Genomic DNA, 68,930 nt, shown 5'->3' with positions numbered 1-68,930 from the left:
AGGGCAGTGGTCACTGTGAGTGGTGGCAGTGGTGGCATTGCCACCAGGAGTCCAGGAAGAGCAGGGCAGCAGTCACTGCCTGGTGACACATGATCAGGCAGAACTAAAAGGGGATTCTCTCCACACCTTTGCTGATCCATAGATATTTTTTTAAGAAATAAAAGGTAGCTGCTGCTTGGAGCTTTCCATGGCGTACATCTAACAAATAAATGAGCCTGCGCCCTGCTGTAAGCTGAGCTGCTGCCTCGGGGGGAGCTGTCCCCGGGGTCGCGGTGCCGGTGGCTCCGGGCCCCGCCTGTCCCGCAGGAATCGCGGGATGCTCCCGGCCCCGCCTGTCCCGCAGGAATCGCGGGATGCTCCGGGCCCCCCCGGTCCCGCAGGAATCGCGGGGTGCTCCCGGTCCCGCAGGAATCGCGGGGTGCTCCGGGCCCCGCCTGTCCCGCAGGAATCGCGGGATGCTCCGGGCCCCGCCTGTCCCGCAGGAATCGCGGGGTGCTCCCGGTCCCGCAGGAATCGCGGGATGCTCCGGGCCCCGCCTGTCCCGCAGGAATCGCGGGGTGCTCCCGGTCCCGCAGGAATCGCGGGGTGCTACCGGCCGGCAGCGCCATCCCTGCTCACCCTGCCCCTGTCAGTGCCTTTGGAAAATCCAGGCTGGGGTTTCCAGAGGAGTCCCACCCCGGCAGGGTCGGAGCAGCTCTTGGCAGCCCCCGGCTCACAGCCCGTGTTAGGAGAGAGGGCTCGGCTGGTGGCACTTGGCCTGCAAACTGCAAGAGGCTTTCTCCGCAGAGGAACATCATCTCCAGTTTAGCTTCTTTCTAATCAAAAACCCCCAGACTTCACTGCCGAAGGCAGTGCTCTTTGGTGGTTTTTCCCTTGCTGGTTTTGAGAACTGGTGAGCAGAGCCCCTGTGTGGATCCTCGTGTCGCCCTCCCATTGCACCAGCTGTTGAGATGCACTATGCTTGATTGCAGATTGTGTTCTAACGTTTATTTTGTTGTTGGTTTTTTGGGGTTTTTTTGGTATACAGTTGTTGCCTTTATTTGTAAAATCCTGTTATAAATATATATATAATATAAATATATTGAAAGTTAAAACGTTTCAGATGTCTATTATTTGTATAACTACTTGAGCATAAAGAAGTGAGAAATATGAATGTATTCTTGTTTCTGGGTTGTCTTTTTTTTTTTTGAAGAGAAGAATATTCCGTTTTTCTCTCGGGAGAGGTACAGTGTTTATATTTTGGAGCCGCCTTCAAGGTGGGATATTGTACATATTTTTATCTTGAGTAAATGTTAAGTAGCTGTTTAAAAATGCTTAATAAAATAATTCTTTTCCTGTGGAAGATAAGGGTTTGCCTCCTGTGCTTTGAAATGTTTGAGCAGGGTCATTCCACATGGTCTGGTCCAGCAGGGGATGGCATAGGGGGGAGCAGGGAGGAGGGGGGATCAGGGGATGCAGGGGGGGTGTGGGGACTCTTGGGGTGCAGGGAGAAGGGGGGATTTTGGAGGGGCAGGGGGGAGCAGGGCTCCCCTTGCCCCCCCCCCCCATCAGTTCTGAAGGAGCTCAGGGTCCCATTACCCCTGTCACCAGGGACATTTATTTATTTTAACTCCCTTGGCACCCTCAGGGATTTTTTTCCTTCCAGACTCGAGGGAGGTGCCAGGAGAGCCTGGCTGGCTTTCCTGCTCTCTCCTGATGTCACGTTGTGCTCCCTGTGTCTGGCATTTGGCTCCTGGGCCCCAAGCTCTGTGGGGAGGAGGCAGCCCCTTGCCCCGGAGGATGCACCATCTCCACAGGCTTTGCCCAGTTGCTGCAGGAAAAGGGCCTTGCTGCAAACTGGTTTTACTTTAGCACCCCCAGCCTGTGTCTGAGCTGCCCCAGGACTGGCAGGGATGGTGCCCACCAAGCCCCTGAGGCTGAGGGGTGCGAGGCTCAGGTCCTGCCTTTGCTGGGGTGACCCTGCCACCCCCACGTGTCCCTGCTTTGGGAATTCCAGCTGGCACTGTGGGTGGTGGAGCAGCCTGGTGCACAATGAGCTGGAGGGTGAGGTCCTCATCCCACCCCGGGCTCCCTCCCAGCCTCTCTGGCAGCAATGAGGGTTCCTGGTCTCCAGGTGAAATGAAATGACCCCAAACCTGCCCCAAAGGCAAAAGAGGAGTAAAGCAAAGGGATGGGTGGGAGGACTCGGTTTCCCCGTGGTGCTGCCTGTGTGTGGATGGGGCATGGGCAGTTCTGAGGGGGAATTTCAGATTTTCACTGTGCAGATGAATCACAAAATGTGGGGAGTGGTTTAAGCGTCTGACTGGGCTGAGCATCTCCAGGAACCCACATGGGGAGGCTGATGCTCCTGTAAGACCGTGCTTAGAACTAAAGAAACCTTAACTTAAGTAATGCTAAAAAAAAAAATGCTGCTTGTTTTAATGTGCTTGGGGCCTCCACACGTCCCAGTGTTCATGTTATGTTTGCTTTAATTAGGGCTAAATATTGATCTTACAGGAGCCAACTGTAACAACCCCATTTGGGGACAGCATTTGGTGCTCAGTGCAGAGTGACTCCAGCCTCGGGACCCCCTGGATTTCTGTCTCCTTTCCACGGCTCTCACTCCCCTCTGGTCCTCCTATTCTGACCCTCCCTGTCCTATGGTGGGACGACTTGCAGGAGTTCCAGCTCCTCAGTCACAGAGGAAAAAAATGGCCAAAAAAAGTGGAGGAGAGAACATTTACTCAGGAAACAAGAGATTATTACAGGCTGGGAATTTTCTCTGCTGCCCTGGCCCGGTGCCAGCGGGACAGGTGAGTTCTGGGGGGCAGGGTGGGGCAGGGGCTGCCCTTAGGGGTGGGGACCCCAGCCCGGGGCAGCCCCTGCCAGAGCAGCATCCCCGGGCTCTCCATCCCCGGAGGGAGGGAGGGATGGATGGATGGATGGAGGGATGGATGGATGGATGGATGGATGGATGGATGGAGGGGCGACCCCCGGCACGGCGCCAGCCCGGGACAGCCCGTGCCGCCCGCCCCGCCGGGGTGTGCTGAGTTCCCGGGCTTGTTTTCATGGTCTCACCCAGCTCTGACCTGCCTCAAATGTTGACACAATGTCACGTTTCCGACTGCAGTCTTTCATGTGCAGCCGGAGGCTAAATACGGCTGCTGGTTCCTGGAAAAAGACGTGCCTGGCACCCTTTCAGCAGAAACCCGATCCCCATGCAGGCTTGGCACAACAGCTGAATAACACGGCAATAACTCTTTCAGCAGCATTTCAACCCATAAATAGGGCTTCCCGAGCAACTCCTTGAAGTCAGACAAGGAGGATACAATGATTTTAGGGGAAAAAAAAATAAAGTTTGTGTGTGTGAAGAGCGGGTGCGAGGGGGCAGCGGGGTCAGGCAGATCAAAGGGTGTCATGGAGGTGCTGAGTGAGGTTTGCTGAGTGGGAGCACAGGATTGCCTCAAAAGGAAAGAAATGCTCCTGAATTTTTTAATGTCTCGGTCCTGTTTCATACCAGCCCTGTGGAGGCATGGGGAGAGCCTTCCCAAGAGCCAGGGCCTTTCCTAACCCCGCTGAGGACACACAGACACATAATTTTAGTTTTCACCACCTGTTTGGAAAGCTCCCGTAGCCCGGCGCTGTGGGACTGGATGGTTTTTACAGGCATGTACCCCGGGAGCTGCTTATTTGCATTATGCATGGACCACGGCCTAAAATAATCTGCAGTGACGCACATTTTTTTTGCTGTGATTTTTTTCCCCCCTCCCCTTTTCCAGGACTCCGTTTTCCTGAACGTGCCGTGACTTTTGAGGAGCACGCAGGGTCAGCCGGCCCCGGGGCCCTGGTTCAGCATCGCTGCAGCCGGGGGGAGCTGCCCCAGCCCGGCCGGGACACTGGAGGGAGAGAGGGAGCAGTGCCCTTGTGCTCCGCCTCGGCTTTCATCTGCAGAGCGTGTAGCTGCAAGTGCGGCGTGTTTACAAATGCAGGCATTGCAAGATCCCTTGAACTGTGTCCTAGTACAAAAGAGGCTTTCAAACGAGAAACACGTTGTCATGGCATGTTCCAGGCCAGCAGCACCAGACTGAACCAGATAATTGCTGTTTCTGCTTCAGCGTGGAAAAAGCAGCAGGTCTTGAGCAAGCCTTTTTTTTTTTTTTTTTTTTTTGTTCCCCTTAGACATTTCGTGTGATGCTCGGGGTGGAAGGAGAGGGTTGGGAATGCCCGGGCAGCGGGGGCAGGGGCGGGATGATCTCGGCAGGGCTGCAGGCAGAATGACTCTGCCGGGCTCAGCCCGTGTAACCCTAGCCCGCGGGGCTGGTGACACCGACCCTCGCTATGTGACACGGGCTGGCCGTGTTTTGTAACCCTGGCGTGCTGCCAGAGCCAGGAGATGTGGCTGTCCCTGCTCCCTCGTGTTCCAGACCTTTCCCACTGCCCTTCTGCGGGCGGCACTTGAGAACCCTCCCGGTGCCCCTCGGTGCCACTGAGAGCTGCTAATTGCAGAGAGCTGGCCCTGGGCAAGGCTGCTGTGCCCTGGGAGCACCGGGCACGGCTCAGGGGGGCTGTGCCCTCGAGCCCTCACTCCTGGGGCACCACCGTGCTGGGGGGTCATGTTATCCTCCATTTCAACCTGCTTTGGAATAAATTTCTTTTATTTCTTAGACATGTATCTTTCTCCCAGGTGTGTTTCCCCCCCAGGCACATCGCCCCATGGGGACAGTCATTGCCATCCCACCCAGAGCCTTTGGGAATGGCCAAACAGGAAAGCTGTGCGTGGGCAGGGGGTTTTCACCACATGTGCCTTGTTAAAGCTGCAAACAGAGCAGGCTGGGAAATACCACCCAGCTGATGGAAACAGGAGTGCCTGCAGATAAAAGGCAGCTCCCCCAGCTCCTCTTGTGCCTGATGGTGTCCTCGGGATGGTGGGGGGTGGCTGGGGTCTGTCCTGGGCTGGTTGCTCCTGGCATCCAGCCCTTTGCACGTACCCAGGGGCAGGCCTGGCTGAGGCAGGTGGGTGTTTGCTGTGGGATGGACCCTGGGTCCCCTCAGCCCTGCCCGTGTCCGTGGGTGACCCTCTGCAGGGTGACAGTGCTGACGGGAAAGGGCTGGGGTGGCATTACAGCCCCGGGCTTGCCCCCAGTGCTCCATTTTACCTCCTCTCTGACCTCTGCTCTTTATTCCAGCACCCAGGATGGGCTCCTGCGTTGCTGTTTTCTGAACACCAGCTCAGCCCAAGGAGCGATGGCCACGCTCTGTGGCTGCCAGAGCTGTCACACAAGAGGAATAATTAGTTTCTCTCTCCAGCACAGCTTTATCCTTCCTTCAGCCCGTACAGCAGCACTCCCTCCTCCGTGCGGCTCTCCGGTCGCCTCCGTGCTGTGGCAGCGAGAGAGAAAAGGCCAAGATCCCTTCTGCTTTGAAAGAACTGATGAATATGCAAACTATTAGGGCTGAAATATTGCTTATCCGCGTCACGGGGTGTGCACGGAGCTCGTGTTTGTGCTGCTGCCCGAGGATGTGTACACCACCAGTGTGCAGCTGAGCAGCTTAGGGAAGATTTAACTCTTATTTCTATTCTTGACACCGAATCATTAATAAGGTTATGGCCATGTTGGGGGCCTTTCCCAGGGCATTCCTCCTGCTGAGGCAGGGCCTGGGGACCTGCTGCTGGGGTTTGACTGCAGCTATTGATCAGGGTAAAGCTCCAGCCCCAATGGAAGCAGTCACTGATGATTATCTCATGGTATTAGTGCATGTATTGTGAAATTGGTGTGATTTGAGATGAAATGTGACCTATGGGCATAGGCAACATGTTCTAATGTAGTCAGAAATGCTGGGGCTGATGAGCTGCTGCTGGTTCCACACTGATTAAACCCCATCACTGTGCTCCCACTGAAAGCAGTGGGAGGTCTGTCAGTGCCTCCCGTGAGCGCTGGGCTGGATCCAGCCTGCGCTTCATGGGATGCGTTATTCCCCAGGGTTACAGAGGCACGGGCAGTGGGATTCCCCTCTCACTGGTCTCTGCTGCTCACGTGTGTGCACGGAGCTGGCTGGGACACAGAGCACCAGCCTGGCTTTGGTGTCACCCACGGAGGGGGTGAGTGGTGCTTGTTCCCAAAGGTCAGCCAGGGCTGGGGAGCTGCTCTGGGACTGCAGGGAAATGTGAGGGGCTGGGCAGCCCCTGAGACCTCCTGGCAGTGGCGTGGGGACACGGGGGGCAGGGTTCTCATCAGCTCTGCTGGTACCAAGTGTTTGACCCGCAGTGCTGGAGTCCTGGCTCAGGAGTTAAAGGCCCCGGGAGCCCCAGAGGGCCCCTGGCTCTGCACATGAGGGTCTGGACGCGGCTGGGGAGGGGTTTTCTCAGGTTCTTGATTTCAGACAAACGTTTGACCTCAAAGAGGTGCCAGTGGCTGCAGGGCTGAATTCCCCTGTGGCATGAGCGGCTGCTGGAGCACCTCTGCTGGCCCATCCCAGCCCCGCCACACCGGCCCCTGGCTGAGCCTTTGGGTGGAGGATGACTCAGGGCCCCGTGGAGGGAGGGGGTGGCCGTGACCCCCCCAGTGCTGCTGGGGAACTGAAGCAATCTGTTTATCATGGAAAAACTGCTCTTTGCAGCAATTCAAATGGAAACTTCCCGGAATGAGTGTTGCAGAGCTTTCCCCTTGAATCACCGGGCCTCCCAAGAGCCGCTTTCTAAGACGATGCCCTCGGGAGAGCTGTCACAGTGCGTGGAGCTCCCTCCCTGCAGCACAGCCGCACTCAGCCCCCCTCGGGCCCGTTCCCACGGGAGCAGCGCCTTTCCCCGGGCTGAACCGGTCTGGGACCACCGGCACACGGCTGTCCAGGCAGCTCCGCGGTGCTGCCACCTCCCAGCCCGGGGAATAGCCCGGGGTGGGTGGAGGCTCCAGGGCAGTGCCCGCTGCCATCTCGCCGGGCCCTTTGCCTGTTTTCCCTTCCCTCTGGCCGCCCATCACCCTTTCCGTGGCTGAAATGAGTGTCCAGAGGTCACGGGGAATTCAGGCGCTGCCCAGAGCTCCCGCAGCCGGGTGAATAAGGAGTGAGTGAGCGAGTGATGCCTGACTCGCCTCGCTCCCTGCCCTGCATCCCTGGCCGTGCTGGCGGGGGCACGGAGCCCGTGTGGAGCCCAGCGTGCCGTGCCCACCACGGGCTGCCCGGGGATGCTCCGGGCATGGAGCCCGTGCAGAGCCCAGCGTGCTGTGCCCACCACGGGCTGCCCGGGGATGCTCCGGGCATGGAGGCCGTGCAGAGCCCAGCGTGCTGTGCCCACCACGGGCTGCCCGGGGATGCTCTGGGCATGGAGGCCGTGTGGAGCCCAGCGTGCTGTGCCCACCACGGGCTGCCCGGGGATGCTCCGGGCATGGAGGCCGTGTGGAGCCCAGCGTGCCGTGCCCACCACGGGCTGCCCGGGGATGCTCCGGGCACTCTGCCCACGCCGCGGGCCCAGGCCAGCAGAACCACAGCGGGGTGAGAGCCCTGAGCTGGCGGCCTGGCAGATTGGGCAAGGACAGTGTGTCGCAAGGGTGCGAGCCACCGAGCCAGGCGAGGGCCGGCGGGTTACGGCGCCCTGGTGGTGCCGCTGCCACCCTCGGAGCCGAGCTGCTGGGGCTGTATAACAAATGTTATACATTTGTTCCTGCGGCCCCGTGGTGCCTGTCCCCATAGTAACCGAGCGGGCTGGCGCTGCAGTGCTCAGTGACATCCCCAGTCCCCAGGGAGAAGCCAAGGACCTGTATCCCAACCCCTCAGCGGGGTGCAGGAGCCCGGGCATGGCTTTCCTGCGCTTCAGAGTGGGTCAGGCTTTCCCCGTGTCTCTGCAGCCCCGGGAAAGCCGAGGATTGTCGGCCGAGAGGGCAGAAGGGGCAGGTGTGGGGCTGGCAGGACCTGGCCGGGTCCTTGTCCCCAGTACTGCTGCGGCAGGGCCGGGCTGTGGCACATGTGTGAGAAGCAGGGGCCGTGTGTGCTGTGTGCGGCTGAGGCAGCAACCACAGAGGGGTTTTCCGGGCTCCAGAGAGCACCTGGGCACTTGAGGTCAGGAGGCATCTGCAGCACGAGCTCTTTTGAACCCAGCAGCGAGGCAAAGGTGTTTTGAAGGAGACCGGCACGACGGAGATCTCTGTCAGATCCTGGAGCCGCTCGGAAGATGAGTCAAAGGATTCCTGAAACAATTAGAGCTGCGAGGTGCAGCAGCAACAGCACATCCACCGTCAGCAGCTCTGCCTGGCGCCCTCGGCCAGCTGTTCGTGCTTTCCCTTTAATAAGGCGTATTAGGCAATTTCCCATTTAAAAATGTTTATGGGAATATATAAATATTCGCTTATACAGGACCTGCCTGGTCCTCTGTGTGCAGAGCGGTGGTGAGAGTGACTTGAATTGTTATAAATCTATCGAGAAAGCTTGAGAGGAGCCTCCAGCAGGGTGAGATGGGTGTCCCAGAGCCCCCTGAGACCTCCAGGTGTCGGGCTGGGACAGCTCGTCCCGTGGGACAGCGTGCCCCACCGAGCAGGACGGGGCCAGCTCAGGGATGTGTCACGTCCCTTGGTGCCCAGCACAGGCAGCGTGGGCAGGGTTTTCCCTCGTGTGATTTCCCGATGGCCGCAGGAAGAGCTTGCACAGACCTGATCTGGATTTAATCAAAGGAATTTTTTTTTTTTCATTTGCTGTCTTATGCGCTGACCACCAAACCACATCCTTCGAGCCTGAGCCCAGCACAGTGAAACAAAAACTAGGCCAGGGCTTTTTGCTATGTATTTTTTTTTCTTTTTTTTTTTCCTTAGTGCATCAGTTGGGTGTGAAGCTGGCACACACCTCTCCCCCAGCCCCTCTGCTCCCACACAGCCCCTTCCCAGGGCAGCCTGGCATTTCCACTGCCCCTGAGCCAGGCACTTGCAGCTCCACGTGAAACCTGGGAACCATCCAGATTATGTGCACTGAGCACAGCGTCAGTGGGAAGCAAATATAGAGGAATAATGAGTAATGACGTGCTGGCACACCATGCCGGCACCTAATAAGGCACAAGGTGGGGACTGTCCTTGGCTCTCACCCGAGGCTTGGTTGGTGCAGCCTGGCTGCGGGGTCAGAGCAAACCAGAGGGGCCCCACTGAGCCCCCAGCGCTGGTGGGAGCACTGGCTGTGGTGGGACCATCCCTGGCAGCATCCCACAGCATCCAGGGGCGAGGTGCCTGCTCAGGGAAGTTCTCACGTTCACAGAACAGAGAGCAGCTTTATTGTTGTATTTTGCAAACCAAAACCAGCCGGGAGTTTCTGAAGCGTCTGCCATCCCCGCAGAGAGCTGTTTAGTCATGCCTGGTGTGTGTGCATGTGAGACAGTGAGGGGAGGGAGGCTCGAGGACTTTGCAAAGATTAAAGATTTATGCTGACCCTTGAATCTGATCCAAGGCTACTAATCTGCCCTGATCCTATCATCTGCTCAGGGTGGATCTATTTCACTTTCCTTTATGGTTCTCCTGACTCATTCCACTCCCACTCCAGGCCAGTCCAGTGGGAATGGGAAGCTCTACCACATATTTGTTTGGGTTTGCATTTAAAGCTCTGGACCTGTAGTGGGTGCAGCTCATAAAGGAAACCAGTGTGGATAAGATATGGGTGAGCTGAATGCTTGGAAACCACTCCCAAACACAAGCTGAAGCGGTTTGAAATCAAGGTGGAGTGATGTACTGAAGGCACAATACTTGGCAGCTACGCCCAGCGTGTGAGAAAGGCACTTAAATCAAGGTGGTGAGGTAGGCAGGGCATCCCTCGTGCTGCTGACAGGCCAGCCCGTGCCTGGCAGGGCGTGCAGTGCCCGGGCCCTGGGTACCCACCCCTCCCTGGCTCCGTGCTTTGCACCCCCATGAGCCCCTCCGTGGGCCTGCAGGAAGCTGTTCCAGGGGTTCTGCTCCTGGGAAAGGTGGTGCTCCACCACCCTGAAATGCTCCTGATGGCTGCTGGGGCTTTAGTGTAGAAAATAATTTGTGGACGAGAATACAGACCTGATTTTTTTTTTGGAGGGCAGAATAAATCTCCTCTGCCTTCATAATAAAAGACAGTTGTGGCAGAAAGAGAAATAGGAGCTTTCCACCCCCCTCAGCTCTTCTGTGCTGCAGTCACACGTGTCTGGAGGAGGGCTGGGGATGCCACAGCAGCCTGGCCGGTGTGCCAGCCAGGCTGGGTGGGTGACAGCACCGGGGACAGCCGGCAGTCCGGGGGCAGACGGGCAAACAGGAGCAGTCACAGGGGCCCGGCCCGTGCGGGGCTGAGCGGGAGATGGAGTGTGCTGTATCCTATTTCAGATCCCCTGGGACATCCTGTTCTCCTGATAACCGATGATATGTAAATATAGCAAATGCAAAGCCAGGCACTTTGCTGGGTGCCCGGCCCATGCTGCTTATAGCCAGGGCTGAGCCCCAGCGGCGGCTCGGGAACACCCATCTGCAACTGCGACACCCGCACCAGGCTTTATTTTTAGTTAAAACCAAGTTCCTGTTTGTAGGGCCAGAAGGGTTACAGGAAGAAAAATTATGAAGTGGGATCATTTACTGCTATTTTCTTTTCACGTGTCCTTCCTTCCTTCCTCCCTCCTGAGAAATGGGATGTAGCACATCGCTATTCCAGGCTGCAGCGCCCGCTGGTTCCCGCTCCCTCGAGGAGGCCCATTAAGCCTTGTGTAACAAAAGGCTCCGTCCCCCCAGCCCCGCCAATCACCCCTCATTTCTGTACTGCACGGGGTGCTGATCTCATGGAAATGATCGCCAGCCTCGCTGGCTCGCCCCTCCTTTGGCTCTCAGCAGTTTTGGGCCACCCTGCCAGGCGGGGTGACGGGCAGGGCAGGGGATCCCTCCATCCATCCTCATCCATCGCTCTGCTCCCCGGGCCCTGAGCACACCCAGAGCCGTGGGACTGAAGGAAACAATGGGAACTATTTGCTCAGGTCAGCCAAAGGAGCCTCTTTAATGAGCAAAGCCGAGCACTAATTAATTAGTGCGGTGTGCAGCCCCTTGCCCCGTGCCCGCGGTTCTCCTTCAGGCAGGTCAGGGGCAGGGTGAGCTTGGTGACCCTGGCAGGTGCCCACGTGTTCTTCTCCCTCCCGTGCCCCGTTAGGGAAAGGTAATCCCGAGCTGACAGGAGGGAGACTGCCACGGGAATTCCCAGCGGAGAGGTTTTGGGAGCGGTGGGAGCTTTGCCGTATGGATTAGGTTGCTTCTATATACTACAGTGTGAAGGAAACAGGCGGTTTTGCTAATTCCCTTGCACTTTGGTTTAATAAAGTAGGATTTGTCTGGTGGGAAAGTGTAACAGTGGGATTTAAGCAGTGTGAGTCTCATGACTGGTGCTCGCCTGGCTGGGTGGGAAGCAGGGAAGCATCGATTGCATTCTGTCTCTCCTGTGTTCTCGTGTTTTTAAACATGATTTGAGTGCCCACAGCTTCGGATGAGCTTTATTTGGGATTAGTTTATTTTAAAAAATGCATATGCAGATCTTGCACTGAATTCTGTTTTCCAGAACTGCAGTGCCCCATGTCTTTGGGAGAACCAGGACTGCTTGGTTTGTCAGCACCTTGTGACAAAGGCTCACGTGAATTGAGAAAGGATAAAGAGGGGGTGGCCGGGACACAGGGGGAGAAGGGCCAAGCCTCTGTGGGCAAACAAGATCCTTCTGCTTCTGGTTTTAATGAGAAAGGCCCAAATGGAGATTTGAAATCTGGATCTGCATCAAATCCTCAAAGTTCAGGGAGTTTAGAGCGAAGAGTTCGGTCCATTCCATCACTCATCAGAGCTGTCTGCAAAATTCAAATCCCAGTACTTTTTTCCAATCCTAAATTCTGCCAAAGATGAGTGCTTGGATGTCAGATATTTTTCGTCTTTTTCATCCCTTTTGCTAATTTAATTCCCAGATCTAAATCAAGTTTTCCATCTCGGGCTCCCAGGAGCTGGGATGCCCTGCTTGCAGCTGGGGAGCTTTGCTGTGCCCTGTGTGGTGTGGTGGGGTTGGAAATGTTCACCTGCCTGCAGGTGACCCGGTGAAGGGGAGGCCTCGGGGTCAGGCTGCTTTACTGCCAGAGCCCAGGATCTGGGATGTGCAAATCATTACAGTGCTCCTGCCCTTCTTTTCCTTATTATTAAGAGGATAAAACCTGAGCCATTTTTGGGACATGCACAAATATGCTCCTGATGAGGGCCCTGAGCAGCCAGGCAGATTTTCTGAGCTCCTTGAAGGAGCAAGGCACAGCAGCCCCATGCTGGGCTCTCCCTTATTCTTATTCTTTTCTGTTTTCTTGGGTGTACAATAAGAGCTAATCAAAGTGATGCTCTCCAGCAGGCTTTTGTATATGGCATTACAGCAAAATCCTAAATTCCCCTTCCTGCTCATGCATACAGAGCAGGAAGAGCGAGGATGGCTGCAGACTATTTCCAGATGATTTAGCCAAGGAGGAGATAACTGGCTGGCTGGAGGAAGGAGCATTTGCTAGGAAATAACCTTGAAGCACAGCTCTGACACAAGGGCGTGAGGTGCCCCCTGCTCCATGAAATGCCAACAGGGACTGTGACTTCCAGAGGAGATGAGAGAGAACAATGCAGGCAAGCAGAGCACCCAAAATTCAGGAGAGACTGCAGAGCGGGCTGGGGCTCCCCTCTGCTCCTGATTTCAGCAGTGACACACAAGAAGTTCCCCTGTCAGTTCAGGGCTCTCACCAGGTGCTGAGGCATCGGATCCTGTGTGTGGCTGTGGAAATCAGGGCAGCTCAGCTGACTGGGAGGCTCTTTGTGCCTGTGCATGTGCTGCCTCTCCCCCCACTGAAGGCAAAGGCATCACCTGGGGGTTGCCCCTCTCAGCTGCAGCGATTTGGGCGCTCCTTCAGCACCCGGTGAGAGCCTGGGCAGTGCAGCCATGCCCTGACAGCGCTGGGGACAGAGATGTTCCCGAGGGGCTCACAGGGGACTTTGTGTAGCTGCTCCTGGTGTCCATCTGTGAACAGCCCACTGCTGAGAACACCCCTTGCTTTGGATTTGTTCCGGAAAATGGAGAGGAAGGTTTGGTGGTCCGGTGTGCCAGGGAGGGCTGGGTGTGGGTGCCGGCGCTGCCAGGGCAGGGGCTGTGCAGGGAGCCCAGGGCAGGGCAGGGTGAGGATGAAGGTGGAACAGCGAAAAGCTCGAGGGAAGCAGGACGGCTTTGGTGAGCCTGCATCCCCCTCTGCTGGAAAATCCGAGCAAAGGCAGCAGAGCCGCTGGCCAAGGACAAAACTCGAGAGAAAAGAGGGAATTATTGTGCAAAAGAGCACAAGTGAGGCCCGGGCTCCCTGGGGCCCGCTGGGACATCGCAGCATCCCTGGCTCTGCTGGGGTTCAGCCCATGCCCGTCACAAGGAGAGGGCTCTTGCTGGGGACAGCCCTCTGCAGAAATCTGTGCCAGGCACAATCCCAGTTCCCAGCACGGGAATGGATAAGTGAGGCAGGGGCAGCACGGTGCCATGGCTCAGACTGGCCCTGGTGATGTGGCAGAGTCTCACAGCAGGCAGAGAATCGTGACTGGAACCAAACAGAGCTGCACAGACAGGCTCAGGCTGGGGTGCTGGGCTCAGGGCTGCTCCATGGCCCAGGCTGTGCCCAGGCTGTGCCCAGGGCCCACGGCTGATGGGCATGAGCTGCAGAACCCTTGGTGGGGCTGAAACACAGGTGGCAGCCGGGACTGTGGGCACTGGGGTTTGTTGGGAAAGGGCTGCAGCACTGTTTGGATATTGCCTGGCAGCTGGGAGGGAGCTCTACTTCAAAGCAGAGGCTGGAGAAAATGCCTCCCCTGGCCTGGCACCGTGTGCGTGGTCCCTGGGTGGGCAGCTCACGGCTCAGGTTAGCCAAAGACCTCCAAGGAGCCCCTGCTGTGGCCTTGCAAGGTGCTGCTCCCTTTGCATCTGGTCATGCAGGTGTCTGTGCAGAGCTGGAGCCCAGGGCTCTGTGCCCGCCTTTCAGGGCCTCACTTGGGGCTGTTTGTGCTTACACTGGAGGAATGGGTTTGTTTCCTGGTAGATGTAAAATGTAAATTACAGAAAGGGTGAAATGCGGTGACTGGGCTGGCCGAGGCCCTGACTGTGCACTAAATCTGCAAGCCTGGGCCTGGCTTTTGTGCAGGGGCTCTGCAAGTGCCAAGGTCACTGCTAATAAATCTGACTAGAGGACCAGAAGAATTTTATTTAACTTACTGCTAACAGCAGGCTCCTTTTGAACTATCTGTTTTCTTTCCCCTGCTCCCTTCTGCTGATTCATGCTCCTGCTTCTTCGGCTCTGGGAGATGCCAGCATTCCTAAAGGTCATCACTTGCATGCAGCAGCTCATGCTGGGGAGTGTTTGCCAGCACCTACGAAATCGAAATGCTGAAGCGACTGCCATCATTTATATTTTCCCTGGCAGTGACAGACAGTCGCACAGCTTGCCAGCCGCCAGGCTGCCACGTTTCCAGCCTTGGAGGCTGCTCCAAGGTGAAGGAGGTGCGTGGAAAGCGATGCCTCCCAATGGAGCCGACACCCGGTCACCTTGAGACTGGGATTCTCACCTGGGCTCACCTGCAGGCAGGCCTCGGAGGGATGTGGGAGCCTCAGTGTCCAGGCATGCACCCCTGTGACTCACACCCGCTCTGTCACCCTGGGATCCCGTGACTCCGGGAAATGAGATCCTGCTGCTCACGTCAGGCTTCACGCAGGAGCCCTGCTGGGTCCCTGGGGAGGCAGGGCTGCTGCCCCCCTGCCACCTCCCTCCCCTTCCCCATCTCCCCTCCCCGCTGTGCAGAGGGCTCGGTGCTTCCCTGGGCTGCAGAAGGAGGCAGGATTTCATGGCATGCTGGCAGCATGCAGTCATCTCTGAGGAAATAAGTTATGGTTTAATTTTCGTGGTGTGTCTCCCTCTTCATGGCAAAGGAATACTTCTGGTTTAGCTTAAGCAGTAACAGCACAACTGACATGTTTCTTTTTTCAGGAAAGAAGTGAGGAAGACACAGAGAAACCCTTCCTTCGCTTCCTCGGGTTATTTAATGACTATTTATACTGTGGCAGTACCAAAAATGCTGTATAAAATGACAGGAAGACTGTTACAGGCTGTGGCAGGTTTAGGAAGCAGTTATTTAATGTCCATCTCTTTAGAGGTGACCACTAATCTTACCCTTTCCTTTAAGGGCCTGTAACATGAGAAGACACATATCTTGTATCTGCCATCATCTGCCTCCGTTTCTTTTGACATTATTTTAAGTGTGCCTTGAAAGAGCAGAGCTGGAAAGAGCCCCCAGCTGCCTGCTGGCACTGCGGGGCTAGACTCCCCCTGTTTGTCCTCACAGCGCTCAGATTCCAGGATCCAGAGCTTCCCCCTCCCTCAGCACGGGAGGATCCTGACCCGGGAGGCACCCGCAGTCTCGGAGATATTTCACTAATTACCAATTTTACCGATACCCAGCCGAATCCCTGGAGGAAAATCAGCGTCCAGACGAACAGCGGGCACGAACAGGGCATGTGTGTTTTCCTCCTTAGCGCACGGGTTGTGAACAAGCAGGAAAGAAGAATCTCCGAGCAATATTGTCACTATTGTCACTATTGTCACTATTGTCACTATTGTCACTATTGTTTGGCCGGGGAGGTGCCACACAGCAGGCGCCTGGAGCTCATCAAATCAATTAGCTCCTTTGTCTGCGGGAGGAGTCGTCAGCCAAAGACAAATGAAAGGAAAGTCCAGTAAGATACTCAGTTCTGGGAGGAGCTGTGCCATTTTCTCACCCTAATGACAAGCTCTGAAATCTGAGCACAACTCAGCTCGTTATTAGAACTAATTGGTGCCAGGCATTCCATGCTCTCTGATAGGGCTAACCATGGGGATGAAATTTTCTGACTTAATGAAGCAGAGAATGGATTAAGAACTTTCAAAGTGCAGTTCATATCTCAGCTTAATTGGAAGGAGTATATTAGTCGGCTTTTTTTTTTCTTTTTTTTTAATGGATACAAAGGAAAGCCGTGTTTTGGGGTGGAAAAGCACATGCACAAATGCTTTCCCTGCCGCTGGGAATTTCTCATTTCAGTGTGGCAGAGCCGCGGCATTTGAAGGCAGCGCCTTCCCCAGCACGGTGAGGAGGGGTGGAAATGGGCTTTATTCTGTGCGAGCAGCACTCGGGGTTCCTCCTGCGAACCGCCCTTTGGAGGGAGCAATTAGTGCGGGTGTCCCCGGGGCAGGGAGCTGCGGGCACGCCGAGCCTGGGCTGGGGCATCCTCCCCTTGCACATCCACATCCCCCGAACCATCGTGCCCCAGAGCACAGTTTGGTGTTTTTATACCGATCCCATTCTAATTGGTTTTTACGCCTGTTTTACACTGTTCTGAAAAGTAGATGACACACATCATGCATTTTTTTCTGGCTCAGATTTTTTTTTTTTCTGTGTGATTTAGAACTTTCCCTTCTGCCGGCAGTGGAGGAGGAGAATCCTTTGCAGGAGTCCCAGTCACAGCAACCTGTGGTCCATATGCAGGCAGCCCAATCCATTCTTCATGCACTTTCTTAGCTCTTTAATATTTGTAAAATAATTTGAGAGCCTTTGCAGACAGGTGCAAAACAGTAGCTCTTTTCCAACCCATTGACAAGCAACAAATCCTGCTTAATATGCATTAATAGCCCTTAATTTGAGTCATGAAAGTTTTACTGCAACATCGTAAAAAATCCTGAGGAAAAAGATTGTGCTTCAGGGGAGCAAAAAATATTGCTCAGGCATCCTGTAATTTGCTGGTGATTTTTTTTCTGCTATGTCTCCATTTGCTCCCACCTGGCTTCACAGTGCACAAGCCATTTTGTAACTCCCCAGAGAACAGCAAAATTTGTGAATTTGGCCTTACTTTGACTGGGAATTAAAATAACCCCAGTTACAGTGAGAAGAACCCTGGTCAATCACCCAAAAAGTCCATGCAAAATGCATGTTACTCCTTCAACTTCACTTGGAAGTGCTTCCTGCTGGAAACTAAGTGACCTCAACTAAGGTGTGATAAATGCACCTAATGGAGCAGTTTGGTCAGTGTTACCTATTTGTAGTTTATTTGGCTCAAGTGGAAAGTCAGTTTATCAAAGTCCATGCAAAAGGCAGGAACTTCTGGAGAACATCTGGTTATGTGAGGATAACTGGGAATAACGAGGTGAAGTAGACTGTCCCTTTGGTTTTGGTGAGCACACACAAGGTTTTGTAGGTGAGGTTGGGTCAGAAGTTGGACTCGATGACCTTGGGGGTCTTCCCCAACCTAATGGAGCCCGTGATGGGGAGGGCAGGGCAGAGCTGGCTCCATGGCAGGCTCAGGTGTGACACACCCCTCCTCACCACACCCAACATGGGGACACAGAGTGACACACCCCTCCGCACCACACCCAACATGGCGGCACAGAGTGACACACCCCTCCTCACCACACCCAACATGGCGGCTCAGGGATGACACACCCCTCCTCACCACACCCAACATGGGGGCACAGAGTGACACACCCCTCCGCACCACACCCAACATGGCGGCTCAGGGGTGACACACCCCTCCTCACCACACCCAACATGGCGACATAGGGGTGACACACCCCTCCTCACCACACCCAACATGGCGGCACAGAGTGACACACCCCTCCTCACCACACCCAACATGGGGACACAGAGTGACACACCCCTCCTCACCACACCCAACATGGCAGCTCAGGGGTGACACACCCCTCCTCACCACACCCAACATGGCAGCACAGAGTGACACACCCCTCCTCACCACACCCAACATGGCGGCACAGAGTGACACACCCCTCCTCACCACACCCAACATGGGGACACAGAGTGACACACCCCTCCTCACCACACCCAACATGGCAGCACAGAGTGACACACCCCTCCTCACCACACCCAACATGGCGGCATAGGGGTGACACACCCCTCCTCACCACACCCAACATGGCGGCACAGAGTGACACACCCCTCCTCACCACACCCAACATGGGGACACAGAGTGACACACCCCTCCTCACCACACCCAACATGGCGGCTCAGGGGTGACACACCCCTCCTCACCACACCCAACATGGCGGCACAGGGGTGACACACCCCTCCGCACCACACCCAACATGGCGGCTCAGGGGTGTCACACCCCTCCGCACCACACCCAACATGGCGGCCCCATCCCGCCCTCTCCCGCCGCGGGTCCTCCGGCCGCCAGGGGGCGCTGCGTGGCGGGGCGGGGCCGGCGGGGCCGGGTGACCGCGGCGTCACGTGACGGCGGCGGGGGGAGCCGGGCCCGGACGAGCGCGGGTGTCCCGGAGCGGCCGAGAGCAGCGCCCGGCACAGCCCAGCCCGGCACAGCCCGGCAGAGCCCGGCACAGCCCGGCACAGCCCGGCCCGCAGCGTCCCGGCCCGCCGGAGCCATCGCCTGGCCCAACCCGCAGCGCCCCCGGCCCGGCCCGCAGCGCCCCCGGCCCGCCCGCCCGCCGCCACGATGCTGGCGCTGCTGTCCCGGCTGCTCGACTGGTTCCGCTCGCTCTTCTGGAAGGAGGAGATGGAGCTGACGCTGGTGGGGCTGCAGTACTCGGGCAAGACCACCTTCGTCAACGTCATCGCGGTGAGCGGGGCGGCGGGCGGGCGGCCCGAGCCCGGCGGGGCCGCGGGATGGAGCGGGGCCGGGCCGGGCCGGGCCGGGCCGGGCCGCGGGAGCAGCGTGTGAGCCCGGCCGGGTGGGAGCGCTGAGCCCCGGGGCTGCCGTGCCGCCCTGAAGCGTTGTGTGCTAATGGGACACTGATCCCACAGCAGGGCACGGCCCCACAGCGGGCTCTGAGGGCGCCTTTCAGTCAGGCTGTCGGTGTGGCGGGACCAGTGTTAGCAGATGTGCAGATAACATTGTGTGTCTTCAGCTGCCGCCTCCCTTTGACTGTTTTTCAGGAGTCCTAAAGCATTTAAGTGTCAGGCTCTCCTCTCAAATATTTGCTTATCAGTTGCTGAAACCCATATCAAATAATCTCCTTTCTCTTAAAGCACAACTTAGCTAAGGAGTACAACTCGCAGGCACAAGCCCATCAGCAGCAAAGTGCTGCACTGGGGCCTGCTGGTGTGGTGATATGCCTGGGGCAGGTAAAGGAGGGGTGTGGGAATACTCCTACACGAAGCTTTTCCGCTGTTGAACGAGATAAAGAGTGGCGTTGCCTAAATGGTGAAGCCATTCAGCTTCATCAGTGTCCTGCTCTGCTGATGGATGTGATGGAAAACGTTCCAGGAGATAAGCTGGACTCTGGGAGCTCCTGAAAGGGGCAGCCAGGGTATATTTTGGTTTTTCAGGGAGCGTGAGCGACCTGGCTGCAGTGCACCTAGAATGAGAAAGCTGATGTCTCCAGCTTTACAGTGAGCACACCTTTAGCTTATCCTTTGGTTTTTGAGGCTGTGTCCTTCACACCATGGAATACTTGTAAGAATGAATTTATTTGAGTGGCAGTGGAATGAGTTACTGGCTAGGAAAAGGACTTTCATTCTCTTGCAGTTGTGCATCATCCTTGCACACTGACAAACAGCCTGGCAAAACATAAGCAAGCCCTTGTGTAGCTCAGGTGTGAGCACGCAGTGGGCTTCCTGATAATCGTGGGAAATGGGTTACTTCATGAAAGGTAACTTTTCTCTGACCAGCTGTTAGCTGAAAGTTGCTGGAGTAACCCAGGAAAGACAGGAGCCTTTTCTTTCATACTCTACCATTACATCTGATTTGTAGAAATGGAGCTCTGAAGTTGTTGAACAGCCTTGCTCTGTGGCTGCTGAGCTGATCCTGCTTGGAGTGTTTCTGCAGCTGAGGGTTCTCTGCAGGCTTTTCATCCTCTGGAGTCCTCCTGCTGATGGCACTTGACAGAAAAATGCTTTGATTCTGTATAGTAGCACCAGCACGTGCTCGGGGAGTTACCTGTGAAACTCAGTGCAGGGATGTGCAGCAGCCAGAGCTGTAGGAGCTGCACATCAGCTGAGCCCATCCAAGTTGTCTCCAGTGGGAGAAGTTTCCCTAAGTGAAGCTGGAGTCTGTTTGCAGCCTCCTCTGCGGGGGTTGAATCCTGCAAGGTTTCAACCACATGTGAGGATCACACCCAGGCGTTTATCTGAGTGAGTGCCATTCAAGGAGCCTTGCAAAACCCCGGGAGGGAGGAAGCTGTTGAGCGTGCTGACACAGCCTCCTTAGCTGGTTCAGTTTGGAAGCATCAGGTCACATTTCTGAAGTTTTTAATTAGGAAATCTGGTGAGTCTTAAGACCAAAAGAACAGAGGGAAGGGGTTTGCTCAGGTTTGTATTATTGGTTTAAAGAAAATAATAGCATAAGCTTCAGTTACCAGTGCAAAACCACTTTTTAGAGAAGTGCAGTCCCTGGCATGCAGAGCTGATTTCTTATTTGCTTCCTTGGCTGACTTTAGTTCAGAGTCTGCATTTGGGAATGAGTGCAGGAGAACAACTGCTCTCTGCAGGCCAGTTAATGGTTTGGGTGGATGAGGCTGTTGGGATTCCTCAAAACTGAAATGAGAGGGATGACACAGCAAGATGTCCTGTAGGACAGCTCTGAAGGCTGGAGAGCACACCAGGAGCTTGGTGTGGCTTGCAAGGCTGTGTGCTGCCAGTCTCACAACAGGGAGTTTAATCCAATATAAATCTCTAATGCAATCTCTGCCCATCAAATCAGGCACATGGAACTGGAGGGAAAACTCAACCAGTTACACAGGGAAGTGTGGCATAAGGCCTGACTGCTGCTGAAGGGGGCAGGCCACAGATGCAGACAGGCTGGTTCTAGAATCATCCTTGGCTAGATTGGTAGGGGTTTTGACCACGTTTACTCCTCTAGTGTAAACAAACACTTGATTTGTAATCAGACCCAGCAAGGGCCTGGAGAGACAGGACAAGAGGGAATGGCTCTGAACTGAGAGATGGAGAGGTTAGATTAGATATTGGGGATAAATCCTTCCCTGTGGGGGTGGCGAGGCCTGGCTCAGGGTGCCCAGAGAAGCTGTGGCTGTCCCTGGATCCCTGGAAGTGTCCAGGGAAGCTTGGACAGGGCTTGGAGCAGCCTGGGATAGAGGAAGGTGTCCCTGCTTATGAGGCACTGGATGGGCTTGAATGTCCCTTCCAACCCCAACTGTGATCAGTTTGATTAGAAGGTTTAAAACCCAACGTTAGCAGTGAAATCTCGTTAGAGCTGGATTCAGCTAATGCAGCTTCTGCTTTTCTCAGGCTCTGCATTAGTCACTGTCTCTAATTAGATATTAAGCATAAGTTTTCCATGTGCGTGAGTAAACTTGCTCACAAGGGAGGATATCATTTCTTCCTGGTCCTAATTTCCCTAATGTGGATGGCCTGTGGCTCTTATTCAGAGAAACTGCATGTCATCCCGGGGTCGCTTCTGGAATTGTCAGCTCCTGATCCGAGCCCTGGGAATGCCCATTCTTTACAGCCTCTGCGGGATCTGGAGGTGTTTGCAGCTCGTGGCTGTCCCCAGCCCTCCCTCAGCCCAGGAACTGGGAGCTGTGGCCGTGCTGCTGTGGGAGCACCCGAGGCCAGGGGCTGCTCCGGCCCAGTGACGCGACTGAAACACGACTCAGTAAACTGAGCCTGCTCCCGGGCTCCTGCAGCCTCACCAGCCCGTCTCATGGAAGAGTGGCATGTCCTGGGCTTTCTCCAGAAGTTCTGTTTGATGCCTGGGAGCTTGTTCCTTGGTCCAGCTGTTTGGCACTGCAACACTGAAGCTCATTAGCCTGACAGTCAGCGAGCAGAGATCTGGAGGAGTGGGAGGAAGTTGGACACTTCTGATACAGTTATCAGGTTCAAGAACTAAACTCAGTCTGTTTGTGGTGACAGGGTAAATCAGGTCCCTTTTTAGGATTTGTGTCAGAGCCTAAATAAGTGTGGTTGGTTTTTTAAGTTCAGAATATCTGGCAAGTGTTGGAATGAGACTGTGGTTTCTGGAGAGAGGCAATTCCTGGAGTGCCTCTCAACAAAAGATTCGTTTGGCCAGCTGGGAGCTGCAACTTCCTTCTGTTGTCGTGACTGTTATAAGTAACTTTGACTTGAAGAAGCCACACCAGAGAAGTGCAGAAAAAAATAATTGCTCTAAAGAGCTCCACTGCTGTTTTAATGCCTTTTGAACCACCCAGGTAGGCCATAAATCCCATGTGTTGTCACTTCATACACACCATGGCTAAGGGAGAAGGGTGATAAAATTGGAAGTGTTTCTTAATGGCAGAAATCTTTTGAAATGCATTGCATCACTTCATTAGCTAATAAAGCTCCTAGGAGGTGAGTCAGACCCTTTTTTTTTGAGTACCCTAGGTACCTTGCTGTACCCTAGGTGGGCTGAAACAGGTGGCTGAAATCAGAATCTGCTTTTTCCAGCTTGGTCCTGAGTCCCTGTAGAGCACTTTGTAAGCAATGGCAGAGCTTTGAGTGGTAACATCTGGATAAGGACACTTTCTTGACTATCAGAAACATGAAATGTCCTGAGCTCCTACATGGCTGACTTCTAGACAGACATTTGCCTTCTTTATGGTAGATATTTGCTAAGCAGTCCATGTCCTTTTTAATATTCAGTTAAAGTCAGGGCTGGGGAAATTAAAATGCCTTTTCTTGTCATATACCACTGTTTTGGGTTCGCAGGAATCATTCCAGGAAGTGCTTTTGGGAAGCTTTTCAGCGATGGAAGCTTCTAATCTGGAGTTCAGGCTTCTGATCATGGTCACAAGTAGCTGGAACACTGAAGTATTCCCTAAAGAAGGAAGCTGGACCATAGAAAGTTGATTTGTCCATTTATGATGCACTGCTTGGTTGAGGCTATGAGTGTTGCAGAGGAGGCTTAGTGTAGGGGTAGCTTGATAGAATGCTAAAATTGCACTGCTTTTTAAGTCATTTTTTCAAGAAGACATTTTGGAGACATGCAGTATTTTTTCTTAGCGTGAAAAGAAAGAAACTTTTAGGGATGCAGGGTTTAATGTAATACCCTGGTTCAGGTGGATTGGGAGTGTCCTGGCTGGATTCCATACTCCAGTGGTGTTGTCTCCTAGTTGGTTAAGCTTGTTTGTGATCTCATCTAGCTGGATGAAAAGTATGTGATTAAAGATAAAACAATCTTTGCTGTGTAATAACGAAGTCTGTATGAAGAAATTCATCCTATAACAGTAGTGAATCATGTCAGCTTTATGAGATACAAACTAAAGGCTGCCCTGACCTTCTCTGATGATAACAAGAATATCCTTGTGCAGGCTGTGGAACAAAAATCAAGCTGCTTAGGGGGCTGACAGTCTGCTAAGAGTTGTCCAAGGCAGGCTGGACAGGGCTTGGAGCAATCTGGTCTGGTGGAAGGTGCCCGTGCCCATGGCAGAGGGTAGAACTGGATGATCTTTGAGGTTCCTCCCAATTGAAACCACTCTACCATTCCATAACTTCCTGGAATTTGAGTTTCTGGCTGTAGTTTATGCTTATGGAGAGGCAGATGAAGAAACCTGAATGTGGTTTGTTTGGTTTATGTTTTTTTTGACTCAAGACAGCTGGAAATGGTAGGTTTAATAAGGTTGTTGTAATATAAATTAAATTATAAAAGAGACTAAACTTGCATCCTTTGTACAGTTCTGGAATGCCAAGGGATGGCAAGTCAAACACTTGCCTTAAGTTTTCATCTGGGAAATCAACTGTGCCTGTGGCTAGCTTGTTCAGAATGCTGCAGTCTGTGATTTAGTGCTGCTGCTGGTAGGAGGTGAGCTGAACCCAAACTGATCCTTGCAATAAAGTCCCTTAGTTCAGTCTGGATGCATTTTTGCTGCTCTGAATGATCCTTATCCAGCATAAGTACTCATCCGGGTAAGGGGTTCATGCTGCACTAAATCTCATGGTTGGGTTCTCCAGGAGCTTTGAAGGGAGCATCTCTTAAACCGGGAGGCTGAAGATGAGTCCTGTGAGTTCTCTGTGCATGTGGCCTCTGAAATTGGCTCTGTTTAGTCTCCCTGTCCCTTATCTCCCACACAGCTTGGAGTTAACTTTGTTTGGTGACCTTGGTTTGTGCTGGTGCTGTGTGGTGTGTGTGACCTCGGGCTGAGGCTCCCATCAGAACCCTGCTGGGACAGCTCCTGCCCTTCCAGGAGCCCTGCAGGATTCAGGGTCTGCCTGGTGGGGTGGGCACAGTGCTGAAAAAGGGCATTGCTGGGTTTGTCCGCTGCTGCTCCTGCTGTCCTTGAGTGTTTGAGCAGCGCTGCTGTGTGTGACAACAGCCAAAGGCTTTCCCATCGGGCATTGAAAATATTGCTGTGCATATCAAACTTGTTTTAAAGCTGGTGTTCTGGAAGGAGAAAGCGTCTTATTGTGAGCACACACTGATAGCAGGAGTACTCTGATCAGGAGGGAGGGCTGATGCCAACCAAGTGACTGCTAGTAAAAGTATGTTCCTTCTGTTCTGCTCTTTGAGTAGCTTTTGCATTTGAATACTCTAAGTTGAAGCTGAATTCCTGGCTTTTTTCCTCTGAGGAGGTAGTAAACAAAAGCCCTCTAAATTCTGGGTTTAGAGAACTGTTTCTGGGCCAAGACAGTTGAATGTGGTAGCAGAATCCATCAAAGGAGATCACTGTCTGCTGCTAAAATCCTTTACAATCGTTTTAACCAATTTTTGACCTGCCTTAAAAGAGAAGGTGACTGCTTTCCTTGGGCCCACTGCCTGTGAGCAGAGGAACACCCACACTCACATCAGGGGAAAGTCTTTCAAATGAAGACCTGAGCTGACCCATATGTTCGTGCCAGCTCTGGATTGTCCTTCTGCAAAGCAGAGAACAGGCGGCTGAAACTCAACTGAGTGACTGCAGTTTGAAGGTTTTGGGGTTTCAAGCAAGTCAGAACAAGTTTGGGGATGTGCAGCGTGGGTAGAGAGCACTTGGGAAGGAATAAGATGCAGCAGCTTTCCTGAAGATTCTGTAAAAGTTTTCCTGTGGTGGGTCACAGTAATTTGAACATTACATTAAAGATGTGGTAAATGAAGTGCTGCTCCAATCTGCAGGAATCTGTGTCCTGAAAGAGCAGTGGGAGAACATGAAATTGGTACTGAACACGCTGCAATTAGTGGGATGACTGGCACAGGGAGTGCTGCAAGGGAGGGCTGTCAACTCCTCACAGGGATGGGCAGGGAGTGTTGGGACAGCCCAGAGCTTGATGAGGCTCATGATAACGTTCTCCAAGGGTAAGAATGAGGGGGAAAGCCAACAAGGCAGATATCCTGGTGGGAGTCTGTTCTAGACCACCCAGCCCAGCATGGAGAGGCACCAAAATCCTCCTTAAGCTGCTGGGAGAAGTCTCACCATGGCTAGGCCTTGTTCTCATAGAGGACCTCATCTTCCCACATGACTGCTGGAAATAAACCCAGCAGGGAGGTGATGAGTCCAGGAGGTTCCTGGAATGTGTGTTCCTATTGATAAGAACAGCTCTCGAGAGAAGGATCTGGAGGGATCTGAGTGGGAATAGTTGGCAGCATCTGGGGTAAGGCTCAGCAGCGCAGAGATGGAGGCTCAGGAGTGCTTGGGAGACGCTGGGATAGGAGCTGTGGGTGTGGGGTGTGACTGTGGAGGCAGGAATGTGGAGGCAGGAATGCTGCGGTGCTTGAGCAACTGGCAAGTGACCCTTGAGAGGCAAGGTTGGTTTGAGGAGCTGAACTGAGCTGCCCAGCACGGCTGCCCATCGGCTCTGGGCTGTGCTGGTCACTGTGGCTGCAGTGGGCAGCTCAGGCCCTGGCATTTGGGGCAGGAGGGGGCAGCTCCTGGACTGGCATTCCCATTGGGCACTCACCCTGCTGCCTTAGAAAGGGCAGAGTGGCTTTGGAGGCAGTGCTGCAGGGTGTGACCCAGGCTCCTCCTGCAGCCCTGGCCCTGCTGGCCTCACTGTTCCTGGTACCAGCAGGAGCTGCTGCCCTGCAAGGCCACCTGGTCAGGCTTAGTTGCTCCTTGCAGCTTGTGGGCAGTCAGGCCCTGACTCTGGGGTGGTGTGTCTGCTTCCGAGATCCCAAAGGCTTTGAACCCCAGGGAACTTCTCTGGGTAGTGTCAGGGGAGAGATGCAAACCTTGCTGCTGTGATACCAAACCCTAATTAAACAACTGAATGCTTTGGGATCAACCCTAATTTTTCCAAATGTGCTTGACTGTCTGGTTCTGTTACACATAATGGATGTAGTGAGCTTCATAATGGCCACTGTGGCTGATTCACCTTCTGCCAAACAGCCAAGGGAGAAATCTGTGGTAGTGTTGAAAACTCGTGTTATGGCTGCAGGAGGTGGTTGAACTTGGCTGTGAAGCTGTGCAGATGAAGTGTTACAGACAGTAAAACATCTGCCACTGGAGCAGTCTCCAGTGCAGTGCTGTTAGCAGCAGTTGTGTCCCAGCTGGGAGCGTGCTGAGTGTCTGCTGGCACTGGGCTCACATCCTCTGGCCACGCTGGCCACGCTGGCCACGCTGGCCTGGCAGGAAGCTGACCTTCAGGTCCTTCCACTTGGCAGCCTTCAACACTCCTCAGGGAGCCACCCCATACCTGTGGGCTGGAGGCTTCCTCCACAGGAGTGATTTATTGCTGCCAATGCTGCCCAGAGAGCAGCTTGCATCAGAGGGAGCCCTTCTGGATATTTCTAGCTCCCAGGTAATGGGGAGATCCTTGGCTCCAGCAGAAGTAGGTGAATGGCTCCTCTCCACGCCTTGCCCTGGCTGTCCGTCTGTTAAGCTGTGCAAAGCACTTCCCCAGGTGACTTTGCTCCCATGGCTGTCTCAAGACTTGAAAAATGATTTCAGTGCTTGTGAGGAATGAGTTGTCTGACTTCACACAAGCTCCAGTACACATGGATTTAACATCCGTGACTTCTTGGCTGTAAAACCTTCAGTTGGAAGCCAAATGGTTAGAAAAAGCTTGTGATATTTTCCTGTGTAAACCAGTTGTGTCAGATAAGCACTAAATTTAACTTTCTCCTTTTTCTCTTTTTTCCAGTCAGGTCAATTCAGTGAAGATATGATTCCTACTGTGGGCTTCAACATGAGGAAAGTTACGAAGGGTAATGTTACAATAAAGGTATGTTGCCATTGTTGACTGTTTCTTTAGGTGCTAGTTTGAAATGTACATGTTTGCTCTGTTTTGCTTCCAGCCTTGAGGCAAATATAGAAAACTGAAGAGGCTCAGCTAAATCTGTCGAGTAGCTTAAGAAGACATTTATGTTTATTTATGGAGTTTTTGAAATGAGGATCTGTGTGTGATTCCCGGGTTCATGGACTAGTTAAAGCACTGTTGTGATAATGCTGTCTGGCTTAGATCTGAGTGTTTGAGGCCCAGAGATGCTGCTTTCCTGCTCATCAGTTTGCTTAAGGGAAAGTTTACATCAAAAGCAAAGCTTTAAGTGAATACATTGTATTTTCTTGTGTACCTCGGTGTGTAACCTTCATCCACAGGATGTTCTTGTATCTGGTGCATCTCCTGCTGTTGGGCCCTAAGCTCTGAGCAGCTGTGCAAGGGATTATTCCTGTTTTACCATGGGAGGGGTCAAGCAGCTGCCTAAGGAAAAAGGAAAAAGTTGTGATTTCTTGTCTTATCTTTGCCTGACATGTTTAAACACAATGCATGGCTAAATTGTCTTTCTCCCCTTGCCTTAAGATTTGGGATATAGGAGGGCAGCCCCGATTCCGAAGCATGTGGGAGCGATATTGCAGAGGAGTTAATGCTATTGTGTAAGTGTCCTTCCTTAGCTCTGCTTCCTTCACATCTCTTCTCTGGGAGCTTTCCTAACACTGCATGCCTGACTGTTCTTTCCTTGTGATTCTGGACCTGCCCTGCAGCCACACTGACCTTTTTCACCCTTAAGTTCAGGGCTCAGGATGGGTTATTTTATCAGGGTCTGGAGTACTAACTCCTCCCTGTCTGAACTGGGTGGCAGTGCTGACTCAAAGCATCTCCCTTCCACTCTGCTCTTGGAGATTTTTTTTAAAGGAACTAAATTCTTTGCTCACAAGTCCTAGCTTTTTTGAAAGTCTTGTTGAATGTGCTCAAACTGGCAGTGTGAAGGAAAGAGTGATGTTTCTGCAGGAGCTCAGTGTCACTGACCTAACCTTAAATTCTCTTTAAAGCTACATGGTAGATGCTGCAGATCGTGACAAAATAGAAGCCTCTCGAAATGAGCTGCACAATCTTCTAGATAAGCCCCAGTTACAAGGAATCCCTGTAAGTAACATCACCTTAAACACCACTGAATGTCTGTGAGGAATGTGAATCACTTGAGCAGCTCTGCAGTCTGCCTTGAACTCTGAATTGTGAGCTGACTGCTCACTATCAGCATGAACAACACCTGCCCCCAGCGCCTTAAACCAATTTTTGATCTTCAGTGGTCTTATTTCATTCAGTGCTCAGAAAACATAATAAATGCAATTGAAACAGGAGTTCAGAGGATTCCACAGGATGAGTTTGTGCTGTTGACTAAAGGCTAACCACAGTGTAGTACAGAAGTGTAGAGTAAGTTTGGGGAATCTCAGATGAGTGTGCTGCCAATGTCCTCAGTTTTATCAGCTGACGTATTCTCTTGCTTGCTCTTTGTACCCTTTTTATTTTTATAAAAAGTTTATTATAAGTTTATTTGTACCCCCTTCTTCCCTGTGACTAGGTCAGTCTTCTTTCTTGATCTGGTTTAACAGTGAATCTGTCATTCCATTGGATTTAGCAGGCAGATGCAGACTGCTCATGAGACTCCCTTGAAGTTTGTTTGGTTTTCTGCTTTTGGTTGGGGTTTTTTGTCTGTCTGGGGTTTTTTTAAGCAAAGCCACAACCATTTCCTTCTCTGGATTTCAGGTGCTAGTACTTGGAAATAAGAGAGACCTTCCTAATGCTTTGGATGAGAAACAGCTAATTGAAAAGATGTAAGTCTAACCCTTGCTAAGAAACATTTCTCTTACTCAGTAAATTCATGTACGTAGAGTTGTTATTAGATCAGGAAGCTCACATTTATGAGTGGAAAACCCAGCAGCAGCAGGTAACTGAATATTGTAGAGAACAAGTTGTGTGGGGAAGGGGAAGAGGAACAGTTCAGATTGTCAGTAAGAGTCCTTGTGTCAGTGAAATGTGTGCTGAAATGTTCTCTCTTTCCTAGGAACCTTGCTGCTATTCAGGACAGAGAAATCTGCTGCTACTCAATTTCTTGCAAAGAGAAAGATAATATAGGTAACTATTAACCCAAAACACTGAGAATCATGGAGTGTTGTCAGAGGATGGATTGGGGGGATTGTAACTTCTTAAAAACAAACTTCTGTTTTCAGGAAACCAGGAACAAATCAAAGACCAATGTGTGAGTGGTTAAATTCTGCATAACTTCTGGTGGCAGTGAGGAAGCCTGACTGGTGTTAAAGTTTTAGGGACTGTAGTTACCAAAAAATGTCAGTCCCTGTGAAATCTGCTCCTTTCTCCAGCCAGTTTGCAGGAAAGAGCTGACGAGTCCATTAGCTTGGCCTAAATGAGTTTACACTTCCATCAGGTGCTCTCACCTCTGCCTCACTTGGTGAGGATGCCAAGTACTTGCAGCAAGTTTTTCCTCAAGTCATTCCCTTGCAGCAATCACCTTCCCTTGCTGTGTTATCAGAGCAGTTTGTGTAGTGGCATCTGCCAGTCCCTGTTCCCTGCAGCCAAACAGGGCCTTTTTCTGGCACAGACATCAAATGCTTGAGAACTTGAGGAGTTCAAAGCAGAAACCATCCTGTGTAATCTCTGGTATTTGCCATAAGCTTTGTCAGTAAACTGAGTCGTCTGAGCTGAGTGAAAACAGAATTTAACAACACTTCCCATCCTTTTCCTGATGTCTTCCATGGCTGCCATGGGATTAACACTGGTGCATTCCAGGGAAACAGGAGTTTGCTGATGAGGATGCTCCCAGGAGAAGCTCTGAAGGATACCAGGATGGCTTTATAGGGAAAAAAAAGCCTCTTTCTAGTAAAACTGAATAGTGTGTGGAACAGTTGTGGCTTCCAAGAAGCCCCGGTCACCTTAGCATCAGTTGAAGGTTCAGAGATGACGGGTGGAAGCAGAGACTCCCTTCTCTGGAGATTCAGAAAAGGCTCCCAGCACAGCTGAGCATCACTGAGCTCTGTGGAAGCAGTTGCTGGAGGGGAGCCAGGGCCTGTCCCTTCCTTAGGAGAGCCTCTTCCAGGCAGGGAGGAGCACCATGCCTCATCCCACAAGGCTAAACCAGCTTTGTTCTCGTCAGGGGAGGAGCTGCAGCCTGGCTGAATAGAGCAGTGCTGATCTCAAACTGATTATTGGAGCCATAGTGAAGTGTCCATGAAGGAATATCTTTTTCCCAGAGAGGGACAGAACTGAGGAAGCAGGATTTGTGGGGCAGTGCCTGTCATTGTTTCCTAAAGGATTCTGGGCAGTTACAGGATCAAAGCATGGACAGCAGGCATCCTAAAAAATCATTCTGTTCATCTGCCCTGGGCCATCCCCTGGAGAAGGGCTTGGATATTCCTGTCCTGTGTTTGGGACACTGGAATACCAAAGCCTTGCCACTTGTACCAATACAGACACTTGAATGTGGAACTTCTCTTCTCTCTCCCTGTAGATATCACGCTTCAGTGGCTTATTCAGCATTCAAAATCTAGAAGAAGCTGAAGTCTTCCTGGAATCTCCAGTACCAGTTGGCCATAATCTCAATTGTCCACTTCCCTCCATAATGAGATACTACCCCAAAATCCTGTATCAAGAATCTGCCTTTCACGGTTCATTTCTCATGTGCACTGCTGAAGACTTGTATTCCTATTCTGTCACAAAACAACTAGAGTTGTCATGATAAAGTCAGCACAAATATTTATTTTACAACCATCTGTGGTGGGAGGGTTGTAGGGGGGGCTTTTTAAACAATATCTCTACCATGTTAACTACGATGGTACACTCTGTTCTGGTTTTTCAGGGCCAGGTTTTTATATGATTTTCAGCAAGTGTTTTATTTCTAGTGTTTAGTGGCTTGAAGATGCTGATGCTTGACAGCATTAAGATTCTGTAAGATGCCACATACAGTAGTTAGAAAACATTTAAGCGTGAGTTGTGGGATACTGATTGATCCCACAAATGCATGTGATGTGTGTATGTAAGCAGAGAAATGGAAACTGCAGAGGGGAGCACAAGGCATAGATCAGCATCACTAATCTACAGCTGAGATCCTGTCACTTGAAAAAGAAAACTTGGTGAATTAGGAAAGTCATCTGTTTAAAATCATTCTGTTGCTTCTGTTTAACATTTATGTGGGGGATGGGAATGGACTGTTCTGTCAAACTTTCAAAAATTGGAGTATTCCAGCATGAAAACAAATCGCTAGGAACATCAGGCTTTGTTCAAATACATTTTTCTATCTCCAGCTACTCGCGGTCTCTCTCTGAAACCAGAACACGCATTCTGAGCAGCTGCATGACACCCAAATTACTGATGCTCCTGTATCGAGGCAGTTGTTGACCTTTAGCACAATCTGTGTGTAATTGTCAGTGTCTCTCCTGCTCCTGGAATGGCTGGGCACAGTTTCACCTGGTGCTATGGAATACCTGGGCTATTGTGACAACTCTAGACCCGCCTGCTTCCTCCATGTAACCACGTGCAAAGCCTGTCAGATGCAATGAAATGTTTTGCTGTGTCAAAGCACAAGAGAGCCAATGGATTGATCCTGTCTCTTGACTAGCTCCTGCAGCTTAGGGAAGCGTGTATAAACTCAAGATTGTAATGTTCCTGTAGCTTTACTTTCCCCCTGACTTCAGCGCATTTAAAGGGACAGCCTGGTTAAGACTGGTTTGTTCATCCAGCAGTGTCAGTGTAGCTCCTCGTGTGTGCAGATCCGTGGTGCAGCTGTTGTGTTGCCTCACACCGTGTGTGATCCCTCACCTCCGTGTGGTTTGCATCCCGTGGGAGCCTGGGCTGGGGACAGTCCCCCTGGGTTCTGACAAGCCAGTGTTAATGCAGACTGCCATGGCCTTACTGTCGTGTCCCAGCTCTGGCACTGCTGCACACACACTACACGCTGCCTGCCTTCCTTCAGGCTGAAGTTGCATTTTAACTTTTTGTCCCCTTTCAGTTCTCTGAAGCATGATTTCAATTAATCCATACTCTGGTGCTGTAGAGGAGAGGGTGTATTAACTTGCTACTGTAGTCCCGAGTTCACCAGAACTGCTACAGTTACTTTTATTTAGCAAATTTGCTTGTGCCTATAATAAGGAAACTAAACTAGAATGTGTGAATCTTTGTGGGGGACCAGGTCACTGTTTAGTTAACTGGCCTATAGCTAAACTCGATGTGTTTGGTGTTTATCTACTTCACTGCTTTCAGCATTTATGGCATCCAAACACTACCAATTGTTAACCTGTGCATTACTCTCTGCATGTGAACAACTTATACAATTACTGAACTTTGTAAATACGTGAATTTTTTTATTTAGGTGGATGCATATGTTGGTTTACTGCTCTTCAGCTTTATTCAATAAACTTATGTTTTGAGGGTTGTATTGACACTTAACTGCCTGCCTTGAGTTGATGTGGCTGAACTCATGGAAAAACACAATGGGATGTGTGTCTCCTCTGCCAAAGATTACAGTGGGGAAGAAGGATTGGTGAATACCTGAGCTGATTTCTATTCTGTGGTTCAACTATTCCAGTGAAATGCTCACAAAACTACCTTTGAGGCCTGGGGCTTGCTTACCTTACCTGAGCAAGCTCAGATAGTCTGAGCAGACTTCAGGGCTTTTGTGTGTGTGTGGAAAGCACTGGCCAGCTGCAGGGTCTGAAGCAGGGGCAGCCTTCTGCAGGGGAGCTCTGTTTGCAGGACAGAAATGCAGGTGTCTGCAGGCTTGGCTTTTGTGTCGAGCCTAGAGTAAAACCTTGGTTTTTCTAGCACAAGTGTCAGATCTTGCAGTGTCTGATCATTCACTGCCAATTAAAGCAGAAGGATTCTTATCTCAGTGGAAAGTGAGGCTTTTGTTGACCGAGGTCTTGAACAAAATCTTTGCTGTGATTTTAATCTGAAGCTTCACTGACTGTTCTTCCCAAAGGTTTTTGTTGTATTAATTTCTCTTAGGACACTGATTAATTTATAGGACTGTCTGTCAGCATCTTCCAATTAATGGTGAGGAATTGGATGTCTTGCTTCAGGCTTGTCTCCCTGTAAGCTTTCAAACTTGCTGAGCTGTATCAGGTCAGTTTTTAGTCCTGAGTGCAGGTCTTTGAGCATCCTTCATGTGTAACTCAGCTGATGGAAAGGGCTAGTGAGCTGTTAAAGATCCTGTGCTTATTTCTTTGGGAGTTTCTGTATGCAGAACAAGCTCCCTGCAGTTCATAGTCAAAGTAAACTGTCTCTAGACACGAATCTGAAAACAGTGTTAGTGCACTAAGCCCTGTCATCCTGGTTGGTGTGATACCAGCACCAATCATTCAGTAAATCAGCTGTGGTGTGAGCTGGCCCACAGCTCTTTGCTTGATGTGCTATTTCAGTACCAGTTTCTGTTTCTAGATGTAAGACACAGGCCCCCCCTATAATGTGTGTACTCTAAAAGGTACATGTGCAACAGTCCCCAAAATGTCCCCAGCTGGGTTTCACAGCTGTTCAGGTGCTCTGTGCCAGATGCCCGTGGCTACTCCAGTAGCAGGAAGGAGACCTCAGAGTGGCTATCTGATTCCAGGGCTGCACACGTTCTGGTTCTGGGCTTGAGTAACTGGCCAGGTACCTTTCCTTTGAAAGGGAAGTGTAGGAAGTGTTTCCTTCTCAACACCTTTCAGCCTTGGACTCATACAGAGTCCATTGGCAAACAATACTCATCTGGCACGTGATGTTCAAGGTTAAATCTTCTGGCCTAATAAAGGTGTGGATTCAGGCATTAGCAGTGGTGTTTGCTGAATGTGGGTGCTGTAGCTGTGTTCTAGTAATGTCATCTCACCAGGATTACTTGTCTCAGGCTCTGTATGAGCATGGACAGTAAAAAGAGGCTGATTAAATTTTCCTTTCTCTTCACAGAAGTAGCTTTTGGGGATCCATTTTGGTTTCATAGATTACTGCATTTGACATCAGTGGCCATAGTCCTGACATTCCTCTGATGCAGGTCTTGACTGTTGGCACGATAAGAAAAGCAGCTCTTGTGAAAAGGCAGGCACTGCCAGAGAACTCGTGCTGGTGAATAGCTGGAAGTCAGACAGCAGTGCTGCCTCTGTGCCCTGGTGGGGCGTGGGCACTGTCCTGAGGTTTAAATCAGCTCTCAGTCCTTGTGGTGCCTCTGCTCAGTGCAAGTCCTGGAGCAGCAGTGATGATCTCATGGTTGTGCTTGCCCCCACAGCTCTGGCTGTGGGACAGTTTTCCTTGCAGTGTCCCAGTCCTGCCAGCCTCGGTGTGGATGGTGCTTCCTTCAAATGCAGTTACAGAGCAGGGGAGTTCCCATCACCCGGGGGCAGCTGCACAGAGCAGCTCTGTCCCACCACTTGGCACTAGGAAAGCTGCATAAATGTGGAGCTGTTCCATGGTCTGTGGAACCAATAATCCCGTTTCTCAGTGATTTATCTTTTCTCTTTGCATCTTGATGGAAACAGGTTGGAAAGATTTTGGGTGCTGACGTATCAAACTGCATAATCTTCACTTTGTGATAGAAGTAAAGGCCAAAGAAAATGCCTTGAACAGTCTCTGTTGACTTTAGGAGTGCTGTGCAGGGATCTGTGATAACCTGAGGTACGGCTTAGCAGGATTCCCAAGCTTTTAACTGCCCTGAGGTTTCCTTTGTCGTTGCCGTGGCTGTGCAGTGGCCGTCCTGCTTTGCTTTGTGCAGGACCTGTGCTCCCCCAGCATGCCCAGCACTGCTCCCTGCCTCGCTCCTGCACTGACCCTGACCAGTGTGCATCCCAAAAAGGAAGGCAGGATATTTAGCTGTGTTTCTGACATGAACAGTGAATCGTGTTGAAGGACAAGTAACGTGTGAGTGCCTGAGCTTCAGGGCTTTAGTTCCCAAAAAGTGAGTGCAGAACAGCTTGTCTCACCAGAGCCTGACCCTCCAGAGAGTGCTCTGCTGCTTTAGGGCTGGACGTTGTGGTGTGTCCTGGTGAAACACGGGGGTTTTCCCTGACGTGTCACTCCACTGCAAACACAGAATGGCACTCAGAAGGGCTTTGCACATACTCTTTAAAAGGAGAAGTGAAATACTTGATGTTTTTATTTCCCTCCCAGTGGAAAGAGGGTAAGTAGACCTTTGTGCCAGGATTAGTGCCTTTTAATTATGACATGACAGGTTTTATTCTGTTAAAGGCAACATCTATCATTGTGATAATTTTGAAGTGCTTCAATAAAGTGTTGTTGAAAACCACTTTTTTGCATATTCATCTGTAGTAGGACAGCTGCTTTTACTGTTAGAAATATCTAAGAACCCTCATTTGCCCAATTGTGGGAAACATTTGGGTATCTTTAACTACATAACTTCACCTGGAGAATGACTGTAACGTTGTGCTCAGTGCAGGCCACTTTGAGAGGCCAGGCTGTGAAATTCCCATTTCTGATTATTTTGGTTCTGGTACTGGAAGCACTGCTTGGTCTCATTTCTGTTTCTCTCTGAAAAGACCCATTGAGTTGAAGTTCCTGAACCATATTATTCAATAAACAGAGTAAATATGTCAGTAGAGGAAGAAAAAAGTTATTGTGTGTGAAATTTAAAGCTAAACTTGATTCTCACAAGAGTCTCAAGAGTAAGTAAACTGTTTTGGTGCTTTTGTGTAATTGTGGTAACTTGGGGTGTGGGTACTTCAGTCTTTGCGACAAGGAGGAATTTTCCTCTTTTTAGAATCAATAAAGAATTCCCTTATTGGTTTGGATAACATTGAAAAGGTCCACGAATTCTGCAGGCTGAGGAAGGGAACTGAAAGATTGGCCAGGCTAGAGGATTTTGTCCAAAGTCAGCATCCTGAAGTCTGGATGAACCACTGAGTTGTGAATACTTGGTTTGGATTTATTCATTCTACTGTTTCTGTTACAATAACTGGAAAACAAAGATCTGACTTCTGAAATACAGGCTGAAGACAGATCATTATTGTCTGGTTGTCTGTCTGTGCATAGTAAGTCCTTTATTTTTTCTCGTGTAGGCATTTTTCATATTCTGTCCCATTTCCTTTTAACAGATCAGGCACTTTGGTAAAAGGATGTAACTGCAGTGTGAAAGGGCAGCTCAGTTCAGTGACAGCCTGTCCACAGCCAGCCACGGGGACTCTGCTGAGCTTGCTGGGGTGGCTCGGAGCTGGGTTTCCTCTTTGCCTCCCCCAGCTGTGCTTTCTTTCTGTTCTTTTGCTCATCTTCAAGAGGTTTGGTTTTACCAGTACTGCCGGAGCGTGTTCACCTTCACATCCACACCCGGCATTTGTCAGCCCTGGGCCCGCGGAGCTGCCCTGCCTGCGAGCCCGCGGGTCCCCGGTGCTGGGTCCCAGCCGCCGCTGCTGTCCCCGCTGCTGTCCCGTCACTTCGGGCACCGCGGGGTGGAAATCCCTGGGTCCATCTCCGCCACATCCCGGCAGGAGCCGCGGGCCACCGGTGCCACAGAATCCCGCAATCACTGGGGCTGGAAAAGATCATCGAGTGCCAGCTGTGCCCGATGCCCGCCTTGTCCCCAGCGCGGAGCCCTGAGTGCCACCTCCAGGAATTCCTCGGACACTCCAGGGATGGGCACTCCAACCCTCCCTGGGCAGTTCCAGGGCCTGAGCTCCCTTTCCATGGAGCAATCCCTGCTGCTGTCCAGCCGTGTCACCGGCACCCGCGGGGCCTTTCCAGCCCTGCAGCCGCTCTGCCCCAGCCCGGGGCGCTCCGGGGGCGGCCGTGACCGCAGGGCAGGCCCGGCCCCGGGGCGGGGGGCACCGCCCGGGCCTGTCCGGGGCGGCCGCGCCGCTGCCGGCCCCGCCCGCCCTGCGCCCGGGCGGAGCCGCTGCCGCGGGCCGTGCCACGACAGCCCCGCGCCGCGCCGCCCCTTTAACGCTGCTGGGCGTTGCCCCTGAGTGACAAACCGCTCGCCCTATGGCAGGCGGCCGCTCCCGCCTCCGCGCCGGCTCCACCAATAGCAGCGCGGCATGGGCGGGCCTTGCGCAGCTCCCTACCCGAGTTTCCCTTCCGCTCTTAAAGGGGCCGCGGCGCGGCGCGGGCGGCGCCGCTGCGCTATGCGCGGGCGGCCATGCGATGGCGGTCGGTGGTGCTGGGGCTGCTGCTGCTGCGGCTCGGGCTGCAGGCGCTGCTGGCGCTGCTGCCCGCGCTGGCCCGCGGGCTCTGCCTGCACCCGCGCCTGCCCTGCCCCGGCCCGCGGCCGCCCGCGCTGCCCGGCCCGCCCGCGGGCGCTGCGGGGCGCGGGGCCCGGCTGTGGGGCGCGGCGGCGGGCGGCGATGAGTACGAGCGGCGCTACAGCGGCGCCTTCCCGCCGCAGCTGCGGGCGCGGCTGCGGGACGCGGCCCGGGGCATGTTCGTGTTCGGCTACGACAGCTACATGGAGCACGCCTTCCCCCGCGACGAGCTCGACCCGCTGCACTGCCGCGGCCGCGGGCCCGACCGCCGCGACCCGTGAGTGCGGCCGGGAGCGGGGCCGGGCGGGGAGCGGGGCCGGGCGGGGAATGACTGCTGGGGACCCTTTGGGAGAGCGGCTGCTGGGGCCGGGCCGGGCCGGGGAGCGGCTGCGGGGCCGGGGTGGGCACGGCTGCGGGGCCGGGTTGGGCACGGCTGCGGGCTGGCACCGGCCCGGGTGTGTCTCCCTGGGGGTCAGGGTGGGCCCAGCCTGCTCCCGGTGCTGCTCAGCCGCGGGACAGTTGGTGATGGCCGTAAGCTAAAATACAGCAAGTTCCACCTCTGTATGGGTCGTGGAAGGGGTTGGGTTGGAAGGGACCCTAAATCCCACCCAGTGCCACCCCTGCCATGGCAGGGACACCTCCCACTGTCCCAGGCTGCTCCAGCCCCAGTGTCCAACCTGGCCTTGGGCACTGCCAGGGATCCAGGGGCAGCCACAGCTGCTCTGGGCACCCTGTGCCAGGGCTGCCCACCCTCCCAGGGAAGAATTTCCTGTTAATATCCAATGTAAGCCTATTCCCCTTAAGTTTGAAGCCATTTCCTCTTGTCCTGTCACTCCAGTCCCTCTCCATATTTCTCGTAGTCTCCCTTCAGGTATTGGAATGAGCTTCTTTCCATAGTGGGGCAGAGCTGTGGAGCAGCTGCCCAAGAGTTGTGGAGCCTCCCCCTTTGGAGACATTCCAAACCCACCTGGACACGTTCCTGTGTCACCTGCTCCAGGTGACCCTGCCTGGACAGGGGGTTGGACTGCACGATCTGCACAGATCTCTGCCAGCCTTAACAAATCTGTGATTGTGCTCTTCCAGCTCCAACCTGAACATCAACGATGTGCTGGGGAACTACTCCCTGACGCTGATCGACGCGCTGGACACGCTGGCGGTGAGTCCTTGGCGTGGGGACACTGCCCTGGCCACCCCGGGGACTGCCCTGGCCACCCCGGGGACTGCCCTGGCCACCCTGGGACCTGCCCTGGCTGGGGGTGCTCCCCAGGGCTTGCCCAGGTGGTGCAAACAGCTGGATCACGAGCCAACAGCTGGATCACCGACCGTGTCACATGGGGGTTACAGGATGGGAGTCGTTGGGGATGTCAGCAGAGATTTCCAGAAGAGACAGAAGGAATTTTGGAACTCCTCCCCAAGGCTCAGATGAGATTTCTTTGGGATGTGGCATGACTGGTGCTGAGGGTGGGTGGATTTGAACTGGAGCTGCTGTGAGCTGCTGAGAGGTCCATCAGAGGAGGGTTCATTGCGTGCACAGTAGTTGGAAGAGCTCTGGTTGTTTCACTTGGCAGAGGGGGCCTGACTGACACAGGGACCTGTGTGAAGAGTGGTGAAAGGAAGGCAGGGAAAACCCATAAAGCTGCTTCTCACCTGCATTTCTGATAAAATTGGGAGATAATGTGAGGAACAGCTCATTTTTTGTTAGTACCAGGGGTCATGAGGAAGAGCTCACTGGGCATCTGCAGAGACCCCAATAGGTTTTGTTATTCTCACAGTGCAGCCAGGGCAGGTTTTGTGCCTTGGGGAGTGTCAGGGCTCACTGATGTGCTGGAGCCACGGGGGATGTGCATCTCCTCTGGTGCAAGAGGTGGTTTGGGCTCTTTGGGATCTGAAACCTGTCACAGTGGACACGGGAAGAACCACATGAGGACACGCTGGTGAGCGAAGCAGGAAAAAGGGGCGAGTTTATTTACAAAACCCAGTTTTATACATTTCCCATGGTGCCCGTGGATTGGAGGATGGAATTCCACCTCTCAATCCACGTTGGTCGAGCTAACTGTCAATCACATTTCTCCTCCTACCTAGAAATATGTAAACAATAAAAGACAGTTAGCAAAACATGGCCAGTGTTTATAGTAGAAAATGTGATAAGGTGAAATTTCTGACTCCAATATGAAGAATATAACAGAAGGCTTAAAAAAGTCTTCAAAACCAGAGTAACAGAAACCCTTCCCAATCTACCCTGGCCCTGCAGCAGTGGTGAGGAGCTGCTTGAGCAGGGCAGCTGTGAGCAGAACTGAAAGCAGAAGTGAGGGAGGTGTTGGATTTTATTGACAGGGAAGTTTGGGATCTGTGCTGTGTGGCTGATAACGGTGCCTTCCTCTCCTCCATCACCAGCAGGGCACTCTGAACTTCCTTTCTCAAATGTGAAGGTTCTGGTTGCTAAAGTCTCTTATGTTTCAGAAGCTGCTGCATGGGGGCAGCCTGTTGTGCTCCTCATTGCTCAGATCAAACACTTGATGCTTCCCCCCTGGGTCTGGGTAATGGGGACAGCTGGCACCTGGTGCTTTGGTTAAAAAATGAGGTGTGTCCCAGCATTTTCATGAGTTCAGGCAAGCAGGAACCTGTGTTTTCCTTCCACATTCCTGCTCCCCTAAAGCTCAGGCTGAGTTTACATCTGTCTCTGGATGCACTGGAAATCACTTCATGGGTTAGACCTGCAGGAAGCAGGCACAAGGGAACTCCTGGATGTGTTGGGTCAGGAACCTGAAAGGTTGGACTGGCCTTTGGTCAAATAAACATTCATCAAACTTCATTGTTCTGCAAGTTGTGTTATGTAGCAAGCTAAACTTAACTCTTGAACTGGTAGTTCAGGCAGTTTGAGCACTCAGTGTGCTAAATCCGACTGCTGGGCTAAGATGTGAACTTGCCATTCTCTTCCCCAGCGCTCTTCTGAAGCAACACTTGTACAAACTAGCTTTGTTTTGTCTTTAAAAGGTAATGGGAAACTCCTCAGAGTTCCAGAAGGCAGTGAAGTTGGTGATTGACACAGTTTCATTTGACAAAGACTCCACAGTCCAAGTGTTTGAGGCAACAATCAGGTATGTGGTGCTGAGTTTCTGTCTTTAAAGCAGTAACAAGGTTAAAGACTTGGTGTGTGTAATTCAAAGTGAAATCATTGATTAGGAGGTCTTTGACAGGCTTTGTTCCCTAAATTGTTCTTCAAGTAAGCTGTTTCTTAATCTTCTATGAAAATAGTCCATCCTTTTGTATTGGAAACACTTTTAATCCATCCTGTGTGACCTGGAGCAGTGAGACAGTGGCTGGCTCAGTGCTTGCAGACTCTGCTTTTCTGTTGTCACTCTTGCAGCACAGACTCAGATCTGTGCCCAGCAAACAACCCTGGGACAGCTTTACCCTGGTTTGTTTTTGCTTTTTGGGCTTCTGCTCAGTTTCACTTTCATTTTAGATGAAGAAGACTCTTCTGTCTTGGAAATGGGTTTAGATACTGTCTGATTTTAAAGGGTTTCATTTCCTGAGTGTCTCAAGCAGTGTTTGTTCCTCCTTCACTTGGCTAGGCTTTCTTTTTTCTGAGTACAAAGTTTATGTGACAGCCTTCCTGCTGTTCGCAGGGACAAGGAGGTCTGCACTCCTAAACAGGCTTGGTACAAGAACTCCTGGGTTAGGTAAAATTTGCAGAACCAGGTTTTGGGATACTGTGGCTGACAACAGCATGACTTCTACATGTGTTCACTACTGGTGGGGAAAACCAGATGATTTTGTGTAGTGCCTGTAAGGAGCACAGAGTAACAAATCTGTCAGACATGACACCAGTAAGGTGTTTAGGTGAAGAATGAGGTTCAGAACAGACTGAAAACCCGAATTTTCCTTTTCCCACAGGGTTTTGGGAAGCCTGCTGTCTGCCCACATCATAATCACAGACACCAAGCAGCCCTTTGGTGACATGACCATTAAGGATTATGACAATGAGCTGCTGCACCTGGCTCATGACCTGGCAGTGAGGCTGCTGCCAGCCTTCGAGAACACCAAAACTGGCATCCCCTACCCTCGGGTGAGTGGGCACAGAGCCCTGGGGAAACAGGCTCAAAGCAGAGTCTCACAGTCCTACAACCTAAATTTTGGGCCCTTTTCTGTGCACTTGGGGTATTGGGCGTGCTCTAAGTTACACAAGGGACACTGCCCTAAGTTGTGGTGACATGGGTAGCACAAGTTGCTCCTTCTGTCTAGTAAATGTTTTCCCTGGGCTGATTTCACTTTGTGTTTATTGTTCCCTGTGGGTCAGCAGTCATTTGTTTCTGTGCTGTTTGGCTGGGGCATTCCCTGCCCTGTGTCACACAGCAGCAAACAATACTGTCATTAACAAGGAATACTGTAAAGGCAAATAGCTGAGGAGAGTCACTCTGCTGGTGACTTGCTGCTAAAACAATTATACTAGAGTAAAACTCTTCTGAAGTATTTGTCATACTGGGCTTGGAATTTACAATTTTCCTGAAGGCTGCTCAGTGGGTGCTCGATACTCTGGGATTCTTGGATGCTGCAGCCTCTTGTTTTAAGCAGATGCTTTGGTAAGGAGAAGGATGTCACTACTACTGGAACAATCCTAAACTGCACAACTATAATTAGCACTTGCCTGGCTGCTCTTAATTTCTGGAGACAGCAGCACTGCTTTTCCTTCAGATGTGCCAGGCTGTAGAAATGTGAATTTTCACTTGTGTTCAGGGCCTGGTAAAGCAGCTGAGGGTGGTGTAACTTCCCTTCAGCGTTGTGTTCCATGGGGAAGGGGGAAGCATCCACTGAGGAATCTCTTGATTTCAACAGCAAAACTGAGGGCCAGCAAAGAAGGAAAAGCCTGAATGTTTAGTGGAAAGCATGAACTGGAGTGGAGTTTGCCAGGGTTAGCAAGCATAAGAGAAAAATGAGGCTTGCCCGCTTTAGGCATGGTGCTCTAAAGCTGGAAGAAGAATGTCAGGAATTCTACAGGAAAGCTTTCCAAGCAGCAGTGTGCTGCTTTTGTGTCTGTGTGCACGTTCCGTGCTGCACAGGGGGCAAACGCTACCACCAAGGCTGTTCCTGAAGGTGAGGGTACAGCTGTGAGCACAGCTGTGAGTGCAGCCTGCCTGTTCACAGGTGAACCTGAAGAAGGGGGTCCCTCCAGACAGCCACAACGAGACCTGCACAGCAGGAGCTGGCTCCCTGCTGGTGGAGTTTGGCATCCTCAGCAGGCTGCTTGGCGATTCCACCTTCGAGTGGGTGGCCAGGAGAGCTGTGAAGGCCCTGTGGAGCCTCAGGAGCAACAACACCGGACTGCTGGGTAAGGTGTGGGTGCTGCAGTGTTAGCCTGCCTCAGGCTGAGCCATCAGGCCACAGTTCCTTCGTGTGCCCTCACCTTTGTCCTTCTGCTCCTTCATGTGCTCCCACCTTTGTCCTTCTGCTCCTTCGTGTGCCCTCACCTTTGTCCTTCTGCTCCCTCTGGAGCTGTTCAGTCTCGTTCTTCCTGCGTACCCAGGGGTTGTGTTGAACAAATGGCACTTTGGGGTTTTCTAACAAAAATGGAGTCTCTGAAGGACTCCTTAGGTTTTCAAATTGAATTTTTCACAAACTGGGGAATGGAACTGAAGGCCCTGCTTTATGTCCCCATTCATATAATTCAGATTGGCAGATGACTAAAAGTAGTTAAAATACGTGTGTGGGTGTTCCTCAGATGAATCCACCTTTGTAACATTTCATCTGATGTTAATCTTTGATCCTTCCTCCCTGGGGGTTTCTGAACGTGTAATATTCCCAAGTCTTGACTGGATTGTTTTTCTCTGCAACCTCAGACTGAACTTTTTGTTTGTTCTAAAGGAAATGTTGTGAATATCCAGACTGGTCACTGGGTTGGAAAGCAGAGTGGGCTGGGAGCAGGGTCAGATTCGTTCTATGAGTACCTGCTCAAGTCCTACATCCTCTTTGGGGAAAAGGAGGACCTGGAGATGTTCAACACTGCCTACCAGAACATCCAGAACCACTTGAGGAGAGGGTATGTGACTCGTGTCAGCAGCAATTCCTTTAGAGTGGCTCCTCCAGCAGGGTCTGAAACACATCTGTTTATAGTGCTTGTGTCGTGCTCTAGAAAATCTGTTCTCCTTGTCACTGTAAGAAGCAAAATCTCATATCCATGGTAGTCTGCTCATTCCTCAGCAACTGAGAAGCCAAACTGGTTCCTGCCCCACTTATAAATGTTAAGGCTGAGAAAAAGAAATTTGGCAGTGCAAAAGAAATGTATTAAATTGGCTGCTTTGTTTTTCTGGAAGCCTGATCTTGCCGAGCATGACTTTCTGGTAGAGATGCTGCTGGCAGAGCTCTAAGATAGGATACATCCCTTATGAATTAACTGCTCTGAGAGCATGGCTGGTGTTTGGGTTCCTTTCATGCTGAGCCCAGCACCCCAAAGCAGTGGCAGCTTGCCCTGGCTGGTGGCAGTGTGCTGTGCTGCCCTCAGTGAGGCATTTCTGTGTTGCTGTTGTTCCCTGGCAGGCGGGAGGCCTGCAATGAGGGAGAGGGTGACCCTCCCCTGTACGTCAACGTGAACATGTACACAGGCCAGCTGATGAACACCTGGATTGACTCTCTGCAGGCCTTCTTCCCTGGGCTGCAGGTAAGCTTTCCTTCTGGGAAAGGCCAAGGGGAAAGGCCCATCCTGATCCTGGGCTGGGAATGAGTGTGGGTTCTGAGCTGAGCTCCCTCCTGTGGGTTTGTGTTTGGCTGCTCTGACAGGAGCTCAGTTCAGCTCTGCATTAACACAGCAATGTGGGGAGGCCTGGCCTCCTCTCTGCTAGATCTGAGACACTTTAAACTTCCCTCTTTTAACCTCAGCGTTTGTATTCTGTGCTAAAGCTTTTACTGCAGAGAATGAATACATTGGTACTTCTGGGGGTTCCTTTCTGTGTGTTTGATGGGAGATGGGCTGTACTGGATGCCACAGTCTGCTCTTTGCTGGCTTGCAGCACTGAGTGTGTGTGTCTGTGGCTGCTGTCGTGCGCAGGTGTTGATAGGAGATGTGGAAGATGCCATTTGTCTCCATGCCTTCTACTACGCCATCTGGAAACGCTACGGGGCCCTCCCAGAGAGGTACAACTGGCAGCTGCAGGCCCCAGACGTGCCCTTCTACCCACTGAGGCCCGAGCTGGTGGAGTCCACATACCTTCTCTATCAGGTACTGACTGCTCTGAGTTGCACTTCATGGCTTGGCCAAAATGCTTTTGTTAGAGAGCATTTTATTCTGACTTTGTTCAGAGAGCCACTGTTCCCCTGCCCTCTGGCCAGCTGGAGTTTGGCAGCCCTGGAGCTGCCTGTTGTCACGTGGAGGTCTCTGGGCAGGCACTGCAGTGTTGTGCAATGTTGTTGCTCTGCTGTTTGCTTCAAAAATAGCCTTTTTTATAAAGCAGGCAAAAACAACACTAAACAACCTTTTCTAAAAGCTGCTGGCAGGTTTTTTTTACAAGGCGGAGACCTGTGGCTGCTCAAACAAAATGTAACAGCTAAATATAACAGCTTTCCTTGCAATACTGTCCAGGCACAGACACAATAAACTGAAATAAGTGTCTGCCTGCAAGGAGGGGATCAGAGAGTTTGGATTTACTGCAGGTTTTCTAGGATTTGCACTAAAGCAATTGTGAGAAGCTTGCACTGGCTAATCCAAGTCATGCTCCTATAAAGATAAATTTGTGTGATACACAAGACTCTGGTACCAATAGGCCTTTGTTGTGTTATTTTTACAAGATTTCAAAATTGCTGACTCTAACTCTTGTCTGTCTTCCTTATTTAGGCCACAAAGAACCCGTTTTACCTTCATGTGGGAATGGATATTCTGCAGAGTTTGGAAAAATATACAAAAGCAAAGTCAGTCTTCAATGTTCTTTTCTTCTCTCAGTGCTATTTACCTACATTTTATTATACAAATATTATATAGAATCCAGTCTGCCACATGTAGGTAAACCAGAAAACCCAGCCCTCCTTGAGAGCCACAAGTGATGATTTATTTACTGAGCATTTATTTCTTTCCTGTCTGAAAATGAAATTATAGTCCAGTGGCAACTTTATACCTTAGGAATTTTATCACTGCCTTTCAGAATGCATTGTTGATGATCAGCTGCTAAAAACTGCTGAAAATAGTGGTTGGGATTTTTCCCAGGGATCCTGCAGGATTGTTTCTCACCTCATGGTGTTGAGCTGAACTGAGGGATGGCCTCAAAGCCAGATGCTGTTGGATATCAGCTTCCAGTTCAAGACAGCAGCACTGAATCCTGCCTTTATTACTGAGTGCCTGAACTTCTTGCAAGACTCAGGGGGAAGACAATGAGTTTTAATTCCTTACTGTTAATTGACTCATTTTCTAGACAAACGTGCAATGATTGGCCAGGTCAGCCCTTGCTGTTGAGTGGGGTTCAGGAGATCCCAGACCCCAGAAGCAGCAGTGACCAGTGAGTGCTTGCACAACAAAATTGTTCCATCTGAACTTCACCCCTGGCAGCTGGAATGCTCTGAATTGGAGGAATATCTGGGGAGCACTGTGAGAGCAGGGCAGCTGGAACTGAACCCCAACCAATGTCCCATGTTGCAGGTGTGGCTACGCCACGTTGCACCACGTGGTGGAGAAGACCAAGGAGGATCGCATGGAGAGCTTTTTTCTCAGTGAGACCTGCAAATATCTGTACCTGGTACGTGTGTGCCACTCACTGCCAAGACACTGTGCACAAAAATGGCAGGGGGGGGCAGGAGGTTATTAATTATTAATTAGAAACTGTGTTGGGACATCATTAATGACAAGGTGCTGGGCTCTGGGGTTTGTGGGTGGGGGTGATTCAGGCTGAGCTGCTCTCTGACCTCACCCCAGTCTCTGAGGTGGGGCAGCTGCCCAGGAGTGATTCCTGAGCCTGGAGAGCTGCACACCTTTGGGAAGAGGCTGGAAAGGAGAGGGAGCAGGGCTGGGGGCAGCTGCTGCTCAGCTCTGAGCTCACTGCTGCTTGCAGCCCTCCTGCCCGGAGCAGCCTCTGCCTCCTCCCCGCTGGGCTTTGGCACTCACAGGGGAAAGCATTTGGGCTGGCACTGCCTGAGCCCCTGTTCTCAATCTCCTTTAGTGCAGAAAACCAAATAAATCTGTGACTGAGTGCATGCCAGCCTAGAAATGCCTCACAGAGCAGCTTAGAAAAATAAGGGCACTTGAAGTTGTGTGAGAAGTTTTTATTCTGCTCTCCTCTTCTAACTGCCCAGATCATCCCTTGCATTAAGACTGTTTATTTCCATTTGCTCTAAATTATTTAGCAGTATTTAGCACTAAAAGGTATTTTTGTGTGATCCTCCAAAGCATGGGGACGTGTTTCCAGCTCCCTGTTACTGGGAAGTGAAGGATGTGGCACACCCCCAGTGACTCTCTCCCTTCTCTCTGCAGCTGTTTGATGAGGAGAATCCCGTGCACAGATCTGGGAATAAGTTCATGTTCACCACTGAGGGCCACGTGGTGTCCGTGGACGGGCGTTTCCGGAGCTCTCTGTGGGAGGACATCGGGGACGAGGGCAGCGCCCACCGCGCCAAAGGCCCCGAGCTCAGGGCAGCCAACGTCAGCTCCAACGTGAGCACAGCACAGCCTGGGCAGGGGCTGGCAGGACAAACACAGCCTGGGCACGGGCAGGGGCTGGCAGGACAGCACAGCCTGGGCACGGGCAGGGCAGCAGCACAGCACAGCCTGGGCACGGGGCAGGGCAGCAGCACAGCACAGCCTGGGCACGGGGCAGGGCAGCAGCACAGCCTGGGCACGGGGCAGGGCAGCAGCACAGCCTGGGCACGGGGCAGGGCAGCAGCACAGCCTGGGCACGGGCAGGGCAGCAGGACAGCACAGCCTGGGCACGGGCAGGGGCTGGCAGGACAAACACAGCCTGGGCACGGGGCAGGGGCTGGCAGGACAAACACAGCCTGGGCACGGGCAGGGCAGCAGGACAAACACAGCCTGGGCACGGGCAGGGCAGCAGGACAGCACAGCCTGGGCACGGGCAGGGCAGCAGGACAAACACAGCCTGGGCATGGGCAGGGCAGCAGGACAGCACAGCCTGGGCACGGGCAGGGGCTGGCAGGACAGCACAGCCTGGGCACGGGCAGGGCAGCAGGACAAACACAGCCTGGGCACGGGCAGGGCAGCAGGACAAACACAGCCTGGGCATGGGGCAGGGCAGCAGGACAGCACAGCCTGGGCACGGGGCAGGGCAGCAGGACAAACACAGCCTGGGCACGGGCAGGGCAGCAGGACAGCACAGCCTGGGCACGGGCAGGGCAGCAGGACAAACACAGCCTGGGCAGGGGCTGGCAGGACAGCACAGCCTGGGCACGGGCAGGGCAGCAGGACAAACACAGCCTGGGCACAGGGCAGGGCAGCAGGACAAACACAGCCTGGGCACGGGCAGGGCAGCAGGACAGCACAGCCTGGGCACGGGGCAGGGGCTGGCAGGACAAACACAGCCTGGGCACGGGCAGGGCAGCAGCACAGCACAGCCTGGGGAAGTGCTGCTGGAGAGGTTTGAGAAGGGCTCAATACCTGAGAGGCTCCCCTGAGGAGCACTTCCAGCAGCAGCAGGAGTATGTGAGGGGTTCTGGTGAAGGTGAAACCTGTCCCCTTTGAAGTATTTTGCAGAATTTTTTTTGTTCTTTGTTAATTACTTCAAATTATTTTTCCCCTCCTCTTTCCTTTGCCCTTAAAACCCTCCAGTGTTGCTGTCAGGAGCAGAGGGTCGTCTGAAGCAAGCTTTGTCCTCCTCAGTGTGGTTTTGGGAGAATGTAAAGGGGACTTTAGCAAGGCCTCAGCTGAGCCCAGGGCTGTGGCTCTAGTGGCCATCACCAGCTAGAAGAGATCTGGTTTAATCACAGCATCACCCCCTGGGGCAGGGACACCTTCCACCAGAGCAGTTAAGGACAATTTTTTTAAATCCCTGCTGGTAGGTTCTGGTGTGGTTCCTTCCCTCCTCCCTGCAAAGCTCCAGAAAAAGAGCATTATTTTAAACATTCACAGTTGTCATAGTGAAGGGAATCTCAGTTGCACAACAAGCTGTGCTGTGTGTTTGGAAGCTGCAGCCTGCACTGAGGAAACACTTGCTGCTCATTTATGGGATTTGTGCTGGAAGTCTGCAAGGAACCAGGGAAGGTTGGGGTAAAAAGTGTTATTTGGTACAGTTCTCTGTACTGGGAGGATCTGAAGGGATTGCAGAGGGGATGGGCTTGCTTGGGTTTGGATTGGAGTTTTTAAAAAGATTTAAATTTTCTCCACAGTGTAACAGAGTCCCTGATGAGAGGAGGTATCTGCTGCCCCTGAAGAGCAACTACATGAGACAGATCGACAGAATGGTGGGACTGATCTGAGGGACCCTGCAGGGAAACCTCCGAGGAGCTGGGGATTCCTCTGCAGACATTCCTGCCCTCAGCTGCTCCTTGCACGGGCTGAGACCTCAGGTGTCCCCTCAGGTGTCCCCTGTGGTCAGCCAGGACACAAAGGAGATGGAGCTGAGGCCTCTGAGCTGGGGTAACCTCCTCAGCCACTGAACAGAGCTCCTGTTCCAAGACTTCCATGAAAAATGTTGCAAATGAAGGCCGAATATATTTCAAAGGAAAAAGAAGGCAAATTGGCCTGTGCCACTTAGCTACCTCTTTGTAGCTGTGTTACAAATGTCCCTCTAGAGCAGGGTCTGGTATTTAATCTGAAATGATCTCGGGGCTTGGGGAAGGAGTGGGGAAGTGCAATTTTTTACACCAAGTTGAATTATTGAATTTTTCTGACTAGCAATACACAACCTTAAGGTCTGCTCAGGTAGGAACCCACTGGGTTTGCTAAAACAAAACTGCTCTGTGTGCTCTTGGAAAGAAACTCGTGGTGGGGTAAGAGCTGTTGGTAGAGCCACCCCTCATACTGACAGCTGATAGAACTGCAGGGCTGTGAGCCTGTAGCTGCAGAAAGCAGTGATCAAACCAATCCAGGTGCCTTTGTGGAAGGGAAGGGGGAATTGCAAAGCCACTCAGGCAGAAGTTCCCAAAGTTTCCTTGTTTGCCATGTTTTAGTGCCTTTTCAGGAGAGATGCTGCTAAGAACTGGTGTCACAGTACATGAAGAACAAACTATTTCACATTCCTGACAGGATTCATGTGTTAGTGCCTTAAGTTCTCCTCACTAGCAGGGAAAACTGAGCTTCCTTGGGAAGATGGAAGAGTATTTCTGATGAGCTGGTTGCAAAATACAGTGGAACCCAAAGTTACTTTTTAAAAAGAGATGTTTGTTTGTTTGTTTGTTTGTTTGATTGTTTGTTTTCTAAGACGCTGGAAGATTATCTATGAACTTTCAGGAAGAAGGCAGTTAAAGGCTTGAGGGATGACAACAAACGGAGGCCAAAACAACTGTTTTAAATATAAGAAGTTGGGTTTTTTTTCCAGTGGTTCCCCATTGCTTACTTCTAACTACAGTTGAAGTAGTAGAATGTTATTTTTGGCTTAATGACTTTTAAATTGAGGCATAAATACAAGGGCAACTTGATCTGCTGTATTTTCACCTTCTTACAACAACATTGGTTTTCGTAAACCACGTGTTGCAACTCAAAACATTTCTAATAAATATGAAGTTTGTGCTGGAGAGGTTATTGTTGGAATCTTTTAATGTACAGATGCATCTCAGGGACTTTCTTGTAGCATCTTCTATTCCATGATAGTTGGATCTTGTATTCAGGCAAAAAACATCATCAAGTCTCCTTAGTCTTATTGTGTGTGTTTGAAGGGGTGAAGGGTTGGAGGGGGGAGAGGGAAATAGGTTCAAATTTCCAAAAATATTGCAATAGAATGGGCTGCCTTGGTGTTTGAGGCAGCTGCTGATTCCAGCTCCTGTAGGATTGGCTTTGCCAAAGGTATTGGAGTGTCTGAGCTGTCTGAAAGGAGAACAGGAACTCAAGGTGTGATGCAGAGAGTTCAGGCTGTGCCTGCAGGCAGTGCAGGGTGAGGAGGATGGGCTGGGGCAGGCAGGGCTGGGCTCTCCGTGCTGCTGCTGGGCCAGGGGGGCTCAGCCGGCTCTGGAACCAGAAGTGGTGGGGTGGGAGCCCAGCACAGCACCCCACACTGGCTGTGTGAACTCTCAGGGTGGGCAGGATTTGGGGGTGGAATTGGCACCAGGAAGGACAGGACAGCAGGACAGACACACCCTAAGGGTAGTGGTGGCTTCTCCTGGTCCAGGTTTGTCCCTGACTCCCAGCTGAGCTCCCTGAATGTGACCCTGGCCACTCTGTGTTTGTGCCTTCTGAACTCCCGAACCCAGGGAGGGTCCCAGGCCAGGGCTGTGCACAGAATCCGTTCCAGAGCTTTCCAGAGAGAGCTCCACGACCGTGAGGAAGTTGCACAACTGTTTTGCCATTGTGTTTTCCTTGGGATTGCCAGGAATAGTGAAAGGTGGCTGAGAATGGGAGCAGCCCAGACAGGAATTGCAGCCTTCCAGCCAAGGTCAGCTTCCCTTGGGAATTGCTCTGGAATTTCTGTTGCCTGGTGATGTGACAATCATCTTCCCATAGAAATTCTCTTCATCCTCACAGAGGCTGGTGACAAAAGACTGTTCCTTCAGGAGCCAATTTTTCTTCCTCTTTGTTCTAAAACTGCTTGGACATGTTTTTACTCTGTAAAGACAGGGCACCTGTTGTGCACTAAAATGAGAACTTTTGTACAAGTCAGTGGCATCAAAATGGAACTGATAACAGTGCTGGAATCACTTGCTGAAACAGACTCTGGTATTTCTTGGTATCATGTGCAATATCAGGTTTTCCTAACTAAAAGTGCCATGTATGCTTAATTGTTATTTATCCATGAAGTATTTTACTGAGGACAGGAAACTTGGAAGAGGACCAAATATGCTTTCATGAAATGTCCTGAATTTTCAACACTTGGCTTGTGTTTTGCAAATCTGCATTAAAGAATAGTATGTTTGACTACTTGGATGTGTGTTTGTCTTGTAGGGGATCTCCCTGCACCTTCTGTACTCTGGGATTTCATCTGATTAGGGCTGGGAGAATCCCGTTTATTCTTCCTGCAGGAGGATAAATCCACCCCAAAACAACAGGGCTCGCTCTTCTCCCCCTGTTCCCCTCTCCATGAGGATTTGGGGCAGCTGAGAGCAGGGATTGATGTGGGATAAGTGAAGTGGGGCAGTTCCTGGTCTCATGAGCACGTCCTGACCTCCCTGCTGGCATTCCCAATCCTTTATCCAAGCAGGCCATGAAAATCCTGCTCCAGGTGGGAATTCTGCCCCAGGAACCTTGCTGGGCTCTCTCCAGCCCGTGGATAACCAGCCTGGGAAGGAGCTGCTGCTGGGTTTGGGAGCAGGAATGTGGAAATGAGCTGCCTGACCATCACTGTGATTGATTGATTGGTTCTCTTGTGCTGCTTTCCCTCGCGGATTTGTTTTCTCTCTGACTGTCATTATGTCCTGTGTTGTTTCCTGGTCTGCAGTCCTGCTGCAAAGGCTGCTGGAGCTGTGTGGAGCTGTGTGGAGCTGCTGGAGCTGTGGGGAGCTGTGTGGAGCTGTGTGGAGCTGTGTGGAGCTGTTGGAGCTGTGTGGAGCTGTGTGGAGCTGTGTGGAGCTGCTGGAGCTGTGGGGAGCTGCTGGAGGGCGTTGGCTGTGTCTGGATCAGACTCCACCGTCCAGGGAAATCTCTGTTGAACATCACAGATGGGGATTCTGCAGTGGTTTTAAAGTTCCTCTGGGATTTTGGATAATGAGAACTTTGCCTTTCTTTACTTTTGCTGCATTCTAAGTGTCAATCCTACAGTGGTGTAAAGGGGCTGGAATACTGATTTTGGGGCAAGCACCCAGCTCTGGTGTTTTTCCTGTGGCTGCACATTTCCTCACCGCCCTGAGCTGCTGTTTGCTGTCGTTCCTTATCTTGTCTTGCTGCCTTATCTGCCCCCAGAGGGATGAGCAGCTCTGGGCTGGGCCTGAGTGCTTTGATTGCAGCTTTTCCAGCCCCCGTTTAAGAAATTATCTCAAAAAAGCCGCTCTGCCATTGCTGCTTTCCTGGGAGGCTGGAGTAGTAAGATTGCTTGTGATACAAGATTTAAACCCCCAATGTGACTGAAATAAATGTGAAATGCGGGGACCGGCAGTGCTGGGAGCAGGGCAGGGGTGCGCGGGCTGCAGCTCCGGGGCGCTCCAGCAGAGCCCTCCCTTGTGCCGCGCTCCGGGGCTGTGGCTGCGCTGCAGCCTCGGGGCTCCGGGCATGGCAAAGGGAATTTTCCAACTTCCCGGGAAATGCGGGGTCAGCGCTGCCCGGGGAGCTGCAGAGCATCCCCAGCTGGGAAAGGGGACACGGCACTTCTAATTCCCAGGGATGCTCAGCTTTATCCGGCCTTGGAGCTGCTTTGAGGGAGGGATTTTGTGTCACTGATCACCTCTGGTAAGGTTTATCCAGTGAATGCTCCCTGGGAGCTGCTTTGTGCCCCTTCAGCCTCGTTTGTCCCCACACTGATGAGAGGCCCTTGGTTTGGAACCATATGACTGAAAAGCGCCTTTTTCCCCCCAAAGGTCTGTGATTTTTGCTGCCTCACCTTTTGCAGTGTGGAGGATGAGAGCTGGGGCGGCTGCTCCATCCTCAGCAGTGCCCAGAGCTGGTCACTCCCGTTTTCCAGGGCAGCAGCACGGCTGGGTCCTCAAACAGCATCCCTGGGAAGTTATTTTTTATTGAGGTAACGCTGGCAAGGAGGGGAAAGGCACCAGTACAACCCAGTCCTCAACTGGTGAGGATGCTCTGACCTCCTGCTCCAGCCACAGGTGGGAACTGGGTGAACTGGGAGAGCTGGGAGCAGCCCCAGCCCAGCCTCGGTGCTCAGGGCTGGATTTACTGGGTCTGGGGAGGAGTTCCAGTCTCCACGGGGAGCAACTGGTGTGACTGGGAGTGCCCCAGTGCCTCCTGCCCTGGGGAGAGGGAGAGTGTGGGAGGAACCCCCTGGAATTGGGAGATTGTGGGTTGAACTCCCTGGAATCTGCAGATCATGGAGAAATCTCCCTGGAATTTAGGGATTGTGGGGAGAATTCCCTTGGCATTGGAAGATCATAGGGAGAACTCCCTTGGCTCTTCCACACTTGAGGCAGGTGCTCTAAAATACAAAAACCCAGACAAATTAAGTGGGGAAAAAAAAAAAAAAGACTATTTCAGTTTATTAATACTTTTGAATAATTGAAATTACTCTCTGGGTAAGGCCCAGGGGCTTTCCAATAATGGCAATCTGCATACTGTTAATTATTTATAATGTTCATTTGGGCTAAGTCATTGCTAACATGCACAGCTCTTGGAAAGCTCCATGAATCATCATCCTCGTGTGCAGCAGCAGCGGCAGCAGCGTGGTTCTGTCACAGAACTTCATATGGAATACAAAACTTGGGCCTGAAAAAACCCTGCTTTTCCCCCTCCCCTGTTCCAGAGGAGATGGATTTTTTGCAGCAGCCTTCAGGAGGAAAAATTAACTCTAGAAGGAGTATTTAAATAAGCAATTTTAATAGATCAAATATCCCCGTGCTCGCAGACGCTGCTTAATGAGAAAACAAATTATGTGGGAGTTACAGATTCTCTTTTTTTAATATTTATCTACAAATGATTCCCTCTCCTTTGCTTTTGCTTCCCTGCCTGCAGCAGAGTGCACGGATCCACCATGGCAGAGCCAGGATCCTGCTGGAGAGTAGGAGGAGAATTATCCATAATTTGGTGGCAGGAAAATCAGATTCAACAGAGTTGGGTTTGTTTGTTTGTTTGTTTTTCCTTTTTCCCCTTGCTTTATTTTCATTCTTTTTCCTCCCTTCTTTCCTCCCTTCCTTTCCCTTCCTTTTTGCTTCTTTTTTTCCCTTTCTGTTTCTTTTTTCCTCTTTTTTCCTGGCTGGGAATGTGTGCTGAGGAGAAGGGAAGGAGGTCTCTGTCCCACCCGAGACTCCCTGGGATTCAGGCTGTGTGTGTGAGTGGAGGTCACAGAGATTTGGGGGGATTTGGGATAATCCCTGGGTCTCAGTGCTGGTTTATCCAGGCCTCCTCATCCTGGGAATGTGGAGCTGGAACCCGGGGCAGAGCAAGGATGGCTCCGTGGAAGGGCTTTAGAAAATGCATTTAAAGCCTCGGAAACGCCATTAAAAATGTTTAACTTGTTATTTTACATTTATTCCTGCATTTTATCAGCTGGACTGGCCATGATCATCAAAATCACATTTTGGGGAGAAAACCATGCTCAGCCCATCCTTCCCCTTTCCTTTCCAGCTTTCTCTCCAAATCTACCCTGGAATGATTTCTCCTCAGTGCAGAGGAATGCTTCAGCTCAGTGATTAATTAGTATTGCTATTAATATAAGATGCAATTCCATTGGACTAATCTATCTCATTGGCCAGGCTTTAATTAATTAGGTAATAAAAACAACCCTAAAAAACCCCTTTGAACACTGGTTAATGAAACCCATGGATCTACTTATTAAGAATTAAAACCTTTCTCTCTTTGATACTTCCCTGCTTTATTAAACTCTGCTCCATTGCTTTGTGTGGTTTGTCCCATCAATAATGAGGCTCTTTCTTCGGAATTGCTTGGAGTGAGCCAAGAAATCTCCTATTATCTAATTAGGGACAGCTCTGCCTGCACAGTGAGTACAGCAGCAGCCAAAGCCGTTTGTTCCAGGCGTTTTGTGGTGTTATCATCATTAAAAAGCTCCAGTCTCACACACCCCACACCCATTTCCACATTTGAGAAACCTCTGTGGGTGAGGAGCTGGTTCCACCCTGGGCTGGGAGGGCTGGGACAGCCCCAGTGGGACACAACCCCATCCCAGGGTGCTGGGGGAAAACTCCCTCTGGGGGATTTGTCAGCCCGGGAGCCTCCATCCCCTCCTGGGGGATTTGTCAGCATCCATGGGAGCCTCCATCCCCTCCTGAGGGATTTGTCAGCATCCATGGGAGCCTCCATCCCCTCCTGAGGGATTTGTCAGCCTGGGAGCCTCCATCCCCTCCTGGGGGATTTGTCAGCATCCATGGGAGCCTCCATCCCCTCCTGGGGGATTTGTCAGCATCCATGGGAGCCTCCATCCCCTCCTGGGGGATTTGTCAGCATCCATGGGAGCCTCCATCCTCTCCTGAGGGATTTGTCAGCCTGGGAGCCTCCATCCCCTCCTGGGGGATTTGTCAGCATCCATGGGAGCCTCCATCCCCTCCTGGGGGATTTGTCAGCCCGGGAGCCTCCATCCCCTCCTGGGGGATTTGTCAGCATCCATGGGAGCCTCCATCCCCTCCTGAGGGATTTGTCAGCATCCATGGGAGCCTCCATCCCCTCCTGAGGGATTTGTCAGCCTGGGAGCCTCCATCCCCTCCTGGGGGATTTGTCAGCATCCATGGGAGCCTCCATCCCCTCCTGGGGGATTTGTCAGCATCCATGGGAGCCTCCATCCCCTCCTGGGGGATTTGTCAGCCTGGGAGCCTCCATCCCCTCCTGGGGGATTTGTCAGCCCGGGAGCCTCCATCCCCTCCTGGGGGATTTGTCAGCATCCATGGGAGCCTCCATCCCCTCCTGGGGGATTTGTCAGCCTGGGAGCCTCCATCCCCTCCTGGGGGATTTGTCAGCCCGGGAGCCTCCATCCCCTCCTGGGGGATTTGTCAGCATCCATGGGAGCCTCCATCCCCTCCTGGGGGATTTGTCAGCATCCATGGGAGCCTCCATCCTCTCCTGAGGGATTTGTCAGCCTGGGAGCCTCCATCCCCTCCTGGGGGATTTGTCAGCATCCATGGATGCCTCCATCCCCTCCTGAGGGATTTGTCAGCATCCATGGGAGCCTCCATCCCCTCCTGGGGGATTTGTCAGCCCGGGAGCCTCCATCCTCTCCTGGGGGATTTGTCAGCCTGGGTGCCTCCATCCCCTCCTGAGGGATTTGTCAGCATCCATGGGAGCCTCCATCCCCTCCTGGGGGATTTGTCAGCATCCATGGGAGCCTCCATCCCCTCCTGGGGGATTTGTCAGCCCGGGAGCCTCCATCCCCTCCTGGGGGATTTGTCAGCATCCATGGGAGCCTCCATCCCCTCCTGGGGGATTTGTCAGCCCGGGAGCCTCCATCCCCTCCTGGGGGATTTGTCAGCATCCATGGGAGCCTCCATCCCCTCCTGAGGGATTTGTCAGCATCCATGGGAGCCTCCATCCTCTCCTGGGGGATTTGTCAGCATCCATGGGAGCCTCCATCCTCTCCTGGGGGATTTGTCAGCATCCATGGGAGCCTCCATCCCCTCCTGGGGGATTTGTCAGCATCCATGGGAGCCTCCATCCCCTCCTGAGGGATTTGTCAGCATCCATGGATGCCTCCATCCCCTGGTGCCGCTGGATTTTGGCCCCAGCGGGCTGAGCAGCGCTGCCTCCTGGGTTCAGGAGGGAGGGGATGGAACAAGGCTCGCAGCCCTCCAGGATAAACCAGGCTCCTGCTCTGCCTTCTGCTCCAGCCTCTCCCTCCTCCTGCCCAGGGGATTCCCTGGGACTCGCTGTGATAAAAGCTCCGGGAATTCTCTGCAGGAGCAGTTCGAAGGTTTTAATGCTGGAGGAACCCAGAGGTTCTCCTTTTGTGTTTCACCTCCTGTGGTCAAACATTTCTGTCACAGCATGGAAGGAGCTGCAGTTCCACGAATTCTGGCTGTGTCCCGAGGGATTCACTCCAGCTGTTCCCTGCCTGGCTCCTCCAGCTTTTCCAGCTGCTTTCAATGGGGAAATCCAGGATTGTCCAAGGCAGAGGCAAACCCATGCTCTGCCCATGAGGACAGGAGGCAACAGGAGGTGCAGGAGAACTTTTTTTAAGAAACAACAAACTTAGAGAAAGCCAAGGAGGCACAGAATGATTCTCAAGATCTAATTATTGCAGGGAATGAAGGCAAGGCAGGCTGCTTGAACCTGCCCGCTCAGGGTTATATTAATATGAAGCATTTAATCATTAGGGAGATGGAATTAGTTCACCCAGACTGATCCCTAAGCTGAACTGGAAAGTTGGACACAATAATAATTTCATAAACTTCCTCAGTATAATAATTTTCTAGGACAATTATGCTGAAGGACATCACCTTGTGGGGCTCTGATATCCTCGTGTGCTTCACCTGGGAAGAAAATGGAAAATGGAGCTGCTGCTTTTGAGAGAAGAGAGGGGGAATGTTTCGTCTCCCATGCTGAGGCTCAGACCTGGGGGAAGCTTTCCTGGATTTTCAATGTTTCTGCTTTATATTTTTTTATTAATTGAAGGTTTGGTTGGGGAATATTTAAAGGGAAGTGTCTTTCTTCTCTCAGTTTTTAATTTCCAGGCAGGAACTGTGATTTTAGCAGCTCCTCTTCAGTTTCTAATCCCAAGTGTGGTCGGGTTCAACTGCCAGAATTTGTTTGAAGGATGGAAAAAATTGGGATAATAATTGAAGAAAATTGTTGGGAATGGTTACAATGAAATAATGAGTACCAGGGGACTGTGATTAACAAGTAATTATCAGGAGGTGGGCAGGGCCTGCCCTTCCAGCCTCTCCTGGCTTTGAGGAACATTTTATAAAGCCTTTTTTGGGGTGAAATGTTGTAAAACTGCCCCTCATCGCTGCTGCTCGTCCCCATCCATTTGATCCAGGTAGACTTGGCTGGACTCTGGTTTTCCCCACCTAAAATTTGGGAATGTTGCTCTGAGCAGGGCGGATTTCAGAGCCTTGCCCTGGCCTGGGTGGTGGGAATGGTTTGGGGAGGAGGGGATTGGCCAGAGGCTGCTCGAGGAAGGGTTTGAAGCTCGGGGAGTGAGGGGTGTCCCCCTCAGCCAGGCCTGGAGGGAGATCAGGAGCAGATCCCCTCTGGCCAGGACAAGGACTGGAATTCACCTGTGTGCCCTGTGCATCAGGAGAGCACTCCCAGTCTGAACTGGGAGCCCCCCAGTTTGCCAATGACCCATTAAGGGCACACCTGAATTATTGAAGTGGCTTTCAAACTTCTCAAATGTGGAGATGTGCTGTTTGTCCTTGAAGTTTAGTGTAAGAAAAAAAAAAAAAGTCATTTATAACCTAAAAATGACTGCGAGTTTTAAAAAATGAATGCAGGGGAATGCAGAGCAGGGCTGGAAAATCAGGGATGCTGCTGCTTCCTGGGACCCCTCCAGGAGAGAACAGCTGTGCAAGCTGCAGAGCAGCTGAAAAATGCACCCCGAGTGATGCTCTGGGAGAGTTTCACTGCCACAATGAGCGAGCCCAGGGACAAAGGGAATGTTTAGGAGCCCGGAGCAGGAGCCAGGCACCTGTGTCAGAGGAGGCAGCTCAGAGTGGTGCAGGGGATGCTCCCGTGTGGGGATTTCTGCAGCAAACAAAGGAAGTCTGGAGCTGGCTATTGCCAGATGACTCAGAATAATGACAGTGTGAGCAGTAAACAGTGTTAATTTATACAGGTGACATTTAAAATGCAAATCAGACCTTAAGATAATTGCTGGAAATAAGGGAGCCTCTGTTGGTTTAGGGAATATTTCCAGTTTCTATGGAAATTATTTATAATGCAGGGAGATGAAGGAAGGAGCTCGAGCCTCGCAGGGCTTGGCTGGAGCTGCTCCTCCCTGGAGTCACAGGGTTTGTTCAAAGGGAGTGCCTGGGGAGAGGAGCTGGGGCTCCAGGGAGTTTCTGGGGTAAAAAGTTCTCAAATCTCTTGAAAAAAGAGAATTTCCCCCCCCCTCTTGGCACTGCAAATGCAGGTGGACCAAAATGAGGCGATGTCACCGTAAATGTGCGTGCCTAAAGCTGCTCCTGAGCCTCACATCTGCCCCAGGGGAGGGACAGGACAGGGGAATGGCATCCCCCAGGCAGGGGCAGGGTTAGGGGGGATTTGGGAGTCTGCCCTGGGAGAGCCCTGGGCAGTTTCTGTGGCTCAGTGGATTTTGGGGAGCTCTGCCCTGCCCTCCTCCAAAGCAATCATTTCCTCTCTGTGGTCAGTGAACACTACCAGGGCATCCTCTGGGGCCCTCAGCATCTTTATCTGATTTAGAGCAGATTTCTGCTCTCTTTACAAGCCCCAATCCTGTTTTCTGCTCTGATTCCATCTTCCTCTCCTGGAGCTGGACATGCAGCCAGAGGCTTTGGGGATTTTTTGATGGGAATTACCTGAGTGCTTTTTTTTCCCCGATTAACCTCCCACAAACCCTTTAATTTTCCTGCTATTTATCCCCCTTTGCACTCAGCTTCCAGCTCTGTTATTCCCTGCTCCTGCATGCTTGCCCAGCTGGCTGAGACACAATCTCCTTCTCATCTGAGGGGCTGAGAAGGTGCAACAACAGCCCTGGGAGTGCTCCCACCTTGCATTGGCAAGTGCAAGAGGTTCTCAATATATTATTCATTTTAATATCATCTTTTAATTCTTTGGCTCACTTATCCTGGAACTAGAGCAACAGGCTGTTATGTCTTCTCTGTCTTTAATGGGGCCTTCTTAGCAGGTTCAAATGGTTCTCATATCCAGGTTAATAACTTGCAGTTCCACTTCACTCGGATGTTTTTATTCAGTGATCAGTTGTTGGTGCAGGTCTGAGGACTCAGCAAATCCGTAAGTTATTTATAATAAATCCTGTAGCCACCTGATAGCTATTACAGACTCTTTAAAATTGATGCCACCCTCATTTGCTGCCGTTTGTAACAGCCCCAATTCCTTAACCACTGATAAATAATGCACAAAAAGCAGTGTAAGGAACATATTGGTGTCTTTATTCACCTTTTCACGGCAGCCTGTGCTGGGGGCTGTGGGCAAAGCTGGGGCTGGCTGGGACGAAGGCTCTGCTGCCCCTCAGTGCCAGGGAGGGGTGCTGGGGGTCATTGTCACCCACGTGGGGTGGTGCAGTGACAGCCCCAGGACTGCCAGAGCTCATGGGGAAGGGTTTTAAACTGAGGCACAATGAGGGAGGAGGTGCCCAGAGCAGCTGTGGCTGCCCCTGGATCCCTGGCAGTGCCCAGGTCAGGCTGGATGGATCCTGGAGCAGCCTGGGGCGGTGGGAGGGACCTGGGTGGGGTGGGGACAGCCCTGGCCCTTCTCTCAGCACCTCTGTGGGCTCTGTGTGCCAGCTCCTCCCCACTGGCCAAAGTCTGGGTAAAAATTCCCAGTCCTGGAGCAGGGAGTGCAGCTGGCCCCGGCTGGGTTTGGTGGCCCTGGCTGGGTCTGGTGGCCCTGGCTGGGTTTGGTGGCCCTGGCTGGGTTTGGTGGCCCTGGCTGGGTTTGGTGGCCCTGGCTAGGTCTGGTGGCCCCGGCTGGGTCTGGTGGCCCCGGCTGGGTTTGGTGGCCCTGGCTGGTCTGGTGGCCCTGGCTAGGTCTGGTGGCCCTGGCTGGGTTTGGTGGCCCTGGCTGGGTTTGGTGGCCCTGGCACAGCTCTGGGGACAGAGGGTGGAGCTGCAGAGGGGTCACAGGCTGAGCCCCCAGGCCAGCAGGAGCTGCCAGGGCAGCGCTCAGGACCAGGGCTGTGACACCTCCTCTGTTCCTCTCATCTGAGCTCACACATTGCACAAGTAATTCAATTCAGGCGGGGCAATTAAGGAAACAATTATCTCTCGTGTCTTGGGCTGATCTCTGGGTCATCTGAGCATTGTCCCTTTTGATCTCATTATGAATATAAATATGTAATAAATTGGCTCTTAATTCAGTGGGAAAGGTCAGGCTTGCTTTCTACAGGAGACAAGGCTGGATTTAATGGGAAGATCTCAAGGACAAGGGAAGGGTTTGTTCAGGACTGAGGGGATGAGCAGCAGCCCCTTCTGGGGAGTTGTGCAGGACTCCTGTGTGTGCACGACCTTTCCACGGGCAAATCCTGCCTCAAGACATTCCCAAGAGGGAGAACCCGGCCCCGGTGGCAGCTCAAGGTTGGTGCCTCACCAGAAGTTCCCCTGTGGTGATTCAGTACTGGGGGGGCCTGACTGGGCCCAAAGGGGGAGCTGAGGCTCAGGGAACCTCAGCACTTCATTCCCTCGGGGATTTTGGCAGCCTGCTGGAGAGGGGGTGAACAGGGGGGAACAGCTCATTTTGTGGTCACTGCAAGCTCACCAACAGCCTTGGCAGGTGCAGGAACATCCACTGCACCCAGCTGAGCTTTGCTGAGTTACCCAGGTTAAATTCAGATTTGTGTAGTTTTTGTTTGGTTCCTTTTTTTATATATTTATACCATTATCAAAGCATCCACTCAAAAACCGCTCAGTATAAGCAGTGAACAACTGCAGAAATTTGCTTTCCTCTTTCAGATGTGCAACTGCAGCAGAACTGCAGGGCTGGGCAGGAGCAGGAGGGCTCTGGCAGCACCGGTGGCATCCCCAGCTGGCAGTGGCATCTCTGGGAGTGACCCAGGTGAGACAGAGCTGCTGCTCCCCTGGGCATTCAGAGCACACCCGGGGCTGCCCTGGCAGTGCCCGGGCCAGGCTGGGCGGGGTTGGGACAAGCTGGGACAGTGGAAGGTGTCCCTGCCCTGGCAGGGGGGAATGGGATCATCTCCGAGGCCCCTTCCCACCCAAACCCTTCCCAGCTGGCAGAATTCAATCCTTGCAGCAGTTGTGCTGCTCAGGGTGGGCTGCGGGGAGGGAAATGCTCTGCCCAGAGCTCTGGGGTTGATAAAATCATCTGCAGGGCTGGGTGGCTGCTGCTGTCCCTGCTCTGCCTCCCAAACAGGAAACAAAGAAAACCACGCCAGGAGAGACTCTGAGGTTTATCCCTGCAAATGGAATCAATTAATAAACCCCACTGATGAGGTTTTAGTATCAGCACAAAACCCTTTTGGAATGTAAAACGCTGCACATGTCTCTTCAATTGGAGAGAAAGAAGAGGAGAATTTTTATCTTTTATTGGTTATTCTATTCACTTCTATTTTTTTTTTTTTTTTTTGCTTTCCAGGAGGTAAAAAATAATTCAGAACTGGACTTGCTGCAGAATTCCCTGTTCAGACATTTTAATGTCCAGTGCCTGGCAGTGCAGAGGACAGGTGATTATGCAGGCCTGTCTTTGCTGCAGAAATGGATTTTTGGGTGCACGTTTTAAAAAGCACAGCACAGAAATCCTGAGGGGTGTGAGGGGCTGGGAGCTCCATCCCCCCCAGGCCTGCTCAGCTCAATATTGATGGGGCCAAAGGCCTTTAGACAATTCTTTTAAAATTATTTTCATTTTTAGAGTTAAAAATGAAACCCCAGCATTTTTAACAGGTTCAATTTTAACAATCTTTTACAATGTGGGCCAAAAGGGCTTCGTATCCACGGGACCCCAAATGGCCTCAGGGAACCCCAAACACCTCAAAGAGGGTCCCAAATGACCTCACGTGACCCCTGTGACCTGAAGTAACCCAAATGACCTCAAGTGCCCGCGTGACCTAAAATAACCCCGATCATGGTCCCAAATGACCTCAAGTGACCCCTGTGACCTAAAATAACCCCAATGACCTGAAGTAACCCCGATCGGGGTCTGAAATGACCTCAAGTGACCCCCTGTGACCTAAAATAACCCCAATGACCTGAAGCAACCCCGATTCGGGTCTCAAATGACCTCAAGTGACCCCAATGACCTGAAGTAACCCCGATCGGGGTCTGAAATGACCTCAAGTGACCCCAATGACCTCAAGTAACCCCGATTGGGGTCTCAAATGACCTCAAGTGACCCCAATGACCTCAAGTAACCCCGATTGGGGTCTGAAATGACCTCAAGTAACCCCAATGACCTCAAGTAACCCCAGTTCGGGTCTGAAATGACCTCAAGTAACCTCAATGACCTGAAGTAACCCCAGTTCGGGTCTGAAATGACCTCAAGTAACCCCAATGACCTGAAGTAACCCCGATTCGGGTCTGAAATGACCTCAAGTAACCCCAATGACCTGAAGTAACCCCAGTTCGGGTCTGAAATGACCTCAAGTAACCCCAATGACCTAAAATAACCCCAATTCGGGTCTGAAATGACCTCAAGTAACCTCAATGACCTGAAGTAACCCCAATCGGGGTCTCAAATGACCTCAAGTGACCCCTGTGACCTCAAGTAACCCTGATCATAGTCTCAAATGACCTCAAGTAACCCCAAATGATCCAGATAAACATTTTCCTTCCCTTCTCAGGAAAATCCACAACTGTCCCAGGTTTATGTCCAAAAAGGAGACAGAGCATTCACGTTTATTCCAATAAATCATTTATTTCCCCTTGAAACATTTCCTCCCGACTTCTGCACCTCTGCTCCCTGCGCCACGTGTGGAAATCAGTGCAGAGGAGCAGAGAATGCAGTAAATACTGAATGTGAGAAACATAATATAACATAACATAAATATAACCTAACATTAACATAACATAAACCTAATCTAACCTAACATAAACATAACATAACATAAACATAACAACAAAACATAACTAGAATAATATAAACATAACATAAATATAACATAAACATAACCTGACATAAACATAACATAAACCTAACATAACGTAAATATAACATAACATAAACATAACTAACATAACGTAACATAACATAAACATAACAACATAACACAGTACAATATAATATACAATATAATATACAATATAATACAATATAATAAAGTATAATCTAATATAAATGATATTATATTACATATTTACATTCTATTTTATACAATAAATACAGAGAATAAAGCAGACAGTGACATATTAACCCATTAATCACCAGAGCTCTGTGGAGGTGTCTGTGGCTGCTGAGAGCTGAGGTCTCCCCCCTTCTCTTCCACTGCCAAGGGCAGGTCTGGGGGTTTGGGGACCTTGGCATGGCTGTGGGGGGCTCCGGCCGTGTCCGTCTGTCCTGGCTGCTGCTCCTGCAGTCCTGAATCCTGTTCTCAGCACCAAAGGGCAAAGGCCGCGTCGGGGCCCTGGCAGGTTCCTGTCAAGAGATCTCAGAGACACAGGAGGGGTTACAGGGCACCGCGGGCACTGTGGGGCTGTGCCAGGGCACCCCGGGCACTGTGGGGCTGTGCCAGGGCACCCCGGGCACTGTGGGGCTGTGCCAGGGCACCCCGGGCACTGTGGGGCTGTGCCAGGCACTCACCCAGTCTGTGCCAGGGCACCCCGGGCACTGTGGGGCTGTGCCAGGCACTCACCCAGTCTGTGCCAGGGCACCCCGGGCACTGTGGGGCTGTGCCAGGGCACCCCGGGCACTGTGGGGCTGTGCCAGGGCACCCCGGGCACTGTGGGGCTGTGCCAGGCACTCACCCAGGCTGTGCCAGGGCACCCCGGGCACTGTGGGGCTGTGCCAGGGCACCCCGGGCACTGTGGGGCTGTGCCAGGCACTCACCCGGCCCCTGGTGCCAGAGGTCACCATTCCTGCCACCAGGTGCCACCAGAGGTGTGGCTGCACAGCTGTGCAGGGAGCAGAGCCCCGGTGACCCCCAGAGCAGACAGGGGGAACCCCCCTGCTGCACAAACCCCCAGCACCAGCACTCCTGGGGCACGGCGGGCACCAGGGCTGCTCAGCACAGCTCTGGGCACCCTCAGTGGCACCACAGTGAGCAGAAATAACTCTGCATTTCCTCTGTCCAGCAAAATCCTTCACCATCCCTAAGATTCCTGTGGGATCATCAGAACAGCAGCACTTCCAAAGAGCATTTCCACATTTGTGAATGATTCACTCAGGAGAAATCAGGCAACCCTCCACACACAATTCCAATTCCTTCTCTAGGCCTGGGTGAGCTGAAGCTGGAGCATTATTCAACCTTTCTTTAATTTCCTAAAGTTCTGCTTTCCCTCTGGTGTCTGTACAACAACACTGGGACTGTGCTGGGTTAAAAAGCCACAGAATAAAAAGTCCTTAATGCAGGTCCTGTAACACCTTATGAATCCTAAAATTGTCACAGCTCCCCTTCAGTCCTGGGCAACGGCACCTCCAAGACTGGAGCCCCCTCTGGGCTCACGCCCCAGACCTGCATTCAAAATGCATCCCAAATATTCATCCTCTCTCTCCCTCACCCTGCCCTTCCTCCAGACACTCCAAGGCTCCCTCCAGCCAGAAAACACAACAGTTCCACAGTGCTTCCCTCACCACTCCTCCCCTTCTCTGGACAGGAGCAAGGCCCTCACACACTGCAATAACCTCATTCCAGGGATGGAGAAATTCAGTTCACAGCTGGCCCAATAATCCCCTCTCCCTCTGGTCCCCACTCACAGTGCTCTGCAGGTGGCACATCCCCAGCAAACATCCCTTAAATAAACAGGCAGCTGTGAGGAGGGGCTGCAAGGACCTGGGACCGTGCAGGGCTGGGTTTGATGGGCTCATGGACTGTTCTACAGGAGACAGGCACAGCTCTGCCTGCACCAGAGACTCAGCAACGGGCTGGAAACCCCTCCCGCCCTTCCTTCCCTCCTTTCCTTTCCTTTCCTTTCCTTTCCTTTCCTTTCCTTTCCTTTCCTTTCCTTTCCTTTCCTTTCCTTTCCTTTCCTTTCCTTTCCTTTCCTTTCCTTTCCTTTCCTTTCCTTTCCTTTCCTTTCCTTTCCTTTCCTTTCCTTTCCTTTCCTTTCCTTTCCTTTCAGTGGGTGTGAGCCGCCCTTTGCCCGGTTCCCCTCAGCTGTTTCTGTTTTTGGGGTTGCTGGCACCTCCCTCAGCCCGTGCTGCTCCGGTGTTTTACCAACATTAATGAGCGATGGGAGACTCTTGTGCCCTTTTCACAAAGGCCCTGCTCAAATCACCGCCTGATCAGCATTAATTACAGCGCGTTAATTTGCTGTTCCTGCCCCGCAGATGTTCGGGCAAACATCCCACAGACCGTGGGTGGGTGAGGGAGCCCCTGCAGCTGCCGGGGGTCAGGGCAGGCAGGGCTGGCGATGCCTCTGCAGGGCCCTACCTGCCAAACCCACCGTGATCAGTGAATCCTCATCCCAGCTCTGTCAGGGCACCGTGTGATTCTAGAAAACACAAATAATAACAGCAATTACAACAATAATAATGGTAATGATGAAAAAACAACAAACCCCACCTCTGTACAGGACGTGTTCCCCACCAGAGCTGTGGCACTGCCGTGTCTGGGGGGATTCCTGCCAGTTCCAGCCCTTTGCTGGTGCTGCCCAGCTCAGCCATTCCCTGTGCCAGCTCTGCAGTGTGAGGGGCCTGGGCAGCACCCACACCTTTCCCTGCTTTCCTCCCCCTCTGGCCCTGCCTGGGAGCAACTGGCGCTGTGGAAAATCACAAATCCCAGACTGGGCTGGATTGGGAGGACCTTAAATCCCCTCCAGTGCCACCCCTGCCATGGCAGGGACACCTCCCACTGTCCCAGGCTGCTCCAGCCCCAGTGTCCAGCCTGGCCTTGGGCACTGCCAGGGATCCAGGGGCAGCCACAGCTGCTCTGGGCACCCTGTGCCAGGGCTACCCACCCTCACAGGAAGGATTTCTTCCCCATATCCCTTCTAACCCCTCTCTGTCACTTCAAAGCCATTCCCCCTTGTCCTGGCACTCCAGGCCCTTCTCCAAAGTCCCTCTCCATCATTCCTGTGGCTCCCTTCAGGAAAACCTCAAGCCCAGTCCACCTTGGGAGGAGGAGACCCTGCTGGGACATTTCTGGTTCTAGGTTGGGTGAGGGTTTGGTGATTTCCCACAGAGCTCTCCTGGAATCCCACCCTGTGGGATGCTGCCCCTGAGCCCACAGCCAAAAGCGCCACACGCTGCCCCTGCCCTGTGCCTCGTGCAGGCAGTTCAGGCTCCTCAAAGCCCAATAATTCACATTTACAGTCACTTTGCAGGCGGTATTTGCCAGCCCCGAGGATCTCTGCACTGAATTAACCCGCAGTAAGTGGAGATGTGCTGCTGCAGGCCCAGGGCTGCAGGAGAGGCTTTCCCCAGGCTCTGGGTGCCAGGCAGGGAGCAAAGGTGAGGGGACAGTGACAACCGGCTGCTTTTCCCTTTTCCCCTGCTCTGGCAAGAAGTCCTCGACGTCTTGTAAGTATTCCCGGGGGAGAGGACAGAGGCTGCAGCCAGATTAAGTCAGCATGAGCAGAATCACATTTTCTGGGGGTTTTTCTGGGAGGCTGTAGCTCATCATAATTATCCAGAGGACACAGCCAAATTGTTTAAACACCCTGCGAGTGTCAGAAAATAAGCTGCGAACTCAAAAAATGAAGACATAAATAGTGATAACAGGCTATTCCAGACTTGTTTTCAGAAATGGATGCCCGGATTTTGGAAAGGAGTTTTATAAGGGCTTTATAAGCCTTATTTAAAAGCGGTTTTTGAAAATGCTTTCGAATATTTGCTGAGATTCATCCACTGATAATTATGTTGGTGAAAAATGAGAATCGGGAGAAATGTGCCGGAGTTTTCCTGTGCCCTGGGAAGGGTGTGGGGAGGGGGTGGAAGGATCCTCCCTCCGGAGCCTGCTTGGGAACCCACGAGTGCTCAGCAAGGTGATAACAAAAACAAAGGCACGGGGGCTGTGCAGGCTCTTATCTCCCTGCTTTCATGAGCGGCACAGAAAGAGTGGAGCAGAAAGGTTGCAGGCTTCACTAAATCCTAATTATCCCTTGATTAAGCCCACAGCAGGGATGAAGTTTTCAAAAGTGCGGTTTCTGCAGGAATTCCAGACATTTGGCTCTGTGGTTCCGGACTCAGGGCTCCGGAGATGTGCGGTGCCTGAAAATCCAGATTGTACCGAAAATCTGCTCCGATTTCTGCCACTCTGAGCTCAGGAAAGCTTTTCCACCTCCCTCTTCTCCCCTGCCCCAGGCAGGAAAGCTGTTCAGTTCGGGCGCTGTCAATAATCCTGTTAATTTAGTCTGGGATTTCAAACTCCTCATGATTCTTGGTTTTCCTTTCCCCCCTTTTTCTTTAATCCCCCTTTCTTTAGCATTCAGGAACCTCAAGAGCTCCGGGTGGTTCCGCTGCCCCCAGAGCTCCGTGCCCGCAGAAATGAGGATTTTAGGAGGAACGGGGCGAGGAGGGATTGGCTGTGGATGGAATCCCCCAGTCCTCCCTGAGGGAGCCCTTGGGTTTCTGGCTGTGAAAGGCACCGAGGCCCAGCCGCCCCTGCCATCCCCCCAAAGGCAGCTGCACAGGCACACCAAACACCCTCCATTTGTGTTAAAAAGAACAGAAAAAGCAAGGATTGATGCCCCTCTGCCTGCCCAGGCTGCCCTCAGACTGCAGCTGGGATAAAAGTGCATCCTCCGTGCTCCCAGGGCCCTCTGCCCGCCTCTGGTGAGGAATAGCCCATTAAAATAATGGCAATTGTGGTTTTTTCTAGTAGGAATTGCACAGAGCGGTGTTTGGGGCGGCTCCAGCAGCGCTGGGTGCTGTTCCCATCCCCACGGGTCCCCTCTTTGCCAGGCACGGGAATTCCGTGGGATCCCTGTGGCAGGAATGGGGCCGTGCCCGAGGGAAGCAGCTCTGGGCAGGCTCCTGGCGAGCCTGGGCTCATTTACAGCTCTGAGGGTGGAAACGAACCGAAACCCCCGGCACTGCTCACAGAGTTAAATAAATAAACCCGCCCCACACCTCAATGCAATAAACACGTACAAACACAGCCAACACATGGATAAATACAAATTATCTCTGGCCACCGACTCCTCTGATGCCCAGGGAGTGCAGCCAGCTGCTCAAGGAGCGTCAACGCAAATAATGCAGTATTACAATTATTTGAGC

At 52.0% G+C, this 68,930-nt stretch overlaps 3 protein-coding genes and 1 long non-coding RNA gene across 4 annotated transcripts in view; all 4 read left to right on the top strand.

Moving 5' to 3' along the window:
* Positions 1-1,351, top strand: part of BHLHE40 (basic helix-loop-helix family member e40) — a 5,458-nt gene extending 4,107 nt beyond the window's left edge. The window contains exon 5 of the mRNA XM_063411479.1: positions 1-1,351. This exon is cut by the window's left edge and continues 1,661 nt beyond it. The gene's annotated coding sequence lies outside the window, so the exon portion shown is untranslated.
* A 16,877-nt stretch (positions 1,352-18,228) lies between these two features.
* ARL8B (ADP ribosylation factor like GTPase 8B) lies at positions 18,229-35,337 on the top strand. The gene is made up of 7 exons (XM_063411871.1): positions 18,229-18,591; positions 26,982-27,062; positions 27,639-27,712; positions 28,109-28,202; positions 28,824-28,891; positions 29,122-29,192; positions 30,583-35,337. The coding sequence occupies exons 1-7, from the start codon at positions 18,469-18,471 to the stop codon at positions 30,630-30,632; spliced, it is 561 nt and encodes a 186-aa protein (XP_063267941.1). The 5' UTR covers positions 18,229-18,468; the 3' UTR covers positions 30,633-35,337.
* Positions 35,338-37,134: 1,797 nt separating this feature from the next.
* Positions 37,135-49,574, top strand: EDEM1 (ER degradation enhancing alpha-mannosidase like protein 1). The gene is made up of 12 exons (XM_063411870.1): positions 37,135-37,559; positions 38,366-38,438; positions 40,277-40,380; positions 41,180-41,351; positions 42,428-42,611; positions 43,145-43,319; positions 43,817-43,937; positions 44,325-44,495; positions 45,108-45,181; positions 45,903-45,999; positions 46,731-46,910; positions 48,596-49,574. Exons 1-12 carry the CDS (start codon positions 37,180-37,182, stop codon positions 48,683-48,685), a joined length of 1,821 nt encoding a protein of 606 aa, XP_063267940.1. The 5' UTR covers positions 37,135-37,179; the 3' UTR covers positions 48,686-49,574.
* Positions 49,575-51,901: 2,327 nt separating this feature from the next.
* LOC134558159 (uncharacterized) lies at positions 51,902-62,334 on the top strand. The gene is made up of 3 exons (XR_010082292.1): positions 51,902-53,113; positions 60,993-61,658; positions 62,199-62,334. It is a non-coding gene; the product is annotated as an uncharacterized LOC134558159 (long non-coding RNA).
* The last annotated feature ends 6,596 nt before the right edge of the window (positions 62,335-68,930 follow it).

The sequence above is a fragment of the Prinia subflava genome, chromosome 14 (assembly GCF_021018805.1).
Source record: "Prinia subflava isolate CZ2003 ecotype Zambia chromosome 14, Cam_Psub_1.2, whole genome shotgun sequence".
Lineage (NCBI taxonomy): Eukaryota > Metazoa > Chordata > Aves > Passeriformes > Cisticolidae > Prinia > Prinia subflava.
Note: the sequence above shows the minus strand (reverse complement) of the source record. Positions and strands in the feature narration are given on the sequence as shown.

Excerpts from the sequence above, each read along its gene's own strand:
- ARL8B (XM_063411871.1), top strand. The coding sequence starts at position 18,469 with ATGCTGGCGCTGCTGTCCCGGCTGCTCGACTGGTTCCGCTCGCTCTTC. Across the intron at positions 28,892-29,121 it reads AAACAGCTAATTGAAAAGAT|GAACCTTGCTGCTATTCAGG; the intron begins GTAAGTCTAACC and ends TCTCTTTCCTAG. Across the intron at positions 29,193-30,582 it reads CAAAGAGAAAGATAATATAG|ATATCACGCTTCAGTGGCTT; the intron begins GTAACTATTAAC and ends CTCTCCCTGTAG.
- EDEM1 (XM_063411870.1), top strand. The coding sequence starts at position 37,180 with ATGCGATGGCGGTCGGTGGTGCTGGGGCTGCTGCTGCTGCGGCTCGGG. Across the intron at positions 40,381-41,179 it reads GTGTTTGAGGCAACAATCAG|GGTTTTGGGAAGCCTGCTGT; the intron begins GTATGTGGTGCT and ends CTTTTCCCACAG. Across the intron at positions 41,352-42,427 it reads CTGGCATCCCCTACCCTCGG|GTGAACCTGAAGAAGGGGGT; the intron begins GTGAGTGGGCAC and ends GCCTGTTCACAG.